The sequence below is a fragment of the Helianthus annuus genome, chromosome 16, assembly GCF_002127325.2.
Source record: "Helianthus annuus cultivar XRQ/B chromosome 16, HanXRQr2.0-SUNRISE, whole genome shotgun sequence".
NCBI classification, from domain to species: domain Eukaryota; kingdom Viridiplantae; phylum Streptophyta; class Magnoliopsida; order Asterales; family Asteraceae; genus Helianthus; species Helianthus annuus.
Genome location: NC_035448.2, coordinates 186,337,855 through 186,409,943, shown reverse-complemented (window position 1 = coordinate 186,409,943; position 72,089 = coordinate 186,337,855). Strand labels below are relative to the sequence as shown.

The 72,089-nt window shown below is 37.2% G+C and overlaps 3 protein-coding genes, 2 long non-coding RNA genes and 1 other non-coding gene across 14 annotated transcripts; 2 read left to right on the top strand and 4 right to left on the bottom strand.

The window, feature by feature from the left end:
- The first annotated feature begins 12,923 nt into the window (after positions 1–12,923).
- On the top strand, positions 12,924–33,658 carry LOC110882647 (callose synthase 7). The gene is made up of 42 exons (XM_022130624.2): positions 12,924–13,422; positions 14,526–14,626; positions 14,782–14,894; positions 15,174–15,261; positions 15,342–15,452; positions 15,538–15,660; positions 15,741–15,830; positions 16,468–16,559; positions 16,653–16,776; positions 17,235–17,369; positions 17,456–17,532; positions 18,702–18,819; positions 18,952–19,074; positions 19,494–19,611; positions 20,608–20,939; positions 21,169–21,221; positions 21,321–21,381; positions 21,553–21,634; positions 21,716–21,765; positions 21,843–21,929; positions 22,581–22,685; positions 23,226–23,323; positions 23,397–23,478; positions 23,995–24,158; positions 24,251–24,374; positions 24,470–24,573; positions 25,134–25,236; positions 25,305–25,456; positions 26,110–26,219; positions 26,316–26,435; positions 26,947–27,015; positions 27,714–27,885; positions 27,967–28,078; positions 28,167–28,289; positions 29,034–29,152; positions 29,326–29,409; positions 29,496–29,608; positions 30,127–30,356; positions 30,773–31,570; positions 32,113–32,163; positions 32,301–32,486; positions 33,245–33,658. The coding sequence occupies exons 1-42, from the start codon at positions 13,227–13,229 to the stop codon at positions 33,482–33,484; spliced, it is 5,733 nt and encodes a 1,910-aa protein (XP_021986316.1). The 5' UTR covers positions 12,924–13,226; the 3' UTR covers positions 33,485–33,658.
- Positions 33,659–35,042: 1,384 nt separating this feature from the next.
- LOC110882637 (transcription factor SRM1) lies at positions 35,043–37,668 on the bottom strand. The gene is made up of 3 exons (XM_022130613.2): positions 37,524–37,668; positions 36,355–36,893; positions 35,043–35,634 (listed from the first exon to the last, which is right to left on the bottom strand). Exons 2-3 carry the CDS (start codon positions 36,741–36,743, stop codon positions 35,226–35,228), a joined length of 798 nt encoding a protein of 265 aa, XP_021986305.1. The 5' UTR covers positions 36,744–36,893; positions 37,524–37,668; the 3' UTR covers positions 35,043–35,225.
- A 1,785-nt stretch (positions 37,669–39,453) lies between these two features.
- On the bottom strand, positions 39,454–42,884 carry LOC110882605. 7 transcript variants are annotated; one of them, XR_004883238.1, is made up of 12 exons: positions 42,723–42,884; positions 42,523–42,615; positions 42,410–42,463; positions 42,129–42,281; positions 41,894–42,002; positions 41,678–41,804; positions 41,534–41,591; positions 41,177–41,250; positions 40,471–40,821; positions 40,145–40,348; positions 39,735–39,894; positions 39,454–39,644 (listed from the first exon to the last, which is right to left on the bottom strand). It is a non-coding gene; the product is annotated as an uncharacterized LOC110882605 (long non-coding RNA). The 7 variants fall into 7 exon arrangements; XR_004883235.1 differs by having other exon boundaries at positions 40,471–40,780; XR_004883239.1 differs by having other exon boundaries at positions 40,471–40,780; positions 41,894–41,992.
- Positions 42,885–46,694: 3,810 nt separating this feature from the next.
- LOC110933329 lies at positions 46,695–47,468 on the bottom strand. The gene is made up of 2 exons (XM_022176560.1): positions 47,190–47,468; positions 46,695–47,114 (listed from the first exon to the last, which is right to left on the bottom strand). Exons 1-2 carry the CDS (start codon positions 47,466–47,468, stop codon positions 46,695–46,697), a joined length of 699 nt encoding a protein of 232 aa, XP_022032252.1.
- A 376-nt stretch (positions 47,469–47,844) lies between these two features.
- On the bottom strand, positions 47,845–62,262 carry LOC110882619. 3 transcript variants are annotated; one of them, XR_004883233.1, is made up of 5 exons: positions 61,958–62,262; positions 61,733–61,860; positions 48,669–48,812; positions 47,997–48,194; positions 47,845–47,916 (listed from the first exon to the last, which is right to left on the bottom strand). It is a non-coding gene; the product is annotated as an uncharacterized LOC110882619 (long non-coding RNA). The 3 variants fall into 3 exon arrangements; XR_004883234.1 differs by having other exon boundaries at positions 48,669–48,759; positions 61,775–61,860; positions 61,958–62,261; XR_002560153.2 differs by lacking the exon at positions 48,669–48,812 and adding an exon at positions 48,317–48,411 and having other exon boundaries at positions 61,775–61,860; positions 61,958–62,261.
- On the top strand, positions 59,079–59,184 carry LOC118488655. Its single transcript, XR_004885199.1, has one exon. It is a non-coding gene; the product is annotated as a small nucleolar RNA R71 (small nucleolar RNA).
- Positions 62,263–72,089: the final 9,827 nt, after the last annotated feature.

Genomic DNA, 72,089 nt, shown 5'->3' with positions numbered 1-72,089 from the left:
CCCCGGAGACACAAACACAAAGTGTAAACCTCAGACCAAACTTCCAAAGATCAAAACTCAGAATGTTTATCTCCTTCAAAGCTCTGTATGAATCAAGAACAAAAACCCTGTAAAACCCAGATGAAGAAAACACCAAAAACTCACTAAACTACTCAAAATCCATCATCCAAACACTAGAAATGAATGAAGAATCATGAATAACACACAAAAACTCACTAAAATCTCACTAAACCCTATCAAAGTATGAACTAATCTCACCAAAACCTTCAAACTAAGAACACCTACAGTAGTATGAGCACACTGCTCTGATACCACTTGTAAGGCCTCCTAATCCAAGATCTCACTCAGCTAAAGCAACCAAAAGGTGTGCGGAATCCACCTGATGATCAACCACTGTAGATGATAACAAGAATGCAAGGATTTGAGAGAGAAATCAAGAATACACAGAGTATTCTTGATGAAGATGAATGACGTCACTCACACAAAGCGCCGCCAGACAAAACACAATGATTAGGGCACAGAAATTCACACAGAATCGTTACCTTGTCTATTCCATATTAAAGTATATATACAAGGTGAAACCCAGACTTTCCACACCAAATAGAAAGCCCGGACAAAACATAGAGCACAAAGCCAACACAGAGTTTATGCTACAAAACTCAGACAAACCAAGACTATACAAACTCAGACAAGGCTAGTCCAAATAAACTCTGTCTAAAATTAAACTCTTTCCAAATAAACTCTTTCCAAATAAACTCTTTCTATAAAACCTTCTAGAAGCTCTTCCCATAAACTCTTTCTAGAATAAACTCTTTCTAGACTTTGGACAATGTTCAATAAAGACCCTTGATGTTGGAAGCCTTGCACTTATCACCCAAAAGTGCATTAACATCTTCTTACGGGAAAAAATTGCTAAAGGAATTATTCAAACTGTTGGTGTTAAATCTGAAGACCAAGCTGCTGATATTCTTACCAAGGGTCTATCTCCTGGACCTCATGAAAAGGTTTGCCAACTTCTCAACATATCTAATTACTTTAAATATTGAATTGAGGGGGGTGTTAAAATACTCAATTCTATATTTACGTTATAGTTTATTTCTGTTTATTATTTCTTATATTTTCCTTTATTGTTTCATGTTCTGCTGGATTTGTGCTCGTTGGGCTCTCTTCTATTGTTGGGCTCATACCTGCTGCCGGGTTGCTTCCGGTTCAAGTGGGCTACCTTTTGCGCGTTAACCCTATTATTGCCCCCTTTATATTTGGTCTCCTTGGGATCGTTGAAGGCAGATAAGAATACCTCTCTCGCTCAGTTCTTCCCACGGTCTCTCTCTAGAACATTCTGCAGTTGCCTTTGTCTGTTCGAGAGCTCCTTGTGTTGGTCACTTTGTACGCAGATCATCAGTTGATAATCTGCCCTTGTCTGAGAGTAATGAGGTTGTGGTGCTTTGTATCGTTGTCATACCTGTTCTTTGTCTTTCACTTTCACTGTATTTCAGTAAACTCAATAAAAGAACCTTTGATTCTGTGTTGTTAACATATTCAATGATTCTAACATGTTAGACATACATGTTATAGTTCCATGGAGAGTTTATTCTAGTGTTGGGTAATGGTTTAGATCTTGAGTATTTAAGTAGCGAGTTTGGAATGTATGCCTATGGACTATGGTTATGGTATCAATGTTTGATTGTTTACGTGTGGGTATGAGTTAAAGTTTTTTTTTTTTTTTTGGTGGTGGAAGACGAGGCATTTTCCATTGTGAAAATGAGGGGGGGAGGGAGATGCCGTTGATATGAAGGAGGTTGGCGATATTTTGAGAAACTAAGAAGTGGTTAGCTTCATTGAATTCCCTTTTAAAAGGTGCTCCATTATTTTAACAAGACTTTTATTTTTCATGAGCAAGACATCATGTCCCACAAAAACTTTGTTATAATAATAATAATGGGTAGCCTTTTGAACACTAAAAAGTGCAATATAAGCAAGCACATATAAGTCATAGAACAAACACACCTAAGTATACTCGATGTATAATGAGTGAAAGAACTACCTAGGCATCACAACTCTATTGTGAACCATCAGAAAGGTAAAATGTTCGGACGTTTGGTCTACATACTAATGGCGTAAATCATGGATCTAATTAGGCTTTACTTTTTTATTCCTCTTATTTAGCCTTGTATTAATCTTTCCTTTTGACTCCTATTGTTATATATAGTGAGTCTTGTCTTGTATTTGAACACAAGAAAATAATAGTAAACCTTTGCCATAATAACGAAAGTTATTATGGTACCAGAGCAGGCCTAATATTCTCCTTCCAAACCCCAAAACACACAAAAAAAAAACTTTAATTCATGGCTGGCGGCAAGAAAAGCACTTCTGATTCCGCTGCGTTCCAAGCTTCCTTTTCTGCCAAATAAAACTCAGGTCAGTCGCAAGCTAAATTTACTAAAAAGGAGATTAAGAAAGGGACGGGTGGCGAACCGGTGGAACACTGTGATGTTTGTGGCAGAGATGGTCACAAGAAAAATGGTTGTTTCAAAATCATCGGTTACCCGGATTGGTGGCCTGGTAAAGGGAAGCAAACCACAACGAAACCGAAGGCTGCCTTTGTCGAAAGTGAAAGCAGCCCCATACCAGGGCTGACCAACGAATAGTACCAACAATTCATAAGCTTTTTCGGGGACAAAGAGCAGTCCAACAAGGAAGAAAGAGGTCCAGCCGCAAATGTCGCAGGTAACGTGAACAAAAAGGGTAAGTGGTTTTTCGATTCGGGGGCCACCGAACATTTTTCTTACAAGTATTCATGGCTTGAAAACTTGGTTAAAAGGAACCACGAATTACCTGTTACTATACCCAACGGGGAATCCATACCTGTTGAAGGTCGTGGAAACTACACTTTACCTAACGGAATGACCATTAAAAACGTTTTATATGTTCCCGATTTTAAATACAATTTGTTGTCGATTAGTAAGCTATCAAAGGATTTAAAGTGTGCTGTGACATTTTTCCCTAACTTTTGTGTCATGCAGAGTTTGAGTTCGAGGGAATTGATTGGAGCGGGTGAATGTTCAAATGGTCTATACGAGATGTCCGTCATAGAAGGCGAGAGGAAAGCCATGATGGTTAACACCAATACGTGGCATAGAAGATTGGGTCACGTATCTATTTCAAAACTTTCTCATTTTGGTTTTGCTAAGGATTTGTCTTTAAACTCAAAACATTTTTGTGATTCTTGCAATAAGGCAAAGTTTACCAGATTACCATTTCCCACTAGTACTTCCAAAACCAATGCATGTTTTGAACTTGTACATTGCGATGTGTGGGGTAAGTATCGAACACCTTCATTTACGCAGGCTAGATACTTTCTCACCATTGTTGATGATTTTAGTCGAAATATTTGGGTTTTTCTCCTTAAACACAAATATGAGGCTAGCACTTGTTTGATTGATTTTCACAAAATGGTGCAAGTTCAATTTGAAAAGAATATAAAAAGGATTAGGTGTGATAACAGAGGAGAATTCGTTTCGAATAAAATGCTTGATTTTTATGCAAAGAATGGGATAATGTTGGAAACCGCGTGTCCGCATACACCTCAACAAAACGGTGTAGTGGAACGAAAGCATCGTCACCTCTTAGAAACGGCTAGGGCTTTGAAATTTGAGGCCAATCTTCCAACTCGTTTTTCGGGAGAATGCGTCTTGACGGCCACTCACATCATAAATCGGATCCCATCCGATGTCATTAATGGCAAAACTCCTTATGAGTTAATACACAACAAAAGCCCTAGTTACGAACACCTAAAAGTTTTTGGGTGTCTCACGTATTATCTAAGTACCGAGACACATGGGGACAAGTTTGAAATGAGGGGGAGACCGGGAACCTTTTTGAGATATCCACCGGGTACAAAGGGATACAAAATATACAATCTTCAACATAAAAAGATCATTGTTACAAGGCACGTGAAATTTTTTGAAGATGTGTTTCCCTTCACCAAGGTGGACATACCAAAGAATGAGGAAGAGATATTTGTTGTGCCAAAATGGTGGGATGACTCCACAGTAAGTAACTCCACTAAAGAAACCACACTAAATGATGAAAACCTTGATTAAACCACTACCATTTTTGATAATGCCAACGACACCACATATGATGACACCACTCCAATTGAAAACACACCCATTGATGAACCATTACAAGAACATTCTCCTAGCACCACAAATGAACCAACCACAGCCCAACATAGCCTTTCAAACCAAAGCCCACCCTTATCCGAGCCCAACATAGCTGATCCCATCACTACAAACAATTCAGACCAAAGCCCACTCCTACCCGAGCAGCCCAATTCCATTCATCCTCACACTACCGAACGGCCCAAACGTGTTCGCACCCAACCAGTGCATCTGAAACAGTACGATGTGAAGCTGCCACCGTCTCTAGACACTGAACATTCATCTCCCGACTCCAACAATAATTCCTCGACGGTACACCCTTTAGCACATTTTATTTCTTATGATAATTTTTCTAACTCACACAAAGCTTTTTTTATCGGCCATTAGCTCCAATGATGAGCCTAAATTTTTTGGTCAAGCCGTTTGTGATCCCAGGTGGATCGATGCCATGAAGACCGAAATACAAGCTCTCGAACAAAACAAGACTTGGACGTTAGAAGAGCTACCAGAAGAAAAACGGGCCATTGACTCAAAATGGGTTTATAAAATCAAATATAAACCAAACGGAGACATTGAACAATACAAGGCTAAATAAGAGGAATAAAAAAGTAAAGCCTAATTAGATCCATCATTTACGCCATTACGACATGCAACATTATAATCTTACACCTGCAACCGAATTTCCAAATTACCTCTTAAAAAGTTTGTATTCACTTAGACCCATATTGTAATAATAAGATAAGATAAGTATATTGTGAAGTGTTAATAACATGAAATAATAAATGAGGCGAGCCCATTATTGCACTAGTGTGCACAAAGTTAACAATTTATCACTTTGTTTTAGCAAAAAAAAAAAAAAAAAAAAAAAAAAAAAAAAAAAAAAAAAAAACTAAACTAAAGTACTTGGATGCATTACATGCCCTACAAGAATTACTAGTCATCATACACGAGGGAGGTATCACCATGGTGGTTCATACCAAATCACACAATAAAATGACTATTTTGGACTTGGCTAGTGGTCATGTCACGCTACCAATGTGTTCCCGCTTAATTAGCAACAAGTGTCCACAACATTTTCACCGCATACATTCGATTAATCTAAATATGATCTTAATTCCTTTTTCGTATGGAATGAAATAACCATTTACTAAAAAAAAAAAAAAAAATTGAAACGCAATAGATTAACTTAACACATAGTGTATAACTTAGCCAACTAGTAGTTGGTGTGCATTTTACTAGCTAAAAAAACATAATTCCATAAACCTGATACTTGTACAATCTTAAGTACTTAACTGAAAAAACAACCTCAAGCAATAACATGAATGACACATAGACACACCATGTCCTAGAACTCAATTTGGATATACATTTCATTTGTAAAAGTAATATGCACCCACAATGATTAAGATCGGTAATGTATATACAATGATTAAGATCGGTAATGTATATACAATTTAGCAGCTGGTAGAGATACGATGATGCGCCTATCCTAGATTTACAAGTGTGAATTTTACTCCCATAATCATAATTTTTACGATGCTCGACATTTTTTTCACTTTTAAACACTATATTAAGTTTTAATCAAGCAATTATGACTTTACGGCATGTTCTAACGTTTTTAAAACATTTAGCAATTACCCAGTTTTACAATTTGGGGCCAAACATGTCAAATTTATGGCATCAAACACTCAAATTTCAGAAAATACCCAAACCAAAAGTTTTATTAACCCGGAAGTAGAACTGAACAATATAATTATGAACTGAGAAATCTCAACACTTTTAACCCTCATAAGATCATGAACATAACGATCTTATCTAAACGATCTAAAGACCCACAACTATCTGTGAATCAACACGATTCACAGATGAAAACCCTAACAGAGAGAGAACCCAGAAGTGTATGAGAGATATTTTTTGTATATTGTGTCTCAATAGACCCTTCTGTTTATATATGCCCATTTGACAACAACCCGCCTGATCCGGAAGCTCATAACAACCCAGCTGTGTTTGTGGGCCTTCAACAATCAGCATTAACTAGCCAGCCCATACTCTTCATCAAGACATCAGGCGCATTATATCATCAGTCCAATTGTTCCACCGTTTCAAAGCCCAGCTACAAGCCTGCTCTATTTCAGCCCACTTGAATCAACGTAGAATAATCCAGCAAGCCCAAATACAAAAAAAAAAAAAAAAAAAAAACAAATGATATTAATATCAATAAAATGTTTGGTAAAAAACTGGAACAAATATAGTATTATTTTAACAAAACATGTAAAAAATATCATCAAGCTTCACAAAAATAAGAAGCAGATCACATTTTCCGTAGCATCTTATCCCACGTATCAACCAATGTTTGTATGTTTGGCTCACAAGGAGCCCATATATATTTATTTTTGGTTGCTCGAGTGGATACCTCCTAGGAAGTCACTCATCATTCGATTACCCCAACCCGAGCATGTATAAAGTAGCGGATTCAAGAATATTTTTCACCGGGTTCCTTTTGATAGGTTCTCACTATTTTTTTCCAAATCATATGAGGTTTCCATTATTTTTTTTTTACAAAACGAGGGGGTTCCCGGGAACCCCCAAAACACCCCTGAATCCGCCCCTGCATGTATAAATGTGAAGTTATCCTTTCATCCACAATCAATGTGCTCAAAAGCTTTGGTGATAGTTGAAGTTGCACATTCCTTATCCCCCCACCCCCCCACCCCAATCGTAAACACATACTATATGTGACTGACACCTGAGCCCTTATGGCAAACGGAAAATTACGTAAGAATGACTGTTAGAGAGGCAACAAGTTGCACTGCAACTCCCTTTTGAATAACAAATCCAATTCTATCGAAAACAAAACTCTAATTCTTTGACCTTCAAAAATTGTCCTGCACTGATATATTCAGGAAACCTATAACTTCAGGAGCGAGGGAACCAAAAGTATCAAGGGCAAAGGGAATGAAGACAGGTTGATTTCAGCACAACCTGTTTCATGCTTAGCAATTTTCCCTAATTATGCTTTCAACAATTCAACACAATCTGGCCAGACACGAAACAATTTCCCTTAGACCAGCTAGGGGGACACTCCGACAAGATCCACACAAGCGTGTTTCCCACCTGTCCGACCGAACACAAGAATATATGTTGGCCGAAAAGGATACCTCCGCTCAAACGGGTCTTTCAGGAAATCCATATGGGTCTTTTTTTTGTGATTTACATGGTCTATTAAGATTATATACAATTTTTAATTTATATTTTTTTAATATTTTAGTCGTGTAATACACTGGTTTATAAGCTAGTATAATAATAAAGCGTTAAAGAACTTAATATATTATTATAATTTTGGCCAACTTTCCATTACCCAGAAAAAAGAAACGATAAATGTTAATTTATTGAAAACGGAGAACATAATTTAAAATAACGTTTCGTGTTATTATTTATTAATGTACTACTTTGTTTATATGTCGCTACGCGACAAAATAACTCGTTGGGAGATTATAAAAGTTGCTTCAAACTTTAAAGTACCCTAATTTTATAACTAAATAGTTTCTTAACATGTGTCATCACTTAAAAATCAATTGTTTGTCGTAATTTTAAAATAAACCAAACTAGTATTAACGACCCCCGCGTTGCGGCGGGGTCGAACGCCAATGTCACACTACTATCAGCGATCACCAACAATGAAGTTGCAGCGTGTTAATACGAATAAATTAAAACGAAACGTAAAACATATAAAAAAATAACTAAGTCGATCTAGGATCCGAGCGTTACGATTAACCTGTCAAACGGAAAAAATAAACGACGTAAAATCGATTAACCACACACGCACGTTGCGCCGTGTTAACTCACAAAATTATTTATAGTACTTAAATGAAATACAATTTTTTCTTTAGTGGATACAACCCACTAAGAATTATGTGACAAATCATAATGCATAAATATGTTGCAAATTATATACCCCCATGTTGTGGTGGAGTCGTAAAACCGTGCTAAGTAGCTCCAATATTATATCACCGTGAACGACCATCAACACCAAAAAGGTTCGTGTAAAAAAAGAAATAAAAAATGAAATATAAAACTAAACGAAAAGTAGGCGATGAAACAATGTTGAACCAATCACTCTAAATGTAAAACATAGAAAACAATAACTAAGTTGTTCTAGAACCGCGCGTTGTGACGGCTTGTTGTATAGGAAAACTACGCGTAAAAACATTGAATCATACACGCACGTTGTAGCATGTTAACTCGCAAAATTAAATTTGACCAAAACATAATACAAAAAATTTGTATGGGTTAAAAGTGATTCTAACCAATCACTTTATATGTTTTACATTTTAAAGATAAAAGAACAAAAATATAAGTACAACTCATGAAACTTATGGTACAACTCTTGATGTCAACATATGTTAAGTACAACCCATGAAACATATAATACAACCTTGATGCCAACATGTGTTTCAAATTGATATTGATATTATATAAATGTACACCTATCACCTATGTTACTTGTATTAGGGTTTTAATTCGTTTAAAGAATCAGGTGGCATGTACGTATTACTTCAAAATGACAAAACATTGAATTTTAAGTTTATGTCATTCGTGTTTGGCTAGAGGAGCACCATTACACACTAACTATCAAGACAATACTGGCGTGTTATACGTGCTTTATGATGTCATATGGGATGTATGAAGAGCAGAATGGGTCGTATGAGGGCCAGTATGACGTGGTATTCGCCAAATCATACGACCCATATGATGTGTGTGAGTGTGGCTTACATATAAATGAGTGATATGACATTCTTACGACCAGTTTGTCCACTTTCATCATATCATACGACCCACATAATCTAACAAACACGTTGATGTACATATTTGAGGGTGGTGTTTCTTTGACATCACCCTACATGTTTAGTTTTATTTATATGCAACTTTCGAATAAATATGACCATATAGCATATTAGCATATGTGTTATTGAAACCAAATAAACAACAAACATATATGCTTAACAGCAAACATGTTACATTTACCCTCTCATTTTAGATGGCCTTTGGTATGATACGTTTAATTGTTGATGGCCTTTGGTATGATACGTTTAATTGTTCAACCATGTTACATTTACCCTCTCATTTTAGATTCTACAACGACTTTTAATTGTGTGACGCGGCGAATTCCCGTTTCAAGGATTGAGATGTTTAACAGAAACACGACCCATATATTTATTTGTTTAACAAACATTAACCCTATAACTACATTCATGCTTTTCAAAAAGCTCATAAAAGCTCTCTCGATATCAGTTCTTTTGTAATAAGTGAAGCCCGATTCAAGGTAAAGCTTATCTGTTAGTTGGCTCGTTTTGCTCATTTAAATTAAAGCCAAATATTAAAATTTAATATGTGTAATTTATAACCCAAAACTTAACATATAAATTATAAAATCTACATTATTTGTATTAAAAATTATTTTTATATATATCAATACGTGTCTAAGACTAGGATTGTCCAAAAAGCTCGTGGCTCAGAGCTTGCTCGGATTTAGCTCATAAAAAGCTCACTCGGTATGGCTCAGTTAGAAACTGAGCCGAGTCGGCTCGGCTCGGTTAGAAAGTGAGCTTAGCTTGGCTCGTAACGAGCCGGATTGGCTCGCTTAGCAGCTCGACTCTGTTTAGCTCGGATTATTTTACTTATGATTTATTTATATTTATATACATTATAATATATTACAAAAAACTGATTATTATTTACATGTATTCTGGAGTGTAATTAGATATCTATGGCACATTTAAAGATTCATTACCATACTAATCAGCTAATATTGTATTTCACTGAAATTTAAAACTTATTTTGTGTCAATGAAACTTGATTTTGGCTTGTAATGCATTAGATTGAACTTACTTTGTATATGTTCTTTTGAACTATTTAATAATATTTAGACTACCAAATTTTGAGAGCTATTTATTAATTTCTCTTTTTAAAATCGAGTCAAACCAAGCTGAGCCGAGCCAACTCAGTTTAAAACCGAACCAAGACTGAACTTAAATTTTCAGCTTGGTTTCAAATCCGAACCAAGCCGGCTCAGTTTATAATCAAGCTGAGCCCAAACTTGTCCTGGTTCGGCTTAGCTCAACTCATAAACAACCGTACGTCAAACAGGCTGACACATGATAATAACCTTCTACTCACGTCAATCAAATTAGCAAGCCAAAAAAAAACGTTTACCCCCATAACCCCATTCTATTAATTAAATATCCTTACATTTTTAAAGAGGATTAACAATAAGTATAGTTTGAAAAGGTGGATCCGATCAAAGGCTACCACTTATATTCCAATAACTTTTAATTTTTTTTAGTAAAATTTATATATAAAGAGGAACAAAGATAAGAAAATCTAAGTGGATCAAGTGGTTAGGTTCTGTACTTTGTAATAGAGAGTAAAAAAGTTTGATCCCAACCACTAGCATGGTTTAGCCCTTCTATAATTATAAATGTTTTTTTTTTAATATTATTATTATTATTTTTAATCTTATAATATGGTATCTTGGTTTTATTCATTAATAATTCATTAGGGCAAATTACATAAGGATAGCAGGTAGACGAGCAACAAACTGTGCTGCCATCCCTTTCTGAATAGAAAACCCTAATCTACTAAAACCAAAGCCTCGCCCCTGAGGGGTCGAAAAGTTGTTGTGGACCACACGTTGAACTCTAGACAAGAACCGAACTGCCTCCGGCGCCAAGGAGTCGAACGTGTCAAACGCCAGGGGGACAAAGGCATGTTGATTATCCTCACAAGCCTTCGCGTGCTTTTCCACCTTCTTCGACTCTGCTTTCAATACTGCTTGCCCCGCCACAAACCCATTTTCACGGAACCCGGCTAGGGGGATACACCTGTGAAATCGACACAAGCATGTTTCCCACCCTCCCAACCAAAAACTAGCACGTCAGCCGGGCGTAGGGTAGATCTCCCATCCGACGGGTCTGTAAGAAAATTAACCGGTGCCTCTTTCTTTGCCGAGATCCCTGCTCGTCTGAGAATATCCATTAACGCGGCTCGAACAAAGTCATGGCGATACTTAAACCCTGGCAACTCTCTACAGTGTAACACATGCTCCCCGTATTTATCCAGGCATGCTTTACGGCAGACTGGGCAAGTTTCATCATTCGGGAACATGGGGATCATCAAACGGTACTTAAGGATTGACCGGTACTCCACCGCTGACATACGTTGACCCAAACCTTCAATAGGAATAACAGTTAAGAAATCCTGAGCGTGAGGCCTCTGTAGGCATTCAATGACGGCTTTCTGGCGGGGGGACAAATGAAAATCTTCTCCCAAACTTTGTGCGATTCGACAACAAAGGGCATTCGCCAAAGTTTTCTGTGGCTTTTTGGGGGCGGTGTCCTTGTTAGAGAAACCGCTGAGATCAAAGTCAGGTATAGATTCATGCAAGCGTTCCAAGGCACTGGCATAATCCGGATCAGTGTTAGCAACCCCGCTGTTACGTAAGATGTGGTCCTGCAACTCCCAAGATTGAGACCTGGAAGCCACAAAGGCATATGCAGCCACATCCCGGGCCGAGAGAAGGCCCAACCCACCAAGCCGCATTGGCAAGGTCGCGATCCGCCACTGTAGTTCACTAAAAAAAGGCCCCCCACATACGACAATGTCTTCTATTGCCCCCCGAAGACCTTTATCAAAACATGAAACAACATCATCCACAAAGGGGGTTGGCAAGTTCTCAAACCAAAAAGCAACTTTGCAACCCCCATACAAGATCTAAGCAAGAGAAGTTCGCTTTGAGGATCCCGCAACAAGGGAAGGTGTCCCATAATATCAACAGCACGCGTTGCCCTTTTAGCCGCTAGACCACTAATAAAACTGGCATCACGGCTGACTGCCCCTCCTAGCAGTTTGACACCTCTCTCCGGCCTCCCAATCTCACCGGGGAAAAAGCCCTGGCCGGACCTTCACCCCGTTGCATGTCGGCCAAAAAACTTCAGTTTTCCTAATATTAAGCCGTAGTCCCAAGGCTGGACCATCCGAACCGATAATGTCAAAAGCTTTAGCAACCTAAATAGCGTCCCCGATAATCGTCCCGTCATCCAAGTACCAAGCATGGAAGGGGAGTTTACAATTTTCCTGCACCTAAAGCACTAAGGGGTATATGACTATAATAATAAATTTATATTAATTGCCTAATTTTATAATTTTCACCTAAATAAAGTTTATATTTATTTATATTTTAACAATTCTTATTATTATTAAATACTTTATTTTCCCTTTTAATTTTTAAATCCTTTAAGCTATAAAAATAAAAGTTTTTAACTCATTTAATTTAATTTTCCTTCAATAGGTTGCGTTTGTAAACTTTAAAAAGTGAATAAATGTGTGACTGTGTTTACTTTGGTATAAATTTCGTTTTTAAAATTTTTTATTGATATTCTTTTGAATATCTTACGGCTTTATGATTTAGGTTTCCTCTTTTGGTTACTATAGCGAGTATCGTTAACGTAACCTGCCAAAATGATACCGACTGAATTCCCTGTTGCGGAGGCACGAGTATTCCCACTAGTTAAACACAAATCTATCTTACCAAACAAGTTAAAAATATCAACCCAAACAAAGCACAATTATTCAAATCTAGTCATAGTTTCTACCATCAATCCATCATTAGTCTTATTATAAAAATACCGTAATCAACATGACTTATTGAAAAGGCGGGAAGCAACGGAAAGCAAAGCAAAAAAGAGAGTGGCAATCGAGTCACCCCCTCCCCCTTTTCACTTCCTTAACCCTGTAAGCTATCTCTTCTTCTCTCACTTTCCCCCAATTCGGTACCAAAAAGCTAAAGCAAAAGCCAAAATCACCACAAAAAGTCCAAAATGCACATTCAAAGGATCCACCACATATATACCTACTTCACACACCGATTCCAAACTGAATCTCAATCACACTTCTATTATCATTATTGCAACACATGTCGTTTCAATTGCAACAACATCACTGTTGTTGTTGTTGTTGTTGAGATTGAAGTGAGAATTGAACTTTTATTGGCGGTTGTTGTTAGTGATGGCGAGTACGAGTGGAACGAAAGATGTAGGTTTACCGAGGAGGATGCCGAGGAGTTCTGTTATGATTGATAAGTATGCGGATGATAACGCTTATGTTGACAGTGAGCTTGTGCCGTCTTCCCTTGCTTCGGTTGCTCCGATTCTTCGTGTTGCTAATGAGCTGGAGAAGGATAACCCTAGGGTTGCTTATTTGTGTATGTTTTAATTCAGAAACTCTATTGTTCTCTTTTTAGTGTGGTTTGTGAATTTTGATACTAGTTTTTATTAGTTTTCGTGGTCGAAATTCGAAAGTCTAGGGGTGCCAATTTCGGACACGTACACAAAGACGAATATAATCATGTTTTCGGTTTTCGGTTACTCGGTTTGTCATACTTAACTGGTTTAAAGAAAAACTGGTTGTGTTAGGTTGACTTAGTTTAGTTATACAGGTCGTGTTTGAGTTGACCTGTTTAACCTGTTTGGTCAAATAAGTCTACCGGCTTTAATTAAATAGGTTGACCCACTAACCTGTTTATGACATGTTTAACTGATTTTTTACATCCCGCCAACATGATTGACATGTTTACAACTTGAGTATTACCGCCAAACCATTTGACACGTTTGAATAAATGGGTTAAAGGGGCCGTTGGTCTACCTGCTTTATCTAAACATGTTGATCCACTAACCTGTTTATGACCTTTTTAACCCGTGTTTTACAACCTGCCAACCCGATTAACACGTTTACAACTTGAGTATTACCTGCCAACCCATTTGACATGTTTAGATAAATAGGTTAGAGGGGTCGTGTTCGGGTTAAATGGTTTTAGCATGCGATGGTTAGGGTTGATGTTTTGACACAAAACAAAGTATGGGTAGTGTTTAGGTTGAATAATTCAACCCGCTAACCCACTACGATTGACACCCCTAGACGTAGCTGTGATATTGTAACTTTTAAATTATGTACTTCTAGGTTTTCCTGTCTTAAAATGTGTAGATTTATTAAATTTCATATGTTTATACTTTGAAATTTTGACTCATTTAGTTATAAGAAATACAGAGCATTCACAAAAGAAACATACTGAAGCGCAAACACTAAAAATGTTTGTCAATTGATGATGATGATGTTGACCATAAATCTTTAAACAAAGTGAGTCCAGAACTCAAAGGCAACCACTAAATATATAAGGCTCTTAAAGCTGTCATATATACAATCTTATCGTATAGAAGATGAAGAATGCTGCAAGCTAGCTGTTGGTGTTAATCGCAATGTTTGACTTTGCTCATGATGTAATAAGGACGTTTGACTTTGTTGAATTAGGCCGGTTTCATGCATTCGAGAAGGCACACAGGATGGACGATAAATCTACTGGACGTGGTGTTCGCCAGTTCAAGACGTATTTGCTGCATAGACTTCAAAAGGTACATACAATACGAATGAATCTTTCCTTTTATGCTATTGTAATTTATTAGTTTGGCTTATACACTTGTTCATAACAAGAGTATGATGGCATTCAACGTTCCACTATTGATTTATATAATTACCATGGGAATTTGAAATATTATTTTTTTTACAGGAAGAAGTAGAGACGAAACCTCAATTAGCAAAAAGTGATCCTAGAGAAATCCAGAAATACTACCAAAATTTCTATGAGAAAAATATCAGAGAGGGTCAATTTACAAAGAAACCGTGAGTCTTTTGTTTATAATCAACGGCCTTCCATAATATTCTGTCACTGTTACCTTACCTCGTAACTATTTTATATGCAAAAGCCCCGATTTTTTTTAAATTAATTTTTAACATGTTAAATTGAATTTTTATGATTTATTTAACATGCTAAGTACACTGTTCCCCAGTTCCTCACTTACTCATTTTAATATATATATGTGTGTGTATGTGTGTGTGTGTGTGTGTATATATATATATTATATATGTTGTTTTTATTCTAACGTTTATTATCTTTTAAAGTGAGGAGATGGCTAAGATGTATCAGATTGCAACGGTCTTATACGATGTATTGAAAACAGTGGTACCTGATACAAAAGTTGAACCTGAGGTATAACTCGTACATCATGCACATATCTAGTAATGTTTAAGTTAGTATGGAATATATTACGTATTGAAAAATATTTGCAGACTCAAAGATATGCGGAAGATGTAGCGGAGAAAAAAGAACAATATGTACACTATAACATTCTTCCTATATATGCTGTTAGCGTTAAACCAGCAATTATGGAGCTTCCTGAGGTTGTGATTAGATGGATACACGCATTATTTCATCCTTTCTTTTCCTTTGTTTATATTTCTTTATTTATATCTTTTGATTTTTTAGATTAAAGCGGCTCTACGGTCTCTCCGGAATGTGGATAATCTTCCGCTTCTTAGAAAGCCCGAGGATAGCGACAAAGCCGTTAATGATATACTCGAGTGGCTATCTTCAATATTTGGATTTCAGGTAAATTTTGTTCCTATATTATTTTAAATAATAATTATGTTTGTGTCGTATAATTGTGCCCAGTATTGTTTCAAATGAAGAAAGGAAACGTTGCAAATCAACGAGAACATTTAGTATTGCTACTTGCAAATATCGATACAAGGTCCAAGAGTTCAGAATATTGTGAGGAGGTAAAGCTTCCACAAGCATATTAGATATTTTGATATTAGGGGTGCTAAACGGGTCGCGTTCGCGGGTTGGCGGGTTCAACCCGACTCGAACCCAAAAATGTTAGACAAACCCGAACACGACCCGAATGTTCGCGGTTGACCCAAACATGACCCACTCAACCCAAATTTTTTTATTTTTTCCGCACATTAATATACTAAAATTAAAATACACTACAAAAAAACACAAATGTATATAATACAGTTACATTTAAATTATAAAATATTATGTCAGTTTCTCGTTTTAAGTTATAATTATGACATAAAATCCACACCCAATTTAATTCATAACATAAAACATATTGTAAAAAATATAAAATAATATAAATGGGTTAAACGGGTCACCCGCCAACCTGACCGGTTTGACCCGAACCAGCCCGTTAGCTAAACGGGTCCGCGGGTTCAACCTGAAACTGACCCGAAACCGTTTAGACTAACCCAAACCCGCAAATTTCATGTTTGGTCCGTTTCATATTTTTGGGTCGTGTCAAAAATTCATATCCCTAATTCATATATACCACTTCTTTGTCTTTTTTGTCACAAGTTATTTTATTTGATTGCACTTAACCACTAATTGATTATAGTTTTGAATATTTGGTAGTTGAATAGCCACACAGTACAAACATTAATGGATAAATTTTTCAAGAACTATAGCTCATGGTGTGATTATTTGCACTGCACGTCAAACCTCAAGTAAGTTATTCTCAATATTTGAATTTTGTATCTTGTATCTTGTGTTTATTATTTTATAGTATACTTTATCGTGTTCTTTTTATTATTACATAGGTTTGAACCTGGTATCGATAGGCAGCAGTTAGAACTTCTATACATTGGGCTCTATCTACTTATTTGGGGGGAAGCTTCAAATATCCGTTTCATGCCTGAATGTATTAGCTATATTTTCCACAATGTATGTTTATTTATCTCGATATTAAGTTCGTGCACTTCCTGTTATTATGCGTGTAAAGTATGTACCATAATCAATTCGGAACTGAAATATGATAAACTAAACAATCCATTGAAGTTAATTTCGAACCGAAATTATATAGTTATCATAAACACTTTTACATGTAACATAATATTATATATCTGTATCATAATCAATTTGGAACATTTAAAATACAACGTGGGTCAACATGACTGAAATATGATAAAACTAAACAAACCATTGAAGTTAATTTTAAACTAAAGCTACATAGTTATCATACACACCTTTTAATGTTACATAATGTTATTTATCATCCACCAATCTTGTGTAGTTTCCGAATGATTATTGGAAAAATATTTAGAATTCATTAAGTTGAAGGGAAAATGCTTTGACCTCAAAAGTCAACTGAACACATACCGTATGTTTTATTGACTGTTTAGATGGCGAATGAAATGCATGGAATTTTGTTTGCTAATGTGGAACATGTAATCGGGGAGACATATCAAGCGGAAGCAGTTGGAGAAGAATCATTTCTGCAGAATGTTGTGTTGCCTATTTACGAGGTTATGCATGAGGTAGTAAAATTTAGTTCCGCTTCTTTTTTATTTTTTTAATGTAAATTTGGTGAGTTATTAAACAGTTCGTTCTTACATGGTGACAGGAAGCCATGAGAAATCGAGGTGGCAAAGCAAGTCATTCTTCTTGGAGAAACTATGATGATCTTAACGAATACTTTTGGTAATGCACCTCATCATTTATTCAAAAGATTATATTTAACTCAACTAATATATCTTTTGTGTTCACGTTTAACATTTACCATACTATATAGAGTAAAATGCCGTTTTCGTCCTTAAGGTTTGGCTACTTTTTCTACTTTCGTCCAAAGGTTTGTTTTTCTGCATCTGGATCCAAAAGGTTTGAAATCTTGCCATTTTCATCCAACTCATTAACTCCATCCATTTTTTAACATTAAATCAGGGGTATTTTCGTTTTTTTGCTATTTTTTGTAATGATTTAAGGGTTTGGCTGGGAGAAAGTCAACAGAGGTGGATCTTTCTTTCTTATAGTGTTTTTTATTTAAAAAAAAATTGTCTAAAAAGACGGAAATGCCCCCAGTTAAAGGAGAGAAATGGATGGAGTTAACGAGTTGAATGAAAATGGCAAGATTTCAAACCATTTGGATCCAGATGCGGAAAAACAACCTTTGGACGAAAGTCGCAAAAGTAGCCAAACCTTAAGGACGAAAACGGCATTTTACTCTGCTATATATAATAAAAAAATAAATAAAAAGGAAATGGGTCGAACAGGTAAAAAATCATCCATACTGTATATAAAACCTTTTATATGGTTCTATTCAAAAGATTAGATTATAATTGCAGTAATATATCTTATGTAATCATATCTGACATGCTAATGATTGTATTAATAAAAATACATTATGCTTAAGAAAGGTGTTTATAAGTTACTCAGTTTTAATAGAAACTTTAAGAGTAAAGTACACACATGGTCCTCTTGTGATTTACTAAAATTTTGCATTTGGTTCCTAGCTTTTCAAAAGTACACGGATGGTCCCCGTGGTTTGCACTTTTTAACGCATTTAGTCCCCAGCCAACAAATCTAAAGGTTTTAGGCATGTCCAAGTTAGGGACTAAATGCGTTACAAAGTGCAAACCGCAGGGACCATCCACATACTTTTGGAAAAAGCTAGGGACTAAATGCGTTAAAAGTACAAACCACAGGGACCATCCATGTACTTTTGGAAAAATCTAGGGACTAAATTCGTTACAAAGTGCAAACCACAGGGACCATCTGTGTACTTTCGAAAATCTAGGGACCAAATCCAAAATTTTGGTAAACCACAGGGACCATCCGTGTACCTTACTCAAACTTTAATATTTCTTTCACAGGTCTGAAAAATGCTTTAAACTAGGGTGGCCAATGGACCGTGATTCGGACTTTTTTGCTAGCCATGATGATAAATTTCAAGAACAACAACAACCACCCGATAAATTGCAGGAACCCGAGGTATTAGTTCAACTTGACAGTTTGCACTTTGCAGTTTCTAGTTTTATTTTATTCCAAACTAGTATTTAACTGAAAATGCTTATATTAGCAGCCTTTTGTTTCACATGATTTTATAATGTTTTCTTTTGGCAGGAGCGCAGCAGTGTCATATCTGGAAAGAGGATACCTAAAACAAATTTTGTTGAACTGCGAACATTTTTGCACCTTTATAGGAGTTTCGATCGAATGTGGATGTTTCTTATATTAGCTTTTCAGGTATACGTTAACATCATAATGTTTTCTAGAGTAAAGTACACGGATGGTCCCTGTGGTTTATCAGAATTTTGGATTCCGTCCCTAGCTTTCCAAAAGTACACAGATGGTCCCCATGGTTTGCACTTTGTACCGCATTTAGTCCTCAGCTTTTTCCAAAAGTACATCGATAGTCCCTGTGATTTGCACTTTGTAATGCATATAGTCCCTAACTTGGACATCTAAAACCTTTAAATTGTTGGCTGGGGACTAAATACGTTACAAAGTGTAAAGCACAGGGACCATCCGTGTACTTTTAAAAAGCTAGGGACCAAGTCCAAAATTTTGGTAAACCACAGGGACCATCCTTGTACTTTACTCTGTTTTCTATTATGTTTTTATATTTGGATAAAATTTACATGCATTTTCCTTTTTGTTTTCAGGCTATGCTAATTATTGCATGGCATGGGGATGGATCAATTTTTGGAATTTTTGAGGATGATGTGTTTGAGAATATTCTGAGCATATTCATTACTTCAGCCGTCCTTAACTTTTTTCAAGGTATAGTTTTTATTGGTGTAGAAATCACTATTGTAATAATATTTTCTTTGTAATCATAATTAACACATTATTTTGTAATCGTAGGATTATTATCGTTATAGTATTGTTTTGTGGATTATTTGAATTTTCTTATGAAATAGCTAACGAGTAGATTATGATTACGAAAACAATATTATTACAATAATAAGCTAGATTTTGAATAAAATGATTTAGAAGGTTGTGTGCCTTAAGAATACCCTTGTGACTTTCAGCCCGGACAACCGTTCCCCTTCTAACTAAACTTTTTGATTCCACCTGTTTGACCCATATGAGATAAAGCAAAATCCAAGTTAACCCTTTTATAAGTAAATGAGTTAAAATCTATGCAGTAAATATTGGTTATCAATCCCCATGTAAAATATAACTGTCCAATATCGGTACCGATGTTATCGGTGATATTGACTAGTATATCACCGATTTTTCCCTATATCAGTACCTTTCTTCTTAGTTCTTCCATTTATCTTTCTTCTTATTGCTGCTATTAGTGTTTTAAGTCTTAAATGTTAACTGTTTGTGTTTTAAGTCTTAATCAGTTCCTACTTGCTACAATTGTTAGTGTTTTGCAAGTTGAAGAAGGTAATTTGTTAATGGTAGGAAAGTATACTGAATTGTTAGTGTTAAATTGCTATATATATATATATATATATATATGTAGGGTTAGGATCGTGTAGAAGCACTAGGCTAATTGAGAAACTTGAGAAACATTCTAGACCACACATTTTCCCTAACCTTTTCTTAATATACACATATGTGTACATATGTGTATATTACGAAAAGCTTAGGGAAATATAAATTACTGATATCCCACCACGATAACCTATATCTCAAATATCAGTCCTTGACCAATATCCGATTTTTTACTGTACTAACTGCATAGGTTAAAATTACCACCTCTACATTTTCCTTCCGTTAACTGTCTTTCAGGGCCTAAGTTTTTTCGCCACTTATATTCTGCAGCTTCTTTAGATACAATCCTTAGCTACAACGCTTGGAGGAGCTTAAAAAACACTCAAATACTTCGTTATCTTCTCAAACTTACTGTTTCCGCCTTTTGGGTAGTGATCCTACCCATTGGATATTCGAGATCCGTTCAGAACCCAACAGGAGTTGTGCGGTTTTTCAGTAATTTGGGAGGAAATCAAAGGGAACAGTCGCTTTATTACTGTCTTGTTGCAATTTATTTGGCACCAAATGCATTGTCTGCATTGCTGTTTCTGCTCCCACCCTTGAGGAGATATATGGAGCGTTCTAATTGGCGTGTAATTGTCCTTCTCATGTGGTGGGCCCAGGTATTTAACTTTGACGTCTCTTTTTTATAATGCGAAACATGAATATATATTAAAGGTGAATATAACTATACTATTAGAATGATAATCTATTTTATGAGATAAAATGATTTAGGGGGTTGTATGCATTTGACTATATTTTGGGTGACTTTCAACCCGTTTCAGTTTTAACCAATTATTATCTTTTACCCATTTTACTTCTTATTGACTTTAAAGTTGTCAACTTTTTCAGCCGAAGCTCTATGTTGGAAGAGGCATGCATGAAGACATGTTTTCCCTTTTGAAGTAAGAATAAAGAGTTAATTGATGTTTGAATATATATATGTATATATGTATGTGTGTGTACTTAATTTCTTCTTTAATTATATTACACTTGACATTTAGGTACACACTGTATTGGATGCTGCTGTTAGTAAGCAAGTTTTCATTCAGCTACTATGTGGAGGTGGGTTTTTCTTTTTTTTTTTTTTTTAAATCACATATTTACATATAGTTTTATCATAAAAGGCACATAACATGGCTAGTAATCATGCCGTACTTATTGATAAGCTCATAAGTTATATGACGGTATTTTTGTAAGCAATTTTTATGTTCATTATTCACATTTTGATGATAGATATTGCCACTGGTTGCACCCACAAAAGCAATTATGGAAATGAAAATTAGCATATATGAGTGGCACGAGTTCTTTCCAAATGGTAAAAATTGTTTTAATCTCCTTTTTTGTGTTTCTTTTTTAATTAGAACCTGATTCATTATTTTTTTTATTAATTTTGTAGTGACTCATAATATTGGTGTTGTTATCGCTATTTGGGTTCCAATTAGCATGGTAAGTGTCTTCAGAAATACTTTTTCATCGGTTTTTATGCAACTGATTAAAAATTAGAGATATTGCTGTTCTTTTAGGTTTATTTCATGGATGCACAGATATGGTATGCAATATTTGCTACCATAAGTGGTGGAATCTATGGTGCTTTCAGCCACTTGGGTGAGGTTAGTAGTTAGTACTTAGTACTTTCAACATAAGTTCTAGTTAGACTGGTAAATAGGGCATCAAATGAACCGAACAAATATGAACAGGGCCTTGTTCGTGTTCCTTTGTTACAGAAATATATGTGTCACAAACTGTTCCTAAACACTTAGCGAATGAGATTTTCTGTATGTGTTCGTTCATAAGGAAATGAACGTGTTCACGTTCGTCTGTGTTCGTTTGTTAATGTTAAGAGTTTTAGGTAACAAACGTTCATGAACATGTTCATAAACAGAATATATAAATATATAATACAATGATACTTATTAAATATTTTATTTGTCAGAATTTTGAAGTATTTAAAGAAAAAATATAAAAATTAAAAGCACTAACAAACTATTGAACACAAACGAACACGTTACGAAATGTTTATGAACACAAATGAACGAAGGTGGTCTCTATTCATGTTCGTTCATTTAATTAAAGAGTGAAATTTCTTGTTCGTGCTCGTTCATTAATAAATGAAGGAACACAAACGAACTTCCCGCTGAACGGTTCAAGAACTATTCGCTGAACGTTCAGTTCGTTTGCAGCCCTACTGGTAAACAGACAAATTCTTTATTTTGTAACACAATAGTTTCAACTTAGTATCAATTTTCTGCCAATATTGTTAGATTCGAACACTTGGGATGCTGCGGTCTCGATTTGATTCAGTCCCTGCAGCTTTCTATGAACGCCTTGTACCAATGCAGAAAGAAGAACTCGAAAAAGATCCACTGGTACACCAACAATATGTTTTCTATTTAGTTTTACAGTTTACACCCTTACCCTTCTGCTAACCTAGTTATAAGTAGGGGTGCAAACGAGTCGAGCCGAGCCTGAGCTCGACTAGGCTTGATACGAGCTTTGTTTCTAAAGCTCGAGCTCAGCTCGTTTATTATTTAATAATTAATTTATATTAATTATAATTGTTTTTTTCTATATAATTTATTATTTTTTCTTGATTTTATATAATGTAATTATTATTATTATTATTATTAAAATTATTTAATACATTAATTGAAAATTATATAAACAATGGGCTCGTTTAGGCTCGCGAGCCGGCTCGAGCTCGATAAGCGAAGCTTGGGCTCGGGCAAGTTTACTAAACGAGCTTGTTTTTAGGCTCGGGCCCGAGCTCGTTTAAGCTCGACTCCTCAGCGACAAAACCCAAAATGATCACACCTCTAGTTGGAGTTTTTTTACTCCCTTTTTAAAATTTTATTTTCCATTCTACTTGTTTAGTCTCTTTAATTTTCTTGATGGAAAATGGTATGTAGGAAGATGATCAATTGGTAAGAAAGAACATTGCAAAATTTTCACAAGTGTGGAACGAGTTCATATTTTCAATGCGAATGGAGGACTTAATCAGCAACAGGTTTAATCCACCTCATGTCTCAAATAAAATCTGATTAATGTTCATTACTTTAATAATATCACTTATTTGTTAGGGAGAGAGATCTACTCCTTGTACCATATACAACAAGATTTGTCTCCGTTATCCAATGGCCACCGTTCCTGCTAGCCAGCAAGGTTGAACTCCTCTATAGTTATATAAATTAGTATTAGAGTACAATGCCTTTTTGTCCCTGCGGTTTGGCGACTTTTGCAACTTTCGTCCAAAGGTTTTTCTGCATATGGATCCAAAAGGTTAGAAATCTTGCCATTTTCATCCAACTCGTTAACTCCATCCATTTTTAACGTTAAGTCAAGGGCATTTTCGTCTTTTTAGACATTTTGTGATGATTAAAGGGTTTGGGTGGGTAGAAAGTCAACAGAGGTGGATCTTAATTTCTTATAGGTTTTTTTTTTAATAAAAAGTTTCTAAAAAGATGGAGATGCCCCTCATTTAACGGAGAAAAATGGATGGAGTTAATGAGTTGGATGAAAATGGCAAGATTTCAAACCTTTTGGATCCATATGCGGAAAAACAAACCTTTAGACGAAAGTCGCCAAACCGCAGGGACGAAAATGGCATTTTATACTTAGTATTATTATTCTAGTTGAATTTGAATCATGCATTGACTGTTTTGTACTTATTATTTTAAGATCCCGATTGCATTAGACATGGCGAAAGATTTCAAAGGGAAGGAAGATGCAGACCTCTTTAAGAAGATCAATAACGATGATTACATGTACTCCGCAATTATCGAGTGTTACCAAACACTAAAGGATATATTATTGAATCTTCTTGACGATGAATGGGACAAAAGGTAGGGACTATGTCTATGTTAGTTTATTTTACATTTTTAGTCACCCGTTATTGAACTTATTATCTACAATTTGTTTTTCCGTTTTTATGTAGGATCATACGCCATATATGCCGTGAAGTAGATAGTAGCATTCAGCACCGATCGTTCTTAAGTACATTTCGTATGAGTGGATTGCCTTCACTCAATGATAAGTTGGAGAAATTCTTAAGTCATCTTGTAAGCATTTTGTTTCAATAATTAATGAGTTACTATCATTAGCTTTTGAAATTAAAGACTAATTTTTTTTTTTTACTTTATTGAGTGTATTCCAGCTAACTGATTATGATAATAAGGAGAAATACACATCCCAAACTATTAATGTACTTCAAGATCTTATGGAGATTATCATACGCGATGTTATGAAGAATGGGCCCGAGTAAGTCACATGCTTCATATCACAAGGATTTTTATCTCTAGCTACTAGAGATGGCGTTTTTTATTTGTTTAGAGTAAAATGTCATTTTCGTCCATGAGGTTTGGCCAATTATGCGACTTTCGTCCAAAGGTTTGTTTTTTCGCATCTGGATCCAAAAGGTTTGAATTCTTGCCATTTTCATCCCGCTCGTTAGCTCCATCTATTTTTCTCCATTAAGTCAGGGGTATTTTCGTCCTTTTTGTTAACTTAAAGGGCAATTCGCTCTTTTTCACTTAAGGACTCGCTTGTACATTATGCTAAATGCTTGTACATAAAGTGAAAAAGACCGAATTGCCCTTTAAGTTAACAAAAAAGACGAAAATACCTCTGATTTAACAGAGAAAAATGGATGGAGTTAACGAGCCGGATGAAAATGACAAGTTTTCAAACCTTTTGGATCCAGATGAGAAAAAACAAACCTTTGACGAAAGTTGCAAAACAAACCAAACTACAGGGACGAAAATGGCATTTTACTCATTTGTTTATCTTAACTTATATCATGAAATCTGTGGCTTTTTTAGAGTAGTTGAAAGAGCGTATTCACATCGCCAGAACAATGACAAAAAGGAGAGATTTGAACTTATCAATATCGAACTCACTCAAATAAAATCTTGGAAGGAGAAGGTATAACAACCTTTTCACTTTTTTTAGTTTTATGTTACGTTTAAATAATCTTTTATTTGTGCATATAGGTGGTGAGGCTTCATTTGCTTCTCACTGTAAAAGAATCTGCAATTAATGTGCCTATGAATCTAGAGGCCCGCAGGCGTATCACTTTCTTTACAAACTCCTTGTATATGAAAATGCCAAACGCTCCAAAAGTTCATAATATGATGTCATTTAGGTCAGTAATTGGCGTCAGATGATATGTATTATGTAATATCATTTCATTTGGCACATCTACTATAGGGCTGCAATTGAGCCGAGCGAGGTTGAGCTCGAGCTCAAACTTAAACGAGCCAGTTCGGCTCGGCTCGTCTCTTTTATTTTATCGAGCTGAAAAGTCGAGCTCGAGCTCGGCTAGTAAAATGTTCAAGCCAGCTCGTTAATTTTTTTTTTTAATTTTTTTTCACAAATATTGATAACAAAAAACAAGAAAAAACATAAAAATTACACATATATCTATATGTATTATTTTTATTTTCTTAATATTTTAAAGATCGAAAGGCATATTAAAAGTATTATATGTATGATTTTGGTTTATTTTTCTATATTTTTATATGGTTTTGATTAATTAGACTTAAAATGTTTAACACTTAAACCTCCTCCCACATATTATTTATTTAAATACATTTAAAATTATATTTAATCTATATAAAATATAATAATTCGAGCCAGGCCTAGCTCGAGCTCGGCTCATTTTGCCGGCTCCATTTCAATCAAGCTTTTTTCGAGCCGCGAGCTGCGAGCTTTTTAAACACCCCTACATCTACATACTAATTTTTGGATATAAATCTGGATACTTATTATATGTATACTCGCATTCTTTTAAAACAGTGTGTTGACGCCATATTATAACGAAGATGTTCTATATTCTGAAGAGGAGCTTCATTTGGAAAACGAGGATGGAATTTCAATTTTATTTTATCTTCAGAAGATATATCCCGGTGATTATTGGTCTCATTTGACTCAGATGCTCCAAATGTACGATGATTTTTCATTTCTGACTTTTAGTTGTTTACTTTGCGTGTAAATAAAATCAGACGAATGGCAAAATTTTGAGGAACGGGTTAGAAATCCGAAATTAAAAGCTACTGAAGAAGACAGAAAAGAAGCAACACGCCAATGGGTTTCTTACAGAGGACAGACACTTTCAAGAACAGGTTTAGCTATCACTGAGTAAAATGCCATTTTCGTCCCTGAAGTTTGGCCAGTTTTGCGACTTTTGTCCAAATGTTTGTTTTTCCGCATCTGGATCCAAAAGTTTTGAAATCTTGCCATTCATCTAGCTCATTAACTCCATCCATTTTACTCCGTTAAGGTAGGGTTATTTTCGTCTTTTTTGAATACTTGTACATTATGCTAAATTCTTGTAAATAAAGTGAAAAAGATTGAATTGCCCTTTAAGTTAACAAAAAGGACGGAAATACCCCTGCCTTAACGGAGAAAAATGGATGGAGAAAAATGGATAGAGTTAACGAGCTGGATGAAAATGGCAAGATTTCAAACCTTTTGGATCTAGATGTGGAAAAACAAACCTTTGGACGAAAGTCGCAAAACTGGCCAAACCTCAGGGACGAAATTGGCATTTTACTCTATCACTTATTTGTACTATGTTTCTTTTCATGATTTGTTACATTTTGAAACTTTATTCATAACTTTTTTCGTTTCCAGTTAGAGGAATGATGTACTACAAGGAAGCACTTGAGCTTCAATGCTTTCTAGACTCTGCTCACGACAACGGTTAGTATAATCTAGAGGTGGCAAATTAGGCGTGTCCGCTGGGTTGACCCATTTCCTTTATAACTTATATAAATGATATATATTAGTAGGGCTGTAACCGAATGAACATTAAAAAGACCTTGTTCGTGTTCTTTTGTTAAGAAAATATATGTGCTCACGACCGGTTCATAAACACTTGCCAAACGAGAATTTATGTTTGTGTTCATTCGTTAAGGAGATGAACGTGTTTGTGTTCGTTTGTTAATTTTAGGTAATGAACGCAAACGACTGTTCATGAACACAAATAAAGACGAATTAATGTTCATTAACACAAACGAACCAAACAAGCGTTCATGAACAATATATTTAATACATTGTGATTTATGAAATATTTATTTGTTGAAATTTTGAAGTATTTAAATAAACTATAATAATAAAAAACACTAATGAACTATCGAACACAAACGGACGCTTTACCAAACGTTCACAAACATAAACGAACGAACACAGCCCTGTTCATGTTCATTCATTTAACTAAACGAACAAAACTTCTTGTTTGTATGAATGAACGAACACAAACGAACTTCCAGCCGAACAGTTCACCAACTGTTCGCTGAACGTTCGGTTCGTTTGCAGCCCTATTAATATTAGACAACCAAAATTGATCCTATTTCAATAAAACATTAAAGTCTAGCTAACTACTAGACTTTCAACTGCAGAAATTTTTACTGGCTACCGAACAGTTGGCAAGGCTCACAAAGAACACGCACAAGCACTGGCAGATTTGAAGTTTACATATGTTGTTTCCTGCCAGATGTACGGTGCTCAGAAGAAATCAAGTGACCATAGAGACCAAAGTTGTTATGCCAACATACTTAATCTAATGCTTAAGTAAGTACATTAACTCTTTCATATTTATTTTTTTATTGTTATTGATTGTTGTATGTTATAATTAGATGTTGAGTGTTTCAGATATCCATCTTTACGTGTGGCTTATATAGACGAGAGAGAGGATACCATTAACGGGAATTCTAAGAAGGTTTACTACTCTGTTCTGGTCAAGGGTGGGGATAAATTAGATGAGGTAACTATAAATTATAATATAACTATGTAAGTGTTATATTTGTGATGAACTAAAGTTTAATATCTATGAATTTAAATTTGTAATTTAGGAAATATATCGTATCAAGCTTCCTGGTCCACCTACAGAGATTGGTGAAGGAAAGCCCGAAAATCAAAATCATGCAATTATTTTCACTCGTGGGGAAGCCCTGCAGACTATTGACATGAATCAGGTAACTTCAAACGGTTCAGTTTCGGTTTATTTACTGACGAATGGGTTGATTTGGGTTGTGTTATTTAATCAAACGGGTCAAACAAGTTGAAAGTCACCCACAGTCTACTTTTTGCGTAAACTATCCCAAAAGCCATTTTCGTCCCTGAGGTTTGGCCAGTTTTGTGACTTTCATCCAAAGGTTTGTTTTTTCGCATCTGGATCCAAAAGGTTTGAAATCTTGTCGTTTTCATCTGGCTCATTAACTCCATCCATTTTTCTCCGTTAAGGCAGGGGTATTTCCGTCTTTTTTGTTAACTTAAAAGGCAATTCGGTCCTTTTCACTTTATGTACAAGCATTTTGCATAATGTACAAGTATTATTCAAAAGACCAAATTGCCTTTTAAGTTAACAAAAAAGACGGAAATACCCCTGACTTAACGAAGAAAAATAAATGGAGTTAACGAGCCGGATGAAAATGGCAAGATTTCAAACCTTTTGGATCCAGATGCGAAAAAACAAACCTTTGGACGAAAGTCGCAAAACTGACCAAACCTCAGGGACGAAATGGCATTTTGCTCTTGTTTTATTCAAATTTCAGGTTTATTTAATAGTGTTTTGGTTACTAAAATTATGTTAATGTTAAAAAGTAGGAAAAAAAAAGTTTTTGCAGGTTAACCACCCGTACAAATATGACCCATTAGACCCGAAATACCAATCTTTTCATCTCTACGTGTTACTAAGTATCTATCTATCTTATGTTTAGGATAATTACTTTGAGGAAGCATTCAAAATGAGAAACGTTTTGGAGGAATTCTATAGAGATCATCATGGCGAACGCAGACCAACTATTCTCGGATTGAGAGAACATATTTTTACCGGAAGGTTGGTGTGTGTATATTATCAAGATCAAATAAGAATGGTTTTAATCCCTAAATTTTAACTTTGATCACAAATTTATAGGCGAAGATTCTCTAAAATGTTGTCTCTATCACTTATATACAAATATACATATGTATGTACGTTTATGTTTGTACTATCGTGTTGTTAATTTACAGTGTGTCATCACTCGCATGGTTCATGTCCAATCAAGAGACAAGTTTTGTGACAATTGGTCAAAGGATTTTGGCTGACCCTCTGAGGTATGATCATTTATTGCCTTGTTCATAAATGTATATATGTGATTTTCTATACATGATATATTTTTTCCGTGCATATGATATCACAGGGTGCGGTTTCATTACGGTCACCCAGATATATTCGACAGAATCTTCCACATAACAAGGGGTGGTGTAAGTAAAGCTTCAAAGGTTATCAACTTAAGTGAGGACATATTTTCAGGTAAAACCTTGTTTGTTAATCAGTAACTGAGGTGTTAATTAGGGCTGACAATTTCTACATGAACATGATAACAGGACACGAACCTACACGAAGTTAACAGGTTTCATGTCTATAACAGGTCGACACGTTAAGGCGCGTGTTTAATTTCGTGTCTTAACAGGTTAAATACATGTTAACCTGTTAAGACCCGTTAATGACACGTTTATAATTTTAAATAAAAAAATATGTGGGGCTCCTAACTTTAAATAAAAAAATACCTGGAAGTAACGTTTATATATTTAATAACACGTCGTGTTCCTGTCTTAACATATCATTTCGTGTAACCTCTTTATTATCGGGTTCTTGTTCGTGTTTAGAAAATCTGACACAATAAGATTTTGTGCCGTGTTCGTGTTTACCTGTTTCGGGTTCGTGTCTTATCGTGTCCGTGTCTTAACAGGTAGGGTTGACACGATATGCCAGCCCTGTTTGATTTTTTTTTTTTTTTTGCATGGTTAATTTTAATAAGTTTCTTTTAGGTTATAATTCGACTCTGCGAGGGGGTTACGTGACACATCATGAATATATTCAAGTTGGAAAAGGTCGTGATGTCGGTATGAATCAAATATCTTTATTCGAAGCCAAAGTCGCAAACGGAAACGGTGAACAGACACTTAGTCGAGACGTTTACAGATTGGGCCGACGGTTCGACTTTTACAGAATGTTGTCATTCTATTTCACCACAGTTGGTTTCTACTTCAGTAGCATGGTATAGTCAATAAATCAAATATTTAGTTTTGAGTAAATTGTCATTTTCGTCCCTGAGGTTTGGCCATTTTTGCGACTTTCATCCAAAGGTTTGTTTTTTCCGCATCTGGGTCCTCGTTATTTTAAAATCTTGTCATTTTTGTCCCTGAGGGCCAAACCTCGAGGGACGAAAGTCGCAATAAATTGCCAAACCTCAGGGACGAAAATGGCAAGATTTTGAAACCACGAGGACCCAGATACGGAAAAACAAACCTTTGGATGAAAGTCGCAAAAGTGACCAAACCTCAAGGACCAAAATGACAATTTACTATTTATTTTTGGACAATACTATATAAGAGACTTTTATATAATGTTGTCATTCTGTTACACAAAGTTAATTATAACATTTTCTTGCATTTTCTGATTCTTGCGTTCCAGATTACCGTACTTGTGGTGTACGTATTCTTATACGGACGAACGTACATGGTTTTAAGCGGGCTCGAAAGGAAGATCATGGAGAACGCAGCTATCGATAGCAACCGCGTTTTAGAACAAGCGTTAGCCTCACAATCCGTTTTTCAACTCGGGTTACTTTTAATACTTCCAATGGCAATGGAAGTCGGTTTAGAAAGCGGATTTCGTCGGGCCCTCGGTGATTTCATAATAATGCAACTTCAATTAGCCTCTGTATTCTTCACTTTCCAACTCGGAACCAAAGTGCATTATTTCGGAAAAACAATTTTACACGGGGGTTCAAAGTACCGAGCTACGGGTCGTGGGTTCGTTATCTTTCACGCCAAGTTTACGGATAATTACCGATTATATTCACGAAGCCATTTTGTGAAAGGGATTGAGTTGGGTATGTTATTGGTTATATATCAAGTTTACGGGGAATCATACCGGAGTTCTGAGTTATATCTGTTTATTACTTTTTCGATATGGTTTTTGGTTTCGTCATGGTTGTTTGCTCCGTTTGTTTTTAATCCTTCGGGATTCGATTGGCAAAAAACGGTTGAAGATTGGACTGATTGGAAACGATGGATGGGTAATCGCGGTGGGATTGGAATCGCGCAGGATAAAAGTTGGGAATCGTGGTGGGATTTTGAACAAGAGCATTTGAAACATACGAATATACGAGGGAGAATTATGGAAATTGTACTTAGTTTACGGTTTTTTATTTATCAGTATGGACTTGTGTATCACCTTAATATAGCTCGTGGCAGCAGAAGTATACTGGTATGTCGTATTTTTAATTTTCCGCCGTTCAAAAATAATGTATTCCGGTTATGTCCTTTTGTTTTTTAAATAGAGTAAAATGTAATCTCCGTCCCTGAGGTTTGGCCGTTTTGCAACTTCCGTCCAAAGGTTTGTTTTTCCGCATCTGGATCCAAAAGGTTTGAAAATCTTGCCATTTTCATCCGGCTCGTTAACTCCATTCATTCTACTTCGTTAAGTCAGTATTTTCGTCTTTTTTGTTAACTTATAGGGCAATTCGGTCTTTTGAATACTTGTACATAAAGTGAAAAAGACCGAATTTCCCTTTAAGTTAACAAAAAAGATGGAAATACCCCTGACTTAAAAGAAAAAACGGATGGAATTAACGAGCCGGATGAATATGGCAAGATTTCAAACCTTTTGGATCCAGATGCGAAAAAACAAACCTTTGGACGAAAGTCGCAAAACTGACCAAACCTCTAAGGACGAAAATGGCATTTTACTCTTTTATATATCGTTGTGAAATGTGCTCATAATTTTACATTGAAATTTTATGTTTGTAGGTTTATGGACTTTCTTGGTTGGTTATGATAACTGCTCTTCTTGGCTTGAAGGTATGTAATTATGTATCATGGTAGTATATATTGATATTGTTCGTTTGACATTGGCCCGTTTACAAGTAAATGGTTTCAAACACATGTTGCCCGACTCATAATTTTGCTGGTGATAATCTTTTTTGTGTATTTACTAGATGGTCTCAATGGGCAGACGAAGATTTGGGACCGATTTTCAACTTATGTTTCGGATCTTAAAGGCTCTTCTGTTCCTAGGATTCTTATCAACTGTGACTGTCTTATTTGTTGTATGTGGGCTCACTTTAAGTGACATATTTGCTGCTTTACTTGCCTTCTTGCCAACGGGCTGGGCCTTTCTCCTCGTAAGTTTCAAGCTCCCTTGTTTTAAACTATCTATATACAAACGGGTCGATAAATATAAAAGAAGGTGAGCTAATAGAAGGTACGGGTCAAAACGGTTTGAAGGTCACCCAAGTAATATTGTTAATACGTAAGATCTCCTTAAATCTGTTTATTTAAACAAATAAATAATTTTTTAGTATTCAAAAAACTTTTTCGGTAAATTTCATTTAACGTCCTTTAAGTTTCAGCGAAATTAAAGCCGATGTCATTTAACTAACGAAATTAAAGCAGATGTCCGTTATCTTCTAATTTCTTTACAGACGTCCTTTCTCCCTAAAAATATTACAAAAATAAAGGACATCCGTTGTAAAGAAATTAAAACATGAAGGACACCGTCTGTAAAGAAATTAGAAGATAAAGGACATCTGCTTTAATTTCGTTAGTTAAAGGACAACGCCTGAAATTTAGCTGAAACTTAAAGGACATAAAATGCAATTTACCCTAATCATAAAGTGTTTATGCTCTTATTGGCATTATGATAGTTTAGATGGTATCTGTGTAATATAGGACTGTGCAACCCTATTATGATTTATGACTACAACCTTTTATGGTTTAACTCTGGTCAACTCAACATGGCCGTGACTTGACCCGTACCAAAACTTACATGTTTTGACCCATAGTTCGAGGGTCTAGTTTGCCACCTCTACTTAACCAATACTAACCAATATATATAAACAATATCTGTGTTTGCTGATGTTGGTTTATGGTGGTTGTGAAGATTGGTCAAGCATGCAGGCCATGTGTGAAAGCTATAGGATTATGGGACTCGATAATGGAGATGGGGCGCGCATACGAGTGTGTATTGGGGCTCGTGATATTTATGCCGATTGTTATATTATCATGGTTCCCGTTTGTATCCGAGTTCCAGACAAGGCTTTTGTTTAATCAAGCATTCAGCAGAGGCTTGCAGATCTCAATGATTCTTGCAGGGAAGAAAGACAAGACTATGTCTGCTTGAACATAATTTTGGTTTTACTTGTAAATTGTAATTATTTATATATACTCTAACTAGGTTAGTTCCCCGTGTGTTACACGGGTTGAACAATCTAAACTATATAATAAATATTTCTTGTAAATGCAAACCAAAGATTGAGACGTTTATATACCAAATTGATATAAATAAGTTAATATATTTGAGCGTGTTCCCTTTTCGTCAAAGGAAATTTAAAATTTATGGTTAGATAATTTATTAAAGAGTAAATTGTCATTTTAGTCCCTGAGTTTTTGTCCAAATTGTCATTTTAGTACAAATAGTTTTTTTTCTCCTCTGGGTCCCTGACTTTTCCTTTTACTTGTCATTTTGATCACATTGTCTAACTTAGTCTAAAAACCATGTTATAATTAGGCGTATTTTTGGCATTAAATTATTATGAGGTTTATAAATTATGTTGTAAACTACCCTTAGTTATCACTACACAATAGTTATGCCAAAAATACCCCTGGTTATAACCAGATTTTTAGACTGCGTTAGTCAATGTGATCAAAATGGCAAGAAAATGGAAAAGTCAGGGATCCAGAGGGGAAAAAAACAATTTGGACTAAAATGGCAATTTGGACCAAACCTCAGGGACTAAAATGGCAATTTACTCTTTATTAAAAAAATATGTTTCGTTAATAAAAAAATATGTTTTTTTTTTTCTAGAAGAGATTATATTAAAATTAAACTAAATAATAATTATCTATAAGAGATTAAACTAAATAATATTTAATATGAGAGTTATCTATAATTAATTAAAAGAGATTAATTAAACTAAATACTAATTATCCATAAGATATGGCCTAATATGATGACAAGTGTCCCAAAATTGGTTTCTTTTATTATATAGTATAGATACTATAACACCTTTCGTACACTTTAACATCTTAAATGTTTTATCTAAGCAGTTCCGGTATCAGTCAACGACCGATATTTGAGATATAGGTTATCGTGGTGGGATAAATTTCCATAATACAGAATCTATAAATATTGCAATTTAACACTAACAATTCAATATTTTCTTCGACCGTTAACAAATTAAACCTTTTGCAACTTGCAAAACACTAACAATTGTAACAAGTAGGAACTCATTAAGACTTAAAACGCCAACATATAACAATAACAATTAAGACTTAAAACAATAATAGTAGCAATAAGAAGAAAGGTACTGATATCTATCAGTGATATGTCAGAAATATCGGTCAATATACAGTATCGATATTCTGCCCAATATTTTACAAACCGCATAGTGTTTTATCACATGTAAATATTCACTTTTGTGTTCTTGGGTTATTTATTGTAGTGGTGCTCACGTATGGTCCAGTCGGTTTTGACAAAAATTGCTAACTACAGTTTAATTGGCCTTATGGTCTGGTCGGTTTGACGAAAAAGGCAAACCAGCCTGGTGGGTGGGCCGAGCAGACCGGCTCTTTTTAGCAGTCTGATGGTTTTCTCAAGACGCAACCAAGAAAAACTTTAAAAATACACAAAGAAACCATTAAAATAATAAAACATATCATTAAAAACATGACCCTAATGGTTGAGAATCAAGGTTTAACCATACCTACATAAATGTAAACAAACCATTCATCCTTGTCTTATTAGAATATAATTAAATATTATGATAAAACTAATCTCAAAAAACTTCAAGAAATATATTTCTACTCAAAATCAACCACAAAATAGAACCCTAGCTACTGTTTGTACAATTTTCCCATCTTAATTACCTACGACGAGAAGCCCTCGGGTCCATGTTCGACGGTGCACCGGGGACCACAGGGGTCCCCACACCATACGCCGCCATGTGTGGTGCTGGTACAAGATTAACAGGTGTTCCAACTACTGGTTGGCCGATAGCGGTTCCGCCATACATGTTGACTGTCGTTGGTGGTTTGGTTGACTTACCAGGAGAGCTGTTTGTTGGCGGTTGGGGAACCGCCACGTCAGCGTTGTTGACACTGGTGATGTCATGGATGCTTGACCGCCGTCTATCTTTGTTCATGGAGTTTAAACGAATGAAATATTTTTGTGCATGGCTTGCGACTTGAGTTGGGGTGCGGGTCACCACAAAGTTCCGGGATATGCTTCGCCAGTCACCTTTTCCATATTTCTCCAAACCAAGAAGAAATAATCTGCAAAAATTTTCATAACAAAAACTAAATACCAGGAAATACTCCAGAAGTGCCATAAGTATCTTAGTAGGGGTGCAAAGGAGCCGAGCCCGAGCTCGACCATGCTCGAGCTCAATTAACTTATGAGAGCTCGAGTTCGGCTCGTTTATTATTAATTAAATAATATATAAATAAAAATAATATAAATAATAGACTCGTTTAGGCTCATGAGCTCGTGTACTAAACAAGCTTATTTTTAGGTTCTGGCCAGGCTCGTAAACAAGTTTAAATAAGATCGACTCGGCTCGTTTACTAGAAAACTTTAAATAAAAGGTAAATGTTATTAAATATCAATAAAAACTAATATTATACTAAGGATCGACGAGCATGACGAGCTTCTTATGTAAGGCTCGAGCTCAGGCTCAATAAATAAACAACTTTATTTTAGGCTCAAGCTCGGCTTGGGCTTGATAAGGCTCGGCTCGTTTCAAGCTTTTTCTCGAGCCGATCTCGAGTAGCTCGCGAGCCGCTCGGCTTGTTTGCACCCTTATATCTGACCTTTGAGTGTACTAACTTCCAAATTACCAAAATTAATTGTATTGGTTCTATAAGTGATTTAATTGATGAAAATTTATCTTAACACAAGCCCATAAATTAACAACTTAGAACCTCTCTAAGATCAACAAAGTCACAAAAATATAAAAATAACATAAATAAACTGATAAACAAAAAAAAATTAACCTGTGTTCCTCCTCGGTCCAAGCAATCCCTTTGCGACGTTCTTGCTCTGACTTTGACCCCTTACCTCCATGATTCGACTCGTTGACATTTTGACCAGCATTTCCGCCCTTCTTACTGGTCCCAACATCGCCAGCCTGGCTTTCTGAGTCATCCAAAGAAGAACTATATACAGGCAAAGGAACAACACCAGACTCTATTCGTTCCAAATCCTCAAGTAACAACTCATAATGATTCTTAATTTCTTCAACCGATTTATTCCCGGGAACCTCCGCTGCTATTTTCTCCCACCGTTCCTCATCATCTTCGTCAGGATAACTAACGAGTGCGTTTTCAAAAGCGATATCCTGTTCTCTAGACCACACTGACTCTTTGACCTTCTTATCACTCATTATCTTTCACTTGCTAAACCTAATTCAACTCTACTTAACTTAAAATATTTTTTTAAAAGATCGATAACTAAATTAAGTATGCTTGTTCAAGATCAATGCACCCTATAAGACAACCATCATCCAATTCCTCATGTAAGGCCCTGACCACTCCTAATTAGATAAAAAAATCAATTCAAAATACAAAATTAAAATTAATACATCAACAATAACAAGTACAAGTTAAGCATGGTTTAAAAAACGGTTAATACGTGTGCCTCGAGGCGGTAAGAATACGCGCACCTCATGGAATTATGTGTGTTTTTGATGTTTTAGACTTGCTGTGTAAATTTATTTTTTATGTGTGTTTTTATGTTTTAGACTTTCTGTGTCAATTATTTTATTTTTTTATAAGATATATAATTTTAATATTTTTTTTTAACTTTTTTTAATTCCGCCACGGCTCGCCTTGAGCTTAAGCCTCATGAGGCGAAGGGAAAACGCCTTCCGTTCTTTTAAACCTTGACGCTAGGGTTATAAATGTATAATTCAGCAGAAAATTAGGGTTTCAAATTTTCAAACTGTCTCCTAACTAAAAACCAACACTCATCTAATCAACTAAACAATTGCTAAACAAATCCAGATTCAATGAACAAAACTTCACAGATTAAACAAAGAAAAACGATCTATCATCCAAACAACACAAAATCGGAAGCATTTTACATCAATTCTAAACCTAAAATCCAGAAGTATGAACATGAACTGATGCTAAATCAATATATGAAGATGTGTAGAACAGATTACCAGCTGAATCGATGTGCGTTCATCGAAGTTTGTTCAGTTTGAATCGAACAGCAAAGTTGAATTAAAACCCTAAAATTGATTGAAATGTTGGTGGCGAAATAAGGAGGCGGTGGATCCGAATATATAATATATAAATATAAATATAGGGTAGGGCTAGATAGAAAACCCTATATATATATAAAACCCGAGAAAACCCAAGCTCCCAGCATTTTTTTTTTTTTTGAAAAAATAACACATGTAATATACATGTTTTTAAGACTTTTGGGCCAAAAAAATCAAAAAAGCGCCGAAGGGATATTTTAAAAAAAAAAAAAAAACAAGTTTCAGCAATTTTCAGCGAAATTATGTCTTTTTTGCTTAACACGTGTTAGGAGCTGAAATTTGTTTATTTTTTTTAAAAAAATCCCTTCGGCGCTTTTTTGTTTTTTTTGGCCCAAAACACTCTAAAACATGTATATTACATGTGTAATTTTTTTCAAAAAAAAAAAATGTCGGGAGGTTGGGTAAAAATGGCTTCCCATTTGGGTTTCCAGAGTTTTCTAAGAATTTTAGGGTTTTTTATCTAGCATTATCCTATAAATATAAATATAAATATAATAAATATATATATATTAGTTGTAGTAAAAAGGGGGAAGATTGCTGACGACAGAGTGACCCCACCAACAACTCGATTTGTGGATATCATATATTTTCCTGGAATATTTGTATATACTCATTACTATTTAGTCACACTTTTCATGCGCAAGGGGTATAAATATGAACATAAATATGGGACAGTGTAGAAAGTGTGAAAAAAAGGCTTATGTGAAGCAGATTAGTTGAAGTACACAACATATTGGGGAGGTTAAATTGAAGGGTTACGGATGGGTTAAAAATAGATCTTCCTGTAAATATATTAGTTTGTATATTCCTTTTGCCCGTTTGTGTCAGAGGTGTGTTTTAATAAAGTTTACTTAAAAAAACAAACAACACATAAAATGTATAAGATATGGCTTACTTTTAAACAAACCTTTTCAGATGATATTTAAACGTTTCATTACGTTAACAAAAAAAATTAAAAACACACCATAAAAACGAGTATGGTGTTGCTTTAGTTTTTTTTTCTTAATTAAAAACACATTATTATCTTATAATGGTGAAGAAACACTGGTTAACACCATTGGTCAACTAGCTGGATCGTCTCTTCTGTGGGTTCAATCTCCTTCCTTACTCGCCAAATGACCAGGCCCTGCAAAACAGCAACACCGTTAGCTCGTTAAGAGGGGAATATGGGGGGTTTCCCTCTTAACCGGGCTCCGGCGTGAGAATAAGTACTGCTCTGAGGGAGAAAACAGTGTGTGTTGTGATTGAGAGTGTGGAGAGTAGAATGGATAACCTGAATGATGAAGGGTCCTATTTATAGCCGGAGGGTGAAGGAGGGAGCAGCAACCTTGCCAGCTGTTATCGGGCGTCAGCTGTCCGACCAAGGGGAATATCCTCTTGGTCTCCTCTACTGTGTCCAGGATAGTGGTCCACGTGGCGCGCCGATATTCGTCCATGCTGGAGAAATCGTACTGCTGTTGTCAGTCTGCTCCCAGATTTGCGCTTGGTGGCTGGTGACACGTGTTGTCCTTTTTGTCGGAAGGAGCATCTTTGGTGCCACCTTGACATCTTCCAGAAGCTTCTAGAAACTTCTGGGTTTACTTGCTGATGTAGGCGCTATGTTGGATGAAAAAGTGGTGTGGTCCCTGCCATGTATACAAGGAATTAGGACCATACCTTTTCAAATGGTGATTACTATTAGCGTGTATATTCGTATATATTAAGTTAGGAGATTATTATCATGTATATGTTATAATTATCTTTCCCTATTTTAGGTTCTAGATTTCTGTTGTAGGTTTGTATATATATTTTGATACTAGCTTAAGAACCTGCAAACTTTGCGGGTTGGTAAAAGAAAATATCTTCATTATCACCATTGACATAAATATTATGATTTTATACACGTTAAAACACAAACCAATATAATAGATTACAACGACAATTTGACATACAAAACCTTCTACATACAGTTTTAGTAAACCAACAGCATTATCTAACGAACGGAATCTCTGAGTTGGTCCACTTAGTTCACAAATTCTCCTACATAGTAATAGTAATTTCCCATTACACGAAATAGGAAAAAAAGATAAAAAGAGAAAGAAAGAAACAACTGAAATAACAAAAACTTACCCAGGTCCATTGTTGGCTTAAATCCCCACTCACGACTATCAGCAGGTATCAATTAGGATATGGGAATGTTTCTAAAAAAACACCTCAGGAGCCGAATTCTCAAAATAAATGTTTTCATGATTCTGACATTAACATTACATTCCAACAGCAATGCCTACATCTGAATGAAAACAGAGCATTAAAGGCAGTACCATAACCACTTTACCCGCATCAATTTATCTACCGATTCATCAGTTACTCTTTTTTTCGTTAATCGTTATATAATTGCACTGTTTTTTTATTCATCCGAGATAAAACTAACTAAAAGAAAGCAAGAATTAAGATGCAGACTCTAACCCTGGAATATACAATAATCAATTTGAGCGACGATATAGCAAAAAAAAAAAAACCATAGTTGAGCGACAAATTACCTTTGTAGACGCACGTTGAAGAGGCTGAAGGAACCAGAATTAGCATAAGCACGGTGTAAGTAGGTGGGAGGTATTAGGAGCGCAAGACATATGGTGTAATTAGGTGGAAAGAACCCCGTATAAACAATTGGGATTAGGGTTGGTAGTTGGTACATGCAACCCAAAACTGATCGGCGTCGATGAATGCTGATGACACAGAGATCCCTTTGTTTCATATTAAAAAAGAAAACTATAAACATCAGTATCACAATTTATAAAAGAATACATTAAATGACAAAGAGAACATTTACATCTTTTAATAGATCACTCTTTCAAAAAATGGTTACCTCGCTGGCAAGTGGCTGTCTTCCCTTTACTGACATTGTTTCAACTAAAAGACAATGGTCAATGGTTGGCCTCAACTGTAGAGTATCATACAGTGGCAGGGGCATACTGCATGCCCATCTGAAAGCCTTATCCCATTCCCATTTGGGCTAGCATTGACATGTGAAGGTGGTTTTCTTGTTGTTGCAATTGTAGGGGTACTGGTATCATCATTTGTGGTGGTGGAATTGACATGCTATTCATTAACTTCACTTGTGTTTGTAGCTTCTTTAAATAATCTATCACTTCATCCAACATCGAAGCTTTATTCGTCTATATAATAGTTCCCAAATTTAGATAATTTTTAGTTCACACTGAAACGAGTCAAAAAGTAAATGTTGACTTATGAGGTCAAAAAGACTAAATTATAACTCCAAATTGGACCAAGAGTGATGAAAATTTTCAAACTTTTTTTTGACAACCCAGTTTGCCATAAGCTATTTGCTACATATATAAAGGTCTTAATGTTGTGTATTTAAATGGATGAAGATGAATTTGGAAAAAAAAGATTTGGTAGGATTGACATCAAAAGTCAAACAACATAAAAGAGTATTAACAAATATATTAAATGATTAATCATAACAATGACAATAATGAAATCGGTGCCCCTTAATGTACTCACTGTTTAATAATATTCAAAATAAGATAAATAAGCATGTATCTTTTAACCTGGATAAAATTATGCTCGCTTGCTTATAGCAATAAGTTCCAACATCAGTCCTTGTAACACCGAAATCCGAAATCTGCAACAAATAAATGATCAAACAAAGCAGGTCAGGTGTAGCAGCCGGATTAGGGCGGTTTAAAAAATACATGATATATACTCAGTTGGAGGAGGTTAAAGAATAAAAAACCATGGTTGACTTAGTTTTCAAAAAAATTCATTTCTTAAACTTTATCTAAGTGAATCAAGTGTACTTAATATTTATATATCGACCATTCTCTTTCGCTTCTTTCATATATTCAGTACTTAAATCGGGATTACCGCATTTTTTCGGTCAGTATTGGTTCGGTAAGGTACGTTACCGGTAAATTATCGGTACAGTACCGGTACTCGGTAAGAAGTGCCCATCCCTGCATATACCTAATACAAATAAATAGCAAAAACTGAATCAAAACATGTTATAATTCCAAATCCCACTAACCTATGATTGATGATTAACTTGAGACCTTTTAAACTTTTTGATTGATTCTAATCACATTTGATAGAATGCAATGCAACAGAAGGGTAGTGCATTACTCCAATTTTTAGCAGCATCACTTAGATTGTGATCTGACACAAGCCCCTCTTAAGCTCCTAATTACCATGAAAAAAATGAAGTTTAGCAAATTTTCATATCATTAACGACTAAAAAAACGGTATGCCCCAATAAAAAGTGAACTCACCGGAATCTTAGAAGCCCTGGTTGTCGAATGTCTCCGTAAACCCCGCCGAATGAAGTTTATGATATGTTTTTGAAGCCATGAACCACTCAACCATGCCGCCTAAGAAAACCTAAGTTAATAATTGATTATAAGCCTCAACCAAATGTATACTAACGCATTAAGATGCAAATAAATTGGTGGCAATGATGATTTTGTTTATCGTCTATGCCTAAACATTCGAGGTTTATGGGTGTACCTCTCGGTTGACCAGCGGCCCAGCACGTAGTGTGTCTCGTGATCCATATAAGATGGAATCCACCTGCGTACAACATGTACTTATAGCGGTGGTATAGTTCCCTCTAACCTCAGGGTTGATATTTCCGCATCTTCCATTTTCGATCACCTGCGCCTACACATTTTTCTATTAAGTTAGACCATATTGTATAGCTTTCAAAATCGTTGATCACAAATAAAAATTAATAAAAAAGAAAACAAATCATAACTGAAATAGTTGATAGAAGTCAATATAGATTATACATGTTCTTGCTCTGCATCCAAATAGGTGATTGTCTTTGTTTTTTAAGAAAGCACCTACACAATTTTTCATTCAGTTGGACCATATTGCATAGCATTCAAAGCTCAAGAAATACCTTTTTCTTTCAAATATTCAAGTCATATGTCATCAGCAGTAAACTCCAAACCCAACTGTTTAATGGCTGAGGTAAAATGAAGATAATGTCCACCTTGTTCAACCGTTTGAGTTGAAGTCTGAATCATGAAAAATTTAGTGTAAGGTTCGCATAATCATATTTATGTATTTATGTTGTGTCTCAACGGGCAATAGATTTACCTGTATTTTTTTTTCATTTTTCATTCACCAGAACTGTAGCCGCCATTGCCAGAAGCAGCAGCTAGGTCTTCCAGACTCCAACACCGGCGCAAAAAGAAAACCGAAACCACCGAATCCTACCTTATATGAAGCCGTCTTCAACGGCTTGAACAGGTCCGACACCATTATGATAGTTTGCTAAAATGCTCGATGATTTCATTCCATGAGAACATCCAATATATACAGAGATTATAACAACCTAGGCTTAATTTACGGAGCTAACTATGGAAAATAATAAATACAAATATTACACAATAATCTACAGAATATATGGGTTGACTAACACGCCCCCTCAGTCTTGGCGGTAGGATCACGGACGCAAAGGATGACTTTAAATCTGTTGAAGAGAGGACGAGGTAACCCTTTTGTGAAGATATCCGCGTATTGATAATCTGCCGGAACGTGCAAAACGCGGATGTCTCCTACCCGGACTTTGTCTCGAACAAAGTGGATATCAATTTCAACGTGCTTAGTTCGTTGGTGCTGTACCGGGTTCTCGGAGAGATAAACAGCGGATAAGTTGTCACAATAGACAATAGTAGCCTGACGAGTAGGGACATGAAGTTCAAGAAGAAGATTACGTAACCAGCTCGTTTCAGCAACTGTGTTTACAACCCCACGGTACTCCGCTTCAGCACTTGATCTCGAGATAGTAGCTTGACGTTTGGACGACCATGAGACCAAGTTTGATCCTAAGAAGATGCAATACCCGGACGTAGACCTGCGAGAGTCCGGGCATCCGCCCCAATCCGCGTCTGAGTAAGCAGTGAGTGAAGAGGACTTGGACGGAGTAATATGTAGGCCGTGAGTGGTGGTGCCTCGTATGTAACGAAGTACGCGTTTGAGAAAATGAAAGTGTGGCTCCCGTGGGGCGTGCATAAAGAGGCATATTTGTTGGACCGCATATGCAATGTCGGGTCTGGTGAATGTGAGATATTGCAAAGCTCCCGCGAGGCTCCGGTAGAGAGTGGGATCCGAGAATGGTGGCCCGGAGTCTGCACTGAGTTTAGATGAAGGCTCAACTGGGGTAATTGCAGGTTTGCAATTAGTCATGTTAGCACGTGCCAAGATATCCTCTGCATAAGACTGTTGCGATAAGAATAGGCCCCCATGTTGATGGTTGACTGATATGCCTAAGAAGTGATGAAGGGTGCCCAGATCAGACATTGCAAATTCTTTCGATAAGGTGGAGATGATGCTTTGTAGTAACGTGGGATTAGAGGCCGTAAGGATAATATCATCCACGTAAAGCAACAGGTAAGCAAGTTGGTCGCCCCGTTTGTAGATAAATAATGATGTATCCGAAATTGCGCTCTTAAACCCACATTTGAGGATGTAAGTTGCAAACCATTGAAACCATGCGCGCGGTGCTTGTTTTAGGCCATAAAGGGATTTCTCAAGTTTGCAAACATGACCCGGTTTGTTTGGGTCCTTGAAACCCGGTGGTTGATACATGTAAACCGTTTCCTTGAGGTCGCCATGAAGGAAAGCATTCTTTACATCAAGTTGGTGAATCGGCCAAGATTTCGAAACGGCGAGACTCAACACGGTGCGTATTGTAGTGGGTTTAACCATAGGACTAAAGGTTTCATCGCAATCCACGCCAACTTGTTGAGATTTGCCATTGACAACAAGTCGTGCCTTGTACCGTTGCAGTTTACCATCAGCATTGAACTTGTGTCGGAATAACCACATACACCGAATGACATGAGCATCCGGCGGACGAGGAACTAAAACCCAAGTGTTATTATTCAATAAAGCACTATACTCATCATCCATAGCACGTTTCCAATTTGGATCGGATAGGGCAACAAGGTGTGAGTGTGGTATAGGCGAAATGGTACTAGTGTGAAGACTGAACTGAACTTTGGGTTTGGTGATACCAGCTCGAAGGCGGGTGGTCATGGGGTGGACAGGTTGAGTTGTGTTGAGTGTAGGTGAGGATGGAGGTGCATTAGGAGATGAGGCAGGGGAGATGGGCTGGTCCGCTGATGGAGGGACGGTTGTTGGGCTGGGCGGCCTAGGAGGATGAGTTGTTTGGTGTTGGGCTGGATTGCATGAAGGTGAGAGGGTATGAGGCCCATGCTGAAAGGAGGTGGAAGCAGGAGCGTGAACCTGCTGGGCTGTGATAGGAACAACGTTTGTGGGCCGAACGGAGTTGGGTTGAGTGGGGACGGGTCGGTTAGAAGTAAACGGTTGGGCTGGGTGATGGATTAGCGGCGAAGGGGCATCGGTGTCTAAAAAAGAATAGTTTCTCGGACCAGCAGTTGGAAGGTGCTGGAAGGGAAATTTTGTTTCGTCAATGACTTTGCCGGTAGCTAATTCCAAGCATTGATATCCGCAAAAATTGGCGGGGTACCCGAGAAACACGCATAAAGAAGAGCGTTGGCTGAGCTTATTCGGACGGGTGGCGGAGGTATTGGGATAACATGCACATCCGAATACCCGAAGGTGTTCATATGTGGGATGGCGTTGATAAAGGGCGGACATAGGTGTGTGAAAGTGTAAGAGTTTGGTAGGGGGGATGTTGTGAAGGTATACAGCCACATGAAGGGCTTCGACCCAGTAAGAGGAGGATAGATGGGCATGTGTGAGAAGAGTGAGCATGATCTCGTTGAGACGTCGAATCATGCGTTCCGACTTCCCGTTTTGTTGTGAGGTTTGAGGACATGAAAATCGTAAGTGAAGTACTTGAGAAGAGGCGAAATGTTTAAAGTTATTATTATCGAATTCGCCCCCTAAATCACATTGAAAAGATTTAATGTTAACACGGAATTGAGTGAGAATGTATTTATGAAATTTGGCGAATCTTTCAAATGTCTCAGATTTGTATTTTAAGGGGTAAATCCAGGTGTATTGTGTTTTGTCATCGACCAAGACCATATAATATTTAAAACCAGAATGACTCGGTACGGGAGACGTCCACAAATCACAATGAATTATATCAAAGGGTAATAAAGTTTGTGACATAGAAGTAGAAAACGGTAAACGTTTACTTTTAGCAAGTTGACAAGAATGACAGACAAGATTATTATTACGTTTATTGCATGTGATAAAATTATTCGAAACAAGTGAATTAAAAACAGATAATCCCGGATGTCCAAGACGGCTATGCCATGCGTCTTGATCATGCAAGAAATGAAAGGCGGATGCAGTGTTGGTGGTGAGCGGGTAGAGGTGGCTGTCACTATCATGCCTCGTTAGGATCTCCCCAGTCTTGAAGTCCTTCACAGTAAATCCAAACGGGTCAAATTCAACAGAGGTCCAATTGTCAACATTAAATTGACGGACATATATGAGATTTTTAACAATTTTGGGTGTGTAAAGAACATTTTTAAGGTGCAAAGGTTTTGTGGTAGTGGGTATGGTGGTATTTCCCGATCCAAGGATTGGAATACGTTGACCATTTCCAACGAGTATAGAGCTAATTGAACTAGATAACAAAGTGGAGTTTAGTTTACCTTCGTCACCAGTGACGTGAGTGGTTGCCCCGGTATCCATGTGCCACTGATCCTCGAAGTTATTCACGTGCATGCTAGCAAAAGCCATGTGCTGTACTTGGTCATCCGATTCAGCCAGATTAATGTTGGTGAAGGCAGTGTGTAAGTCTGTTGGATCGAGAGCATTGTACTCAGTTAAATGGGCCTGCGCAGTGGAGTTGTTGGCGGATGGAGGCTGCTGTGGTTGGTGATCTGGGCCGCTTGCACTAGTGGGCTGTTGTGGCGGGTTGGTGGCCCATGGAGGTGCGGCCCAACCTGGTTGTGTAGGATATGGACTGGGAGGTGGTGGAGGCATATTCCAGTAATTGGGCCAATTGGGATATGGGCCTGGTGGGTTGGACCAGGCAGAGTGTTGACACTGAGAACTTGATGACAGTGGATAGTGGCGCTGAGAGTTCCATTGACTGGCGTTTCTGGAGTTGCCGGAGGACGACTAATTGCGATAACCCGATCCATGGCGACGATTGCCGCCACGTGAACCACCACGAGAGGGGTCTGACCGAGTGTTTGTGTAAGAGCGGCGACCATGTTGCTGGTTGTCGTCGTGAACTGCGGCTGCTACCACTGGTGTGACAGGTTCTCTAGCGACTTGACGATCGTGATCGGACTGCAACATGTTACAGGCGTCTTCCCACGATGGCAGTTGTTGGATGATAAGGGCTCCAGTGACATCGTACTCAGCGGGTAATCCGCGGACCATTTGAAGGACTAATCGTTGTTCATCGATCTTGGAATCAAGGTCATTGAGTTGGGTGCCAAGATCTTTGAGGCGTTGACAGTAGTCGGCGATAGAGGCGGTGTCACGGAGCTTAAGGCTGACAAACTGTTGTTCAAGGGCGGCAACACGCGGGCCCTTGTTATTGTGGAAGATCCGTTTTATGCGGTTCTAGGCTTCTTGAGACGTGGATGGAGATTCTAGCACACGAACGAGAAGATCATCATCAAGGGTACCATAGATCCATTGCAGAACAATGGAGTCGATTTTCTTCCAGTCAGCATAAGATGAGTCTTCTTTAGATGGAGGGTCTGTACCGTTGATGTGAGAGAGAACTTCGTAGCCTTCGGCGTGTAACTGGAATAGTTTCACCCATGAGGAGTATGAAACTTTCTTGCCATCCAACACACGAACTTTGTGTTGGATGTTAGTGACAGTGTATGCAGGGTGTAAGGGTTGGGTTTTTGCAGGGTTTTCACTCTTGTCAGGCATGTTGAATGGAACAAAGGTAACAGAGAAGTGACAAGGAAAAAAAAGAGGAAAATAGTAGTGGCCAGACTGAAGTCGGCGGTGACCGAAGTCAGGAGGACGTATCAGAGAGTTTTGTTAGGCTCTTGATACCATGATAGTTTGCTAAAATGCTCGATGATTTCATTCCATGAGAACATCCAATATATACAGAGATTATAACAACCTAGGCTTAATTTACGGAGCTAACTATGGAAAATAATAAATACAAATATTACACAATAATCTACAGAATATATGGGTTGACTAACACATTATACCCGTCCTAAACAATCCTGAAATCAACCTAAAACTGTCTTTTTATACGATAAACCTCGCTTATAAATGCCTTAGTTTTTTAAGTGCCTTTCCGCCTTCAAACAATATCCACATATTATTCTCCAGCATCCTTTTACCTAAACTGTTCTTCCACCTAAACATCCAATTCATTTAACAATAATCAACAGTCAATATCAATCAACAAATGCATAGTACTAACTACAAAACACTTACATTTTCAGTCTGTACAGAAAAAACCATGTTACAAGTCGCTGCAGCCTCCTTTTTTGCCGCGCTACCGATGAAACTGTGCAGCTTCCACATCGTCTCGTTATCAAGAACCGCAAGATCAAGCTCAATTTCATCCGCCGTTTGTTTTCACATTTTTGCTAGCTGGATATTGCTTTAACTGGTTTGGTTATTCACTTCAACCTGTTCGGTTAATAACCGGTTATTTTCAAAAAAAAAAAATATTCACGATTAACCAGTACATCAGTTAACAACCAGTTAAAAATAACCGGTTAGTTTTAAAAGATCCCTAAGCAATTACTGACCTACGGTTAAAAACATCCACTAATCGATTACTCCTCGATCAACTATTAACCCGCTACAGTTTCAGTTAATAACCGGTTATTTTGTGCACCTCTACCTACACATTATAAATAAAAAAACCCATCAAACTATCACACTCAACAAAATCAAGCAAATCTTTAAAATCAACCTCTTAATAACCTAGATCTAAAAAAGCTATCAACATTCACAACAAATCTTGAACAACCCAGATCCAATTCATCATAATAACCCTCAAATCACAAGAATCAACACAAATTAACAACAATTGACAACAACCCATTACATATAACATGAACAAAAATGTACCACCAAATAAAAGTACAAAACATTTACCCATCATGAGAGCGTCCACAAGGAGGTAACTATTCTTGAAAGAATTGAAACCCCTAAATGGTGTGCGCCAAAAAGGACCCAAAGGCGGTACCTTCAAGTGCACATAACGATATAATGCAATATACAAACTGAAATCACTATAGCCTAATGACGTGCTGTCGTAGGTACACGCAAATTTAATCCCAATAACAACTATAGATAATGGTAAAGGGTATCGAACTCAGGGAGTATGTGGAAAGTGTGTTGATTTTATAGCTTTGCGAATTAACTACAATTAACCTAATTTGCAGAAAATAAAGTTCAATGATTTGGATTGTTGTTTTAGAAAACTAAATTAATAACTAATTGCAAATAGAAGTTGATTGTTTAACAGATTAGGAGAGCAATGACCATCTTAGGATTCAGTTTCCTTTAACAATTGTGTGCAATTCCAACTAGAAAGAGTTACATAGACATAACTCGTACATACATAATCGAAGTGATAAAAGGGAACAAAGTACTCGGATTCTAATGCGAGGTTGTTTCCCGATGATCAATTAACCAATAACCAACCCTAACCCTTCCCGTGATATCTCGATTGCCAACGGCACCAAGAACGTACGATCGAGACTAGAAATTGCACTACCGATTAACAAGCTACAAACAATTATGCATATACCATGATATTCAAGCAACACAAGTTATCATTCTAGAAATTCAGAAATAAACACACAAAAGTTCAAGATAAACCTTCACCTAAGATGATCACCGAGAGTTTTAGCCACGCATAGCTTGGTGAATCATCATAACAAGTAGTTCAATGTTCATACAAATCAAAATCACAAACCGAATGTTAGAGATTGTTCCAAGCCAAGCAAAATCACCCAAATTCGCCCCTATCCTGTTCTCCAATCGACCAATGATGAGAATACATGAAAAGACATCATAAAACTGCATAAATGATGGCAGTTACACTTTTCACGCAGCCTCCACCGTAACTTACGGCTCCACCGTAAGTTACGGTGGACATGAGATTGTTACGGTGCATCTTGTCTGAGATACGGTGAGTTCCAGGCCAAAATCAGGTCCACTGTAAATTACGGTAGGACCGTAATTTACGGTGAGAAGCTAATTGTTCTTCTTTGTTTCATCTTTTACTCCACACTCGACCCGTTCAACTCCAAACCCTCTAAAGCTGCATTTTTCTTCACTTTAAGCCGCCAAACCACACCTGAGACAGAAGCAACAGTAGTTATCTAATTCGAGATAATTACACACTTAAATGAGGGATAAACTTGTCTTTTAACATCATAAAGGGTTGTCCAATGGACCACCCGTCACATCCCCACACTTAACCGTTGCTTGTCCCAAGCAACTCAGCAAATCAATTTCAAAACAAGCGATCAATGTAAACCAAGCAAAACTATGCAATCCTTTTACTAACCCCTTTTTAACAGCCCAAATAATACACCCCTCTCTAAATCTCTCCTCTCGGCTACAAGTCAGTACTAGCAACGATATGCTAGACACACAAAAGGCAAACGAGTGGTTGCACAAGTATAAGCTTGTACCTATATCGATCCTTCTCCTAACAAGTGCCAAACATGAATGCAAATCAAAGGGACTTTCAAGGTTGTAACGTGGCTAGGTGTATGGGTAGGAAATGGAATATATATGAAGTAGCGAAAATTTAACCCGGTCTTTTTATTACACGAATAAGCAAACTAACAACTACCAAACTAAACTACTAAGTACAAGACAACTAAGCATCCTTTCTTTTCATTTTTTTTTTCATTTTTTTTTCTGAATATTTTTTTTTGTTTTTGTTTTTTTTTCAAGCAACAACCATGCAATAAAGCATCAACATATCTACATCATATTACTACAACTACTACTACTAGCACTAAAAGACCGGGTCAAATTTGGGTAAATTTTTAAGTAAGTAGCTAGGGGTAACAAACGATAAGCTTTTAGGCACAAAATTGGCAACTAAATGTCCAAACCCCCGCCCCTCTCACTACCAAGCTCATATATATAACTTATGAGGTCCAACCCCCCAAATCCCACACTCACACACACTAAAGACGAGGCTACCTAGATGCCCTTATCCTTTTCGCATTCATGTCTAACTAAGGACTCAAACCGCATTCAAGCACAAGTTCTAATGTACCCCCACCCGTAGCCACTCTCATCAAAGATAAGCATTATTTATATACAAATGTGGCTTCAACTCTCACCAAGAATGAAAGGGTATCAAGGGTTGCCGGTGCACCGTTTGGGGTTAATCTAGGGTGTTCAAATTCTCACAATATTTCGCTTGATCTAAATTTTTTTTCAAAATCTCCAAAAATTTCCCCCCATCCCCACACTTGGGATACATTGACCACAATGTATGGTTTTAGGAGGCTTTGATCACTAAAATTCATTCAACATCAACAAAAAGCTTCTTCACTCAAACCCCAAATTTCTTTTTGGATTTTTCATTTTATAATTTTTTTTATATTTTCATATATTTTTTTTAAAACACCAATACACCACCGACTAGCGCCAACCCAAACAAAACATCATAACAAACACCACCCAACCATAAACAAAACAAACTAACAAATATGCACAAACTATACAAAGGAGGAACACAACCTGACTAATAGTAGCGCGGTCCCGGAGGTCCAAAAATGGAAGACATCATGTCGTTCCATTCTCCAAATGCAAATGAGCCGCTACTACTACTTCCTCCTTGTTGTTGTTGGGCTCCCTCTTGTTGCCTCGGATCAATCCATTGTGAGTGGTGAAGCTGTGGAGTCGGATACGACACACTACCATTGTAAGGTGGTAGCGAGGCATAATCCACATGTTGTGGATCCACAACTACCGGTCTCCCGGCATGCCAATCTGCGTGCATCCTTCTCTCTTGATCGTCGTAATACCGATTATTCATTTCCACCTCTTGGGAATACGCAAAAGTGCGGTTCCACGCCTCACTACGATCAAAATTTTGTTTCAAGGACCGCTCTATGCTTGCACTCATCATGGTATTTTGATCATATAACGTCCGCTCCGGACCCGACCAAGTTTCAAAAACGGAAGCCGGAGGACGTTGGTTTGCTATCACCTCTTGCATGGTACCTTCATAAGCCCACCCGGGCACATAAGATTGCTCCGTATAGTCGTAGAAAGCACCACCATAACCTCCACCTGGGCCCCCTTGCGCCAAATTCACATTAACACCACCTTGCTGTTGCTCTTCATAATCTTCATCCCCACTCGGGATCTCCGCCTCACTCTCGGGTTCATCCTCTTCACCCGTTAACAAATCTCTAGCACCCGCCTTTAACGCTCTCCATCTCTGCCCCTCGGATTTAAGTTTATGATACCGCTCCGATTGTGTGTACGTCCAACCAATTCCCAACTTGTCTAACGTAAACAGTTGATGCCTTTTCGTTTCCCCTCGATCTTTGGATGTAAGAGCCTTTTGTTGCTTCATTAACCCTGTAATTATTCGACAATACGGGACGATATCCCTTCCATACTTATTCCGGCAAATCCATAAGTGGTTCATGATCAGATAGCGTATCGGAAAACGCGGAGACCCATGCATTAGCGAATAAAGGACGGGTACCTCCGGGAACCTCACCTGCTCTTTGTCCCCCCTTCGTGGAATAACATTGAGAACACAGATTGCTAGCAGCAATTTAGCTTCTATTTTTAAGTTCTTCCGGTATAGAATACCACTGTATTTACCGGGTAAAAACAGTGTTGCCAACATGTCGTTCCAACGGGGGTGCTTCTCCGGCTTCACCAACAGGTCGTCAAGGGTGGGAACCATATAATCACGGGCTGGAAGGCTATCGTATTTCCCGAGCTTCTTCAATGTATCAAAAGACATCTCCACTGGAACCCCGTGAACTTCACCAATCAACTTCATTTGCGATGGTCTTTCATATGTGTTGCATTTAAGAGTCACCATCCACTCTTGTATCTCGGTGATAAACAAATTGTTTTTATCTTTATCAAAACATTTTAATGCCGACTCCCAACCTAAAGCCCGGAACTTGTCAAACACCCCAAACTAACCAAGCTCAACTTCCCGGACTTCCCTCTCACATATAAAGGCCGCTGCCTTATTCTTCAACTTATTCATGCGGTCATGATAGAGTGTTGGTTGCCACTCCTCTGGTTGCTCATCCAAAGGACCCGAGTTCCATATCGGCTTTTCCGCCGGGTCCAACTCCATTTCTTCCTCGCTCCCACTTTCACTTTCATCCACTCGGCCCAAATATTGTCTCTTTTTCGGTTGTTGTTCCAGCTGTTTACCCTTCCCTTTCGATGATGACGAACTAGATCCCGCTTGTTCTTTCGTCTTAACCATTTTCCTGCACACATTAGAACAAACAACACAACCAAACGAAACCAAATTAGACTCTTTTCTCCAAAATATCCCCACACTTGCTTGTTACTATGGTTGTGGATGCTAGTGAACCAAAACTTTTTATAAATCCCCTTTTTTTTTCAAAATTTGGGCATGATGTCTCTACCATGTAGAGGTTCCCAAAAATTCACTACTTTAATTACAAATCCCACATCTACAACCATAACCATGTTCAAATAACCAATTTCATGACCATATCTAAGAACAAGCAAGTGGGTATGGGCAAATAACCTAAATGACCTTCATTCTCACAATGTATCATCAAAATATAGTAAATAAGCTTTCATACCTTAGTTTGAAGATGCAAGAATGCTTGTGAAACAAAAAACTCCCAAAACCCCTAAAATTTTTTCGAACTAGGGTTTGAAATTCGAACCCTAAAGCTTCATTTTCTCGTGAATCTCTTGTCAAAATCAGAAACTACGTGAAAAAATAGTCGAGATAGACTCCGATTTCACTTAGTTTGGACAAGAATTGAGAAGGTTATGGAGAATTGAAGGTTGGAGAAGAAGATGGATTTTTGTGGGTCTTTGTGAAAGAGATGGATGTTGATAGATAGAATGAAATTGTGTGGTTGGGGATGACTTCACGTGACCATATGTTATTATTTATTTATTTATTTATTTATTTATTTATTTATTTATTTTTTATATATATACATGCCGAACCAGAACGACGTATTGACTTAAACTGCACACCGTAAATTACAGTCAGACTGTAAATTACGGTGAAACTTGAACACAAAATTCTACCGTAAAACAGTAGCGATGCACCGTAAAGATCAAACATTTTTCAAATCCACCGTAAATTACGGTGAAACTGTAAAGTACGGTGGTCGCTGGGCATGTCTGATATGCTGCAAAATGCTATTTTTATGCATATTTTTCAAGTTGTTTTTCAATTTTTTTTATGTTTTTAAATTTTTCAAAAAGGTGTAAAAATTACCCTACCCCCTCGAAAGTCCCGTGTTGTCCTCAACACAATGTTAGAATAATTCGTGACCTGAATATCCCCACACTTGTTTCAAGCACGGATTTCAAGGAAATACGGTAATTGTACAAACTATACAAAACAAAAAAAAACAAAACACTACTATTTACACTACCAAACCTGGGCCTCTCATGGTTGTTCCTCATCGACCGGGCGCAAGATGTAGCCCGCTTTATCAAGCTCCAAGTTGTTGATGTCGTTCCCCTCCAAGTATGGCTTCAACCGGTGACCGTTCACCGTTTGTTGTTTAAGTGTTTGCTCATCTTGGATGTCTATGTCACCAAACCTTCCAACTCTCCGAATGACGTACGGGCCCATCCATTTGCTTTTAAGCTTGCCCGCGAACATCTTGAGTCTTGAGTTGTACAACCAAACTTTTTGACCCACTTCGAACGTTTTCTTTCTCAATTTCGCATCGTGCACCTTCTTGAGTTTATCTTTATAAGCGGATGCACATTCATACGCCTCGTCTCGAATCTCTTCTATCTCGCTTAATTGCAACTTTCTCAACTTCCCCGCCTCATCATAATCCGCGTTTACCGTCTTAATTGCCCAATGTGCCCGATGCGCTAGCTCCATTGGCAAGTGACAACCCTTTCCATACACCATCCGGTAAGGCGTTGTGACAATAGGAGTCTTGTAGGTCGTTCGGTATGCCCATAATGCATCGTCTAACTTACTCGACCAATCCTTCCTATCCGTTCTTACCGTCTTCATGAGAATTTCTTTGATTTGACGGTTGGACACTTCGACTTGTCCACTTGTTTGCGGATGGTAAGGTGTGGCAATTCGGTGATTCACGCTATACCTCTTCAATAATTTCCCAAAGTTGAAGTTCTTGAAATGCGAACCACCATCACTTATAATAACCCGCGGAATGCCAAAACGAGAGAAAATGTTGGATTGAATAAATTTACAAACAACCGAATGGTCATTTGTTCGTGTTGCAATAGCTTCAATCCACTTCGAGACATAATCCACCGCTACCAAAATGTATAGGAAGCCATTCGAATTCGGGAAGGGACCCATAAAGTCTATACCACATACATCAAATATCTCTACAACCAAGATTGGTTGTAACGGCATCTCATCCCTCTTCGATATACTTCCCATTTTTTGACAATTTATACAATTTCTAGCGAACTCACATGCATCCTTGAAAATTGTGGGCCAATAAAACCCACATGAAAGAACCCGATAGCCTGTTTTGTGCCCACTAAAATGACCCCCACATGCAGACGAATGAGCATGGGTCAAAATTTCCAACACTTCTGTCTCGGGCACACACCTTCGTATAACTTGATCCGGTCCAATCTTGAAGAGATCCGGTTCATCCCAAATATATTGTTTCACTTGAACCATAAATTGTTGTCGGCGCTTCTTGGTCCAATGACTTGGGATAGCACCCGTGGCTAAGTAGTTAACATAGTGAGCATACCACGGCGCGACAAAGGTGGAAATGGCTAGGAGTTGCTCATCGGGAAAACTTTCATTGATTTCACTAACATCATCGATCCCTTCCACCGGAATACGAGACAAGTGATCCACCACTACATTCTCACTTCCCTTTTTGTCTCGGATTTCTAGATCAAACTCTTGTAGCAATAATACCCACCGAATCAAACGAGGCTTCGCGTCCTTTTTCTCCATCAAATATCGGACCGCACTATGATCCGAATAAACCACCACCTTGCTCCCCCAAATATACGAGCGAAACTTATCCAAAGCATACACCACCGCTAATAGTTCCTTCTCGGTTGTGGTGTAATTAAGTTGTGCTTCGGATAAAGTCTTGCTCGCGTAGTAAATCACCACCAGCTTTCTATCAACCCGTTAACCCAAAACTGCACCAATAGTGGTGTCGCTTGCATCACACATTATCTCGAACGGCTTCGACCAATCCGGTGGTTTCAAGATAGGAGCTTTGACCAAATGTTCCTTCAAAACAGTGAACACTTGCATACACTCGTTAGTAAAATCAAATGGGACATCTTTTAATAACAAGTTGCATAAGGGTTTGGTGATAACACTAAAACCCTTAATGAAACGTCTATAAAAACCCGCGTGTCCCAAGAATGACCTTACACCCTTAACATTTTTCGGAGGTGGTAAAGATGATATTACCCGTATTTTTGCCTTATCCACCTCCATCCCCCTTTGAGAAATTACATGACCCAACACAATGCCCTCTTGCACCATGAAATGACTTTTCTCCCAACTTAACACTAAGTTTTTCTCAACGCATCTTTTTAACACTTTTTGTAATTCGTTGAGACAAGCATCAAAACTAGTGCCAAAAATGGAGAAGTCATCCATAAATACTTCGAGCGACTCTCCAACCATGTCCGAGAATATACTCATCATACATCGTTGGAAAGTTGCCGGAGCATTGCACAAGCCAAATGGCATCCGCCGAAAGGCAAAGGTTCCATATGGACAAGTGAAGGTGGTCTTGTGTTGGTCATCCGGGTGTATTGAGATTTGATTGTAACCCGAATACCCATCCAAAAAAACAGTAGTATTTTTTACCCGATAATTTTTCAATAATTTGATCAATGAATGGTAGCGGGAAATGATCCTTAGAAGTGGCGGCATTCAATTTCCGGTAGTCAATACATACACGCTACCCGGTAACCGGTCGGGTGGCAATTTGTTCACCACTTTCATCTTTGACTACTTGAATGCTGGCCTTCTTAGGCACAACTTGGGTGGGACTCACCCAAGCACTATCCGAAATCGGATAGATGATTCCCGCGTCCAACCATTTAATTACCTCTTTTTTAACTACCTCCCGTAGGTTCGGATTCAATCGCCTTTGAGCTTCTCGTGTCGGCTTTGCATCTTCGGTGGTAATGATCTTATGCATGACAATGGATGGACTAATTCCTTTGAGATCGGCAATCGTCCATCCGATAGCTCCCTTGTTCTCTTTCAAAACTCCCAACAACGCTTGCTCTTGTGCCAACTCCAAATTAAAGGCAATAATGACCGGTAAAGTGTCATTATCCCCTAAAAATGTATACTTCAAGTGGCTCGGCAAGTCTTTAAGTTCCAACTTTGGTGGTTCCACTAACGATGGTTTAGTACCCGAATATATCTCCCCCGGTAGACCTTCAAATTGATGAGTCCATGGTGGTCTACCTTCTTTCAACGCCATTGCATCTTGCTTTTCCTCTTCAACCCGGAGTGCATAAGCATATACCTGTTCAAAAAAACCACACAGGCAAACATCCAAACCATCCTCCTCATACTCATGCGGGTTGCATCCATCAACTATATCTGCCATGAAACACTCATCAACACCATTAGCATTAGAATTGTTAGTAAAAACATTCAAACGCATTTTTCGATTCCCAAAAGTCATGTCAACCGTACCAAATCTACAATCGATCACGGCATGAGCGGTGCTCAAAAATGGCCGACCCAAAATTACGTTTTGTTGTTGTTTTGGGTCCGCGGACGAGTAGTCCAAGACTAGAAAGTCGACCGGGTAATAAAACTCATCAATTTTTACGATTACATTTTGAACCATACCCCGAGGTAGCTTATGATACAAGTCGGCCAAAACAACCGTTGTCTCCACCCTTGCTAACGGACCAAAATCATATTGGTCATATAAGCCCCCCGGTAAAATGCTCACCCCGGCTCCAAGATCTAGCAACGCCTTAGCCATTTGAAAATTACCAACTTGTATGTTAATCAATGGCGTGCCCGGATCTTGGAGCTTAGGAGGAAGCTCCCCATTTAAAACTGCACTTACTTGCCCGGTTAAATCGACCCGCTTAGGCACTTTCTTCTTGTTTTGCCTGTTTTGTGTACATAACTCTTTTAAAAATTTGGCATAAGCGGGTACTTGTTTTATTGCATCAAGAAGTGGGAGGTTAATTTTAACTTGTTTAAACATGTCCCACATTTCTTCTTTTTGGGGACCTCTGGATGCAATAAAATTTTTCTTTCCCGGGTCAAGTAAAGTCGACGGAAAAGGGACTTGACTCGGTTCACCCTCAACTTTTTCACTCTTTTCATTTTCACCCAAACCCGGTTTGTTAACATTTAATTCTTTTGGTTTTACCGGTGAAACATCATCATCACTATCATTACCCGTTATGTCCTCAACTACCCCCTCAACCAATTCGGGTGACAAATTGGCTTTAAATTCTTTTCCACTTCTTAAAACACAAACATGATGAACATTAACATTACCTCGTGACGTACCATGCGAAGGGTTTACCTTAGTGTCGCTAGAAAGTTGACCCTTGTTTTTCTTCAATTCAGCCACGTCGGTTGCTAGTTGACCCATTTGGGTTGTTAGTGATTGGATGCTTTTGTCACGAACCTTATCCTTTTGCATTCGAACTTCATCAAGTTGGTTCCGTTTTTGCATCTCCATTTGCATGCTTTTTAGCATCTCCATCATCTCGTTTCCACCCGAAGACCCCCCTTGTTCTTGACCCGTTTGATATTGTTTTTGATAGCCTTGGTTGTTCCCGCCTCGGTATCCACCTTGGTTATTGTAGGGTTGGCGTGAACCAAAGTTACCTTGGCTACCTTGAAAATTCGGGTTAGCTTGATTTAAAGGGTTCCCATACCGAAAATTTGGGTGGTTCCTCAACTCGGGTTGGTAAGTATTAGAGTTCATGTTGTTGTAGTTTCTACCACCCCCTCCTTGACCTTGAACCGCATGGACTTCTTCATATTGCCCTTCCACAATCCCTTGGCAATTTTCAGCCGCATGACCTATTTCATTACACAAAGCACAAACATCATAAATTTGGTTAGTAGTTTGAACATTACCATCATCTATGGCGTGCACTTGAGGTCGGGCAATGACCGGTCGTGCTCTCCTTGATGCTTGAGCTTTCCTCTTTGATGTAGTTGCCATGCTTTCCAAAAACTCCCAATCATCGTTCTCATAATTTGTACCGAAAGTCCCACCGGTAATAGACATTAAATCACGAGCATCTTCGGCACTCAACCCCTCGTGGAAGGCATTCATCAACTCCCACAATTCAATTCCATGGTGAGGGAAATTCTTTATCATCATATTGAATCGTTCAAATGCCTCATGGAACATTTCACCATGTTGTTGTTGGAAGCTTCTCAACCCCTTTCTTGCATCGTTGGTCTTTTGGGCGGTGTAAAACTCATCCAAGAAAGTTTGTTGCATCTCCCCCCATGTATATATGGATGCCGAAGGTAATGTGTAGAACCATTTCTTCGCCTTATCTTCCAAAGAAAATTGGAACAATACCAATTTAATATTGTCAGCCGAGAACCCTTGACTCCCAAGAGTGTTACAAATCGAGTCATAAGCCTCCAAATGAAAGTAAGGCTCCTCCGTTGCTAACCCCTTATATTTTGGTAGACTTCGCAAAGAGTTGGTCCTCACTTCAAATGTTCTCCCTTGATCATTGTGAGGAATGACTACCGGTGAAGGGTTTTGAGTGATTACCGGCCTAAAATGCGCTTCGATGCCCCTCACATTTTCTCTAAGGTGCCTCCTTGGTACACCGAACCTACCTCTTGGAGGAATAGGACCCATTGGCCTTGGTACTTTCTCTTGTGGTGCAATTGGTTGTTGAAACTGTTGTTGTCGCATCAGTGGGCGTTGAGGTGGTCTTTGAAATTGTGGTTGTACATGTTGCGGCCGGACTTGTTGCAATGGGATAGGATGTTGCATTGGTGGCCCTTGTGGTCTTGGCCGAATGTGTTGTGGTATGAGTTGTTGTTGTTGTGGCATTCCACCGACACTTGCCATCCCTTGAGATTGACTTTGCACATATCCAAATTCTCCTTGATCGCCATAACCCCCGTAAGCATACCCATCTTCATCATAACCCTCAAACTCCTCAAATCCTTCATCATACCCATCTCCTTGAATTCCCGACGATTGCCCAAATGGAAGGGTTGAATATTGAAAACCCGCTTGGTTCGATGGTCTGAATGTTGAAGTTGCATGGACAATGGTCGAAATTGGTGCTATAGTATGGCTTGAATATGACGGACCCGCACCCGGGAAGAAATGGGATAATGGTGGTATAGTAGTGGAAGGGTTAAAGGTAATGGTTGGTTCTTCTTGGGTAGTAATGGGTTGTGTAGTGTTGGTTGGTGTAGTGTCATGAGGTGGAGTAGGAATTGTAGTGGAATTTGGTATGGTTGTGTTTGGTGATGGTTGTGTTGAAGTAGGTATAAATGATGAGGTCGTTTGACCCGTTGTAGGTGGAATTTGTGAATCAGCCATGATGTTTCTTGGTGTAATTGGTGAAGTGGGTGAACCAATGATTCAGTTTTCTCGTAGTAAAACCCTGTTTTGCCTTAGCGTTCTTTCGATTTCCGGATCAAATGACAATGGTGACGCTTTGTGAGAGCCTCTAGTATGCATGTACCTGTAGAACTTGCACACTAAACACACCAGTGTAAACCCGAAAATAACAAAGCAAAACTAACAAACTGACACACGTTGCGCACTACTCCCCGGCAACGGCGCCAAAATTTGACGTGCTGTCGTAGGTACACGCAAATTTAATCCCAATAACAACTATAGATAGTGGTAAAGGGTATCGAACTCAGGGAGTATGTGGAAAGTGTGTTGATTTTATAGCTTTGCGAATTAACTACAATTAACCTAATTTGCAGAAAATAAAGTTCAATGATTTGGATTGTTGTTTTAGAAAACTAAATTAATAACTAATTGCAAATAGAAGTTAATTGTTTAACAGATTAGGAGAGCAATGACCATCTTAGGATTCAGTTTCCTTTAACAATTGTGTGCAATTCCAACTAGAAAGAGTTACATAGACATAACTCGTACATACATAATCGAAGTGATAAAAGGGAACAAAGTACTCGGATTCTAATGCGAGGTTGTTTCCTGATGATCAATTAACCAATAACCAACCCTAACCCTTCCCGTGATATCTCGATTGCCAACGGCACCAAGAACGTACGATCAAGACTAGAAATTGCACTACCGATTAACAAGCTACAAACAATTATGCATATACCATGATATTCAAGCAACACAAGTTATCATTCTAGAAATTCAGAAATAAACACACAAAAGTTCAAGATAAACCTTCACCTAAGATGATCACCGAGAGTTTTAGCCACGCATAGCTTGGTGAATCATCATAACAAGTAGTTCAATGTTCATACAAATCAAAATCACAAACCGAATGTTAGAGATTGTTCCAAGCCAAGCAAAATCACCCAAATTCGCCCCTATCCTGTTCTCCAATCGACCAATGATGAGAATACATGAAAAGACATCATAAAACTGCATAAATGATGGCAGTTACACTTTTCACGCAGCCTCCACCGTAACTTACGGCTCCACCGTAAGTTACGGTGGACATGAGATTGTTACGGTGCATCTTGTCTGAGATACGGTGAGTTCCAGGCCAAAATCAGGTCCACTGTAAATTACGGTAGGACCGTAATTTACGGTGAGAAGCTGATTGTTCTTCTTTGTTTCATCTTTTACTCCACACTCGACCCGTTCAACTCCAAACCCTCTAAAGCTGCATTTTTCTTCACTTTAAGCCGCCAAACCGCACCTGAGACATAAGCAACAGTAGTTATCTAATTCGAGATAATTACACACTTAAATGAGGGATAAACTTGTCTTTTAACATCATAAAGGGTTGTCCAATGGACCACCCGTCACCTAACGAATCGAAGAAGAAAAAGTATGAATAAGTGTACATACCTCAACATTGCTGTGTCTTTGTTCACATAGACATTTCCACAAACAGGTGGGGTACATGTAAATGATGAGATAAAGAATCTAGTTGCCTGAATGGTGATCAACTTGAATTTCATACAACAACAACATATGCTGACAACAAACATCTAACAACCAAACAACAGATTAATAGATTAAACTACAAACCTTCAATTATGTTAATATCGGACGGGTTGAAGGGAGACGCGAGCACTTTAACACAGACGTCGTTTGCTTTGATTTCAACCGGCGGAAATTCGAATAGCCGTTGCCGCCAGATACAGCGTCAAAAGACCGCCGGCAACGAGGGGCTTCCTCGGAACAGTTGCTTAGCCGTGGTATTCGAAGACGGGGAGAGAAAGATTGAGCTCGGAACAGCCGCCGATTGGATAGATTTAGGGTTTGTGAGAGCGTGTAATTGGCAAGGTTGGAATGATTGAAGAGAGAGAGAGAGAGCGACGGTGTGAAGGGAAATAAGAGAAAAGAAAATCCCGCCCAAGGGGAATTCTCTGGCCTAAGAGGGTCTCCACATCACCCAATTGATTGCCTAAGAAAAGGACATGTGGCATTAAGTGTATTTTTTTAGTATAATAGGTAGATTATTCAATAATAGAGGCAATGAATTATGATTACCTGGATAGTCTCTGTGGTTTGCTTTTTTTTTTCACCTTTATTCTCTAACTTTTTAAAACTACAGCTATAGTCCCCAACTTTTCAATTTTTGTTCCCGGATAGTATCTATGTCTAACATTAGTTAGTTTTCTAAATTAAGAGTATGTGAAATGACAAAAATACTCTTACTATAAAACAAAATAACTTAATAGATTTATTTATTTGTAGGATCCACTCCTTTATAAAAACAAAATAACAACCCCACCCACACCGGTGTTGGATAGAGTGATGATGCGGTGGTGAATGGTGGTCAGATGTGGTGGTCAGGAGAAGGTTTCCTGGTTGTAGAGGTGGTGGTGGACGGTGATGCTTGGGGTTGAGGTGATGAAGTAGGAGAGGAAGGTGGGTCTTATTTGTTTACATTTAAATAACAGTGGTAGGCCCCATTTCTCTTTATAAATGCTTTGTTAGTTATTAATGTTTTATATATTTTAAGGAAATGGTATTTAGGTCATTTCACACCCTCTTAACTAAGAAAATTAACTGAAGTTAGGCCCGGGGACTATCCGGGAACGAAAATTGAAAAGTTGGGGACTATAGTTGTAATTTTAGAAAGTTAGGGACTAAATGTGAAAAAAGGGCATCCGGGCATTTAACTCTTACGTTTAGGTATCAGCGCAAAATTTGCTCTAAACCCTAGCCCTTCACAAAACCTCAGATCACGTGTCTGCCACTTCCCCATCGTTTATTTTATTTTATTTTTTTCCGATCCCAACTTTTCTCTCACATCAGCCATGAGCGATTTTTAGGCAACCGATGCTGGTTCTTCATAGTTCATCCAATCCCAAAACACCTACCCTCCATCCGGTTTACACTGCACAAATATCCAGAACAAGGTGCATGTTCTCGATGGTACCAAGGTCACTTACTCGTCTTGGGTGAAGCTTTTTCAACTGAATGCTCGTGGTTACAAGGTCACCAAGCACATCGATGGCACTCTCCCACCGGCTGAAACTGATCCTGACTACGAGTCATGGATGGATATTGATGCCATTGTTTTACAATGGATTTATGGTACCCTCTCTGACGATCTCCTGGTTCGGATCCTTGAACCCGAATCCACTGCTTTGACGGCTTGGTTACATCTCAAAAGCCTGTTTACCAATAACAAAGGTTCTAGGGCAGCCAACCTAGAACATCAATTCATCAATCTTACACTGAAGTCCATATCGTCTCTGGATGCCTATTGCTAACGACTGAAAGAGATAGCCAATCAACTTGCCGATGTAGATCAACCAGTCTGAAATCAACATCTCATCCTTCAATTAGTCAGGGGCCTACCGTCTGAATATATACCACATCGAGTATCATCAACAAGGAAATCCCTACGTGGGAAGAAGCTGTCAGTCTGCTGCAATCTGATCAGCAGCGACAGAAGGCCAAGGATTCACTTAATTCTTCAGCTGCCTCGCATACGGTCATGTCAATGACTGATGATCAGAAACCATCTAACCGCAGGCAGCAGCAACAAACTTCACGCGATGGTGGCGGATCATATAGAGGTGGCGGTAGGGGAACAACCGCCGCAATGATAGTTCAGGTCAATGGCAGCAACATTCTGGTCAATAGCAGCAGTCTGGTCAATGGCAGCAACATTCTGGTCAACAGCAACGGTTTGGTCAAAAACAACAGTGCACGTTCACTAACCACAGGCAACAAGACTACGGCTCAAGTTCAAGTCCTTCAGGCCAGCCCCGTAGTTGGTCTAGTAATAACAACAATCGCAACCGCTCTTCTAGACCCATGGGTCGTTGGCCCAATTGGTGGACGACCCAATCCCCGGCCCCGTGGTATCCCCCACCCCTGCCCATACCCGACGATGCAAGGGTAGGCCTTACCCTGGCCTCATGGTTTCGGCCCACAGAACAACCAGGCCCAATCAGTTGCAACCCAAACACCATAGGCCCATTTAACTGAAGTGAACCCAATGGATCCTCAGGCCCTTGCTGATGCTTTTCAGGTCTTGAATGTTCAAGAAACTGATGATGGTGAAGACCCGTGGGATATGGACACTGGTGCTACCAATCACGTCACTCGGACCAAGGTAAAATCTCTATTTTCCATGATTTTTGTCATGTTATATTTGTTAAAGTTGGTAATGGTAATCGAGTACCAATTCACGGATTCAGTAACACCACCATTACCTCGCCTACCAAAACTTTATCCTTAACAATGTCCTTTATTCACCCCACATCGTTAAAAACCTCATTTCTGTTAAACAATTCGCAAAAGATAATAATGTTTATGTGGAATTTGATCCGTATGATTTTTCTGTGAAGGACTACAAAAGTGGGAAGATCCTGACCAGGCATGATAGCTCAAGCCCACTTTATCCTCTTACAAAGAACAATGATTCAGCTTCCTCTTTTATTGCTTCCTCTTCTTCAACCGACTTTTAGCATGATCATCTTGGTCATCCAGGACATCATATTATGGATTTTGTTAATTCTAGTCATTTAGTTTCGTGTAATAAGCGATCACAATCGCTCGTTTGTCATTTTTGCCAATTATCAAAACATAAACGTTTACCATTTGTTAATTTAACTTCGTCAGGCAAGTTAATGGGTACACAAGTCGTAGAAAAGAAAGCCGCATACTTTAATGATTTATGTCACCCACTTCTAATCCACCATCCAAAATCACTACCCTAAGGGTGTGGTCATGACCCAAACCACTATTTTCTTATTTTAATTTATTTTTATGAAAATGAAATATTGAAAAAGGAAAAGAGGCCCATGGTTGTCATGGTTTAATCTATGCCAACCATGGTGGATGACTGGATGAGGCAAGGAAGTGGTAGCAACCCATTAATGGTCCTATGTGGCATTTATAACCCAACCCATACCTCCCACACCCTTTAGCCTTACTAAGGCTATAGGGTGTGGTCATGACCCTCATGGTCACCATGACCCTCCACATCAGCGTCATGTCACCCACTTCTAATTCATCATCCAAAACCACTACCCTAATGGTGTGGTCATGACCCAAATCACTATTCTCATATTTTAATTTATTTTTGTGAAAAGGAAAGGGAAATATTGAAAAAGGAAAGAAGTCTCATGGTTGCCATGGTTTAATCCATACCAACCATGGTGGATGAGGCAAGGGGGTGTAGCAATTCATTAATGGTCCTACGTGGCGATTGATGACCCAATCAATGCCCCCACACCCTTCCGCCTAGAGATGGGCATATCCAGTTCTTTTTTATACCCGGAACCGGTTCCTAACTGTACCCGGTTCTTGAATGAGTGTCAATGGAACCGGTTCTTGGTGTAATTGGTTCTAGTTCTTACCCGGGTTTTAACCAATAAAATTAGAACCGAGTGTAACCGATTTCGAGTAGGGTTGGAACCGGTTCCTCTGAAAAACCAGATATGTTGGGTAATTCAAAGAAAAGCTGCAAAAATACTGTTGGAATCGATTCCAACGGCTATAATGCCGTTAGAAACCGATTAATGCTTATTAAAACTAGTTTCTACTATATATATCCATCTTCTCCTTTCATTTTCAAGCATCCACTTCAAACATACAACACTTACACCTTTAAATCTCTATTTTCAAAGATCCAATGGCGTGCAATGGCGAGGTTGTGATGGTTTTGGAAACTAAACGAAACCCCGCAATTTGGAAGCACTTTGACTTGTGCTTAATGACTGATAGCCACGAGATGGCAAAGTGCAAAGCTTGTGGGAAGTTCATGAAGGCTACGGCCAACTCCACGCTAAAGAAAAACATCGATCGTCATTGTCCGGTTACAACGGCGAAGAAAAATGAAACGGGTGAAGGATCCGGAGCCGATTCTTCGAATGTTTAGTGTGTTTTATGTAACCGGTTTAGTTAGGTTTAGTGTTTTATGTAATGTAGGATTTGTTTAATGTAACTGGTTCTAATAAATATTTATGTTTCGGTTTATACCTTGTAGTTGTAACAGGTTATAAAAAAAATTCACATTAATAAAAACTTAAAATAATAAAAAAAAACCCGTTTTTTTTATAACTTGGAATCGATTCCAACGGTAACGTAATCAAGACTTTAATGCACCAGGTCTGAACTGGTTATGAAGGAACCGGTTCCGGGTAGGGACCGATTTTATTTATAAAATGTGGAACCGGTAAGAACCTACGGGTTTTTTGAACCCGGAACCGGTTCTTCTATAAGACGGGTAGGGACTGGAACCGGTTCCAGATCGGTTCTACCGGGTCGGGGTTGAAACCGGTTATTGTGCCCATCTCTACTACAGCCTAATATTTACTTTCTAACAAAATCTCCCAACATCTAACATTAGCAAGAAAGCCCAAGCAGAATTTGTTTGATTTCATAGATGATTAAAATAAGTTGATATTTTAAATAATTCCATATCTTTAGTGATTTGATGCTTGGTATGGAGTTTACAAGACAAAATCGTGTTAAACGGATTAATATTTTAACTGATTTGATAGTAAATTATCAAAAACGACTACATAAAGTCATGAAGATTGCATACATCTATATATATAATAAATAAACAAGATGTGGGACACGTGTCCATATATGGTGCAACCTCACACAACTTTTGGCGGGAAACTTAGAGAATGGTGATGTTGCTACACGGGATCCGGTTAACATATCCATACCCGCAAAGTTTTGACCCGGGTATATAAGAGTAAATAAAAAGCCCTAATTTTTGTGGCTTAACCTTCTTTTGAGATTTTCTCTTCATCGATACAGTTTTTTCGAGTCCCTTTCAGCGTGAAGCAACCAATTTTCATCATCAATCCAGTATTTCCCTAAATCGGTTTGTCTATTACCTTTCAGGAACGGTTTCTCGATATGTATTGTTTCATTCTTCTTTTTGATTTGTGTTTATAACATATAACACTGGATTGATTAAGCAACTTTTGGGATTTCATAACCTAGGTTTTGTGCTTTTGGTACCATACATCCTTCTTATTTTGTTCCTGGTAAACAAATCAGTTCAGTTGTATTACTTTCGTTTCATTTATCTCCCGTAACATGATCTTTGTTCGAATGTAAGGAATAAACATTGGGGATACATGCGGATTCTGAAATACAGAAGCTAGGGTTAGCAATTTTGTTACAAGGTTTGATCCAATTTTTTCCATCATAAACTGCTGCTTCATTTTATTCAATATTTTTTTGTTTATTTGGTATGTTCTTATCGTGCTCTTCCTTGATTTTGTATTCATTTGGTGATTTTCTTTTCTTTTTCATACTATTCAGGTATGTAAGCACACCAAAGCCGTATATGACTAAAAGTAAGTTTTAATTTTTTTATTTCTAAGATTACAATTTATATTATTGATGGTCATAGTTGTCTCTGTTTTCTTCTGCATACAATTATTTTTTTCATGTTGATGATTATCCAAATTTCAATTGTCGTATTTAGTTGGTACCTAAGTCCTTGTGTCAATTATATGGTTTTATCAATATCTTTAAAATCTTACATAATCTTCGTTATAAATTTTATAACCCTAAATTTAATCGTCTTTCCTTCACTCATCATTACCACATTAAACTTATTATTCCTTCAATTTTTGTAATATAATATAGGTTTTAAACTTATGAGGCATACTAAAATATAGTTTAATGTGTTATAAAATCCATACTTCGTTATTTCAATTTTAAATTTGATATTCTTGAATACCTAATTAATATTTAATATGAATTTGATATTCTTGGATTAATTACAGGAAGAAATTTCAGTACTTCCAAAACAATTTACATATCACTTTAGATTAAACAACTTCCAAAATTAAAACTTTTTTATCATAATTTAAATATATGCATATATATGTTAGTGATTTCATAAAATTAAATTCTGGCCGTAAATTTAGTTAATAAGAATTGTAAATTTTGGTTATTTGCAATATATTATGTCTATTAAATTCAACTTAGAATTTATTAAGTTTGCGTAAAAATATTTAGTTACACATTGTTAATTGTTAACATAGTTTTAAACTTTCTAAATTAAGTGTATTAATTATCTAGGCATCGATTCATTCCAAAAACATAATAGTCAAACTATTTCTAAAAAAAACAAATATATTAACTATAAAATTCATAAATCCAAAAATAAATACAATCATCTGTTTATTTTTTATATATATATACCTTTATTTTAAAATTAAATCGTAATATAACATTTAAAATGAAACAACTTCCTAAATTACAACGTTTTTATAAATACATGTTCATAGTTGTTAGAAATGTATACATTCGAAGAGGAAAAACTTTTTTTGTCCTTGAATTTGAGAAGGTATGAGTTTAATTTTTTATTTTTTACTGTAATATACAAGAACTTTATTAATTTATTAATGTCACTTAGTAGTTGATTTTCTACATACAAAATTAACTTTTCGTTTATATTATTGTAGATGTCAACTGATGAATTTATCATGAATACTCCTTTGAGGAATATATATGATCTTTGGCAAATTATGAAGGTGTGTATATATATTTATAATGCCAAAAGTAGATGAACATTGTCTTTAAATTAACTATTTTCATAAATTTTATTTTATACAGCCTCAATTTGTTATTATACTTGGTACTATTACTGGTATCGATAAGCATTTTGGTTGGCACTATATGGAGTGTCCTAAATGTTTAATCGAGGCTGGTACAGATTTTATAGACACCCAGAGTATGGAGGAACAATTTTTCTATGTGTGCAAGAACCCTAATTGTGACGAAAGTGTTATATATCCAGTTCCAAGGTAATATGATAATTTTTTTCTTCTTTAATATTTATATGTTTTGTAAAATAATCTATTTGTATATATGTATGATTCTATTTAATTTAATTAGATTCAAAATAAAAGTTCAAGTGGAAGACAACAGTGATGATGTTCCACTAATATTATTTCATCCTGGTTGATGAAATCATTGAAAAAGTTGTTCTCAAGTCGGCTGAACAATTGTTTCAAGAAAATATAACACCTGTATGTACAAATCATTTTTTACCTTTGTGTATTTTTTTTCATTCTATTTTCTAAAAATTTCTTATTAACTTTTGCATACAATATTTTGATTCATAGGTTGTTGAAAAAGTAATCTTTCCCGTGGATTTAAACAACTTGATTGGAAAGAAGTTTGCCTTTAAAATTGAGATAACAACTTATAATCTTACTAACTTTGATGAAATGTATTTTGTCACGAACTTGACTGATGATGAGTCAATTATTAATAAGCTCAAAGAAAAGATGAAGATTACGGAGGTATTTTTTTTTTCCAATACACGTTTCATACTAATAAATTAGTATTTATATAATTTTTAATTATATTATATTTTAATTTATTTTCACATTTGTTTTAGGTAAATGATAAAGAATTTATAAAGAAGAATAGTCACATCCCAATTGTGAAGGACGATGATGTTAACACCAGTTGTGATACCAATAAAAATAAAAAACGTACATTGGATGGCGTCTACATGTCTTCAACTTCAAGTACTTTCAAGACTTTGGAGAAAGTTAGCAAGAAATTAAGTTAGTTCATATTTCTATTATTTAAAATCAGTTTTGTTGATTTTTAAATTTTATAACAATGGTATTTTGGATTTTTAGTATGTTTGATGTGGGTATTTGATCGTTATATGTTTTTTTTAATATTTTATGAATAATATAAAAAGTTCTCTTAATTCAAATTTTATATCGGTTTTTTTAAACGATTTCATTGGTATTTCAATATCAATGTTTGGACATGCTAAATAAGGTATGGTGTGTCATGCTAAATAAGGTATGGTGTGTCATGTTAATCTGTGGCCTTGGATAATGAGATGGCATCACCATAAGGGTCTTGATATTGGTTATCCCTACAAAAAGGATGGCACTACAACCAAACGAATGAACCTAACTCTTAAAGATCTCCCGTAGTCACTTTAAATACGTTATATATATATTTAGATATATAAATTTCATATTGTATAAGTTTGTATTTTCAAATTTAAAATATTTATTATACAGTCATACCAATATTAGTCACTTTCAATACATTATATAGTTTTAAAATTAATCCTACAAACTTATAACATAACTCCACGAGATATGCAAGAAATCCGAACCGCCCATCCATGGGTATCCGGACTATATATAGGAGATATTTTAGTAATATCTCTCACACAATATTTCACTTATTTATATTGCTTCATCTCGAGAACCAAGGAATCCTTTGATCTTCAACAAGTTCATCAAAAAACCTCAAAATCTACATCGGTAATATCCTGCATATTTCATACCTAAAATGTTTTTGGTGTATTGTTTTCATCTTATTTACTTTAAATGTAAAGCTTTCCATCTCCGATTATGTATCTATACATGCAATCGCATACCTGGATCTTTTGTTTGTCTTCATCTAATATTTCTGGTTAAATGTTTGATTCCATCTCCGATTGGTGTATTTTTTTCATCTTTTTTACTCGAAATTATTTGTTCTTTATGGTAATAATCTATGTCTTCAATCTTATACAAGTATTTTGTATAAGATTATCTTCAATCATATACTTGGATAGTATGTGTTTCTTGATGTTTTATCTATAGATTAAACCGGAAACCAAAACAATACTCGAGATTGTTTGGTCTGGAGTGTAATAATCTATGTCTTCAATCTTGTACAATGGAATTTTGTTTATATTGTTATGGTACAGTGATCGAAAGTATTGGGTTTGACATAAACTTATTTGAAGATTTCGTGTTTTTATTAATGGATTTTGTTTTGATTAGGTTTACTGTTAATGGTTAGATTTGGTGATTTTATATAAATATTTTCTATTTTTTTAATGTCTTTTTTTTTATATTTTTTGAACATCCTGTTTGAAGTATTAAAATTATTCTATTATGGTTATTGTATAAAATTTTACTATTATAAAATTTTTGATATTCAATTGATAGTTCTCAAGTGTTTATACAATAAGTTTTTATACAATCGTTTTTTGTTTATTTTTTTTTTGTTATCAGAGTATTAAGGATCATGGAACGTATTGGTGATGACATGATGTTTGAAGAGATCTTATCGAGACTACCTGCAAAGGTAGTTTGTCAATTCAAGTGTGTTTGCAAACAATGGTGTTATGAGTTATCTACACCAAAGTTTGTTTTAATACATACTCGACGACTTTCAAACTTACTACAAAAGAAGCTGCTCTCTTTGAATGAACATACCATTGTCGTTGACGACATAGTATCTGGCAACTTGGAAGTCGATACCAGAAAAATCGTCACTTTTCCATACGATGTCCAGCCATCAAGATTAATCATTATAGGTTCGTTTAATGGACTGATTTTACTTTGCATTAGGAGGACTGATGCGAATGAGCTCGTCCTTTGGAATCCAACGATTAGGCGTTTTAAGTTGATATCGGACGACTATTTTAGTCGTTATTTTGGTCGACATGACGATACGGGTGGGATGTACGTTGACGAGCACAACGATCTGAAAGTGCTTCATATTAACTGTTTCGCTGGCGCAGTTACTGCTCGTGTATATTCACGACATAATGACTCATGGAGAAAGTTGAGTTTCTTGAAAGGATGTTTGTTTGGTTCAAGCTTTTATTCATGGTCTCACGGAATTTATTCGGGCAAAACAATTTATTTCACTGTTTCCAATTACTGGATTCCACCTGGTGAAT

Coding starts and splice junctions, on each gene's coding strand:
- LOC110882647 (XM_022130624.2), top strand. CDS start 13,227: ATGGCGAGTACGAGTGGAACGAAAGATGTAGGTTTACCGAGGAGGATG. Junction 15,661..15,740: donor CTTCAATATTTGGATTTCAG/GTAAATTTTGTT, acceptor TTTCAAATGAAG/AAAGGAAACGTTGCAAATCA. Junction 23,324..23,396: donor GAGGACTTAATCAGCAACAG/GTTTAATCCACC, acceptor CTTATTTGTTAG/GGAGAGAGATCTACTCCTTG.
- LOC110933329 (XM_022176560.1), bottom strand. CDS start 47,468: ATGCCTGACAAGAGTGAAAACCCTGCAAAAACCCAACCCTTACACCCT. Junction 47,115..47,189: donor CCCTTGATGATGATCTTCTC/GTTCGTGTGCTA, acceptor CACAATAACAAG/GGCCCGCGTGTTGCCGCCCT.
- LOC110882637 (XM_022130613.2), bottom strand. CDS start 36,743: ATGAGTGATAAGAAGGTCAAAGAGTCAGTGTGGTCTAGAGAACAGGAT. Junction 35,635..36,354: donor TGGACCGAGGAGGAACACAG/GTTAATTTTTTT, acceptor AAATTTTTGCAG/ATTATTTCTTCTTGGTTTGG.